This window comes from Phallusia mammillata, chromosome 5 (genome assembly GCF_965637545.1).
Source record: "Phallusia mammillata chromosome 5, kaPhaMamm4.hap1.1, whole genome shotgun sequence".
Lineage (NCBI taxonomy): Eukaryota > Metazoa > Chordata > Ascidiacea > Phlebobranchia > Ascidiidae > Phallusia > Phallusia mammillata.
In genome coordinates, this window is record NC_137256.1 from 13,805,729 (window position 1) to 13,860,582 (window position 54,854).

At 37.2% G+C, this 54,854-nt stretch overlaps 6 protein-coding genes and 1 pseudogene across 9 annotated transcripts; 2 read left to right on the plus strand and 5 right to left on the minus strand.

The window, feature by feature from the left end:
• The first annotated feature begins 892 nt into the window (after positions 1-892).
• On the plus strand, positions 893-10,969 carry LOC145229198 (membrane progestin receptor alpha-like). 4 transcript variants are annotated; one of them, XM_080094498.1, is made up of 10 exons: positions 896-1,368; positions 1,428-1,611; positions 2,266-2,521; positions 2,590-2,695; positions 2,834-2,931; positions 3,117-3,233; positions 6,119-6,283; positions 6,345-6,472; positions 6,589-6,704; positions 6,791-10,969. In XM_080094498.1, the coding sequence occupies exons 2-10, from the start codon at positions 1,485-1,487 to the stop codon at positions 7,007-7,009; spliced, it is 1,332 nt and encodes a 443-aa protein (XP_079950624.1). In that variant the 5' UTR covers positions 896-1,368; positions 1,428-1,484; the 3' UTR covers positions 7,010-10,969. The 4 variants fall into 4 exon arrangements, with proteins under 4 accessions (XP_079950625.1, XP_079950626.1, XP_079950624.1 ...); XM_080094499.1 differs by having other exon boundaries at positions 893-1,557; XM_080094497.1 differs by having other exon boundaries at positions 896-1,611.
• Positions 4,624-5,774, minus strand: LOC145229199 (uncharacterized). The gene has a single exon (XM_080094501.1). It carries the CDS (start codon positions 5,420-5,422, stop codon positions 4,928-4,930), a length of 495 nt encoding a protein of 164 aa, XP_079950627.1. The 5' UTR covers positions 5,423-5,774; the 3' UTR covers positions 4,624-4,927.
• Positions 10,970-14,392: 3,423 nt separating the features above from the next.
• On the minus strand, positions 14,393-15,127 carry LOC145230430 (translation machinery-associated protein 7-like). The gene is made up of 3 exons (XM_080095856.1): positions 15,064-15,127; positions 14,584-14,727; positions 14,393-14,518 (listed from the first exon to the last, which is right to left on the minus strand). The coding sequence occupies exons 1-3, from the start codon at positions 15,077-15,079 to the stop codon at positions 14,484-14,486; spliced, it is 195 nt and encodes a 64-aa protein (XP_079951982.1). The 5' UTR covers positions 15,080-15,127; the 3' UTR covers positions 14,393-14,483.
• Positions 15,060-16,119, minus strand: LOC145230429 (peptidyl-prolyl cis-trans isomerase Fkbp12-like). Its single transcript, XM_080095854.1, has one exon. The coding sequence runs from the start codon at positions 15,735-15,737 to the stop codon at positions 15,411-15,413; it is 327 nt and encodes a 108-aa protein (XP_079951980.1). The 5' UTR covers positions 15,738-16,119; the 3' UTR covers positions 15,060-15,410.
• Positions 16,120-17,077: 958 nt separating this feature from the next.
• On the minus strand, positions 17,078-24,484 carry LOC145229453 (uncharacterized; annotated as a pseudogene).
• A 2,643-nt stretch (positions 24,485-27,127) lies between these two features.
• On the plus strand, positions 27,128-28,254 carry LOC145229454 (protein FAM200A-like). The gene has a single exon (XM_080094796.1). It carries the CDS (start codon positions 27,187-27,189, stop codon positions 28,210-28,212), a length of 1,026 nt encoding a protein of 341 aa, XP_079950922.1. The 5' UTR covers positions 27,128-27,186; the 3' UTR covers positions 28,213-28,254.
• A 544-nt stretch (positions 28,255-28,798) lies between these two features.
• On the minus strand, positions 28,799-45,850 carry LOC145229457 (monoglyceride lipase-like). Its single transcript, XM_080094798.1, has 8 exons — positions 45,722-45,850; positions 45,107-45,212; positions 44,924-45,030; positions 39,439-39,575; positions 38,143-38,250; positions 37,973-38,062; positions 29,719-29,934; positions 28,799-29,658 (listed from the first exon to the last, which is right to left on the minus strand). Exons 1-8 carry the CDS (start codon positions 45,756-45,758, stop codon positions 29,551-29,553), a joined length of 909 nt encoding a protein of 302 aa, XP_079950924.1. The 5' UTR covers positions 45,759-45,850; the 3' UTR covers positions 28,799-29,550.
• Between the last annotated feature and the right edge of the window lie 9,004 nt (positions 45,851-54,854).

The window sequence follows — 54,854 nt, forward strand, 5'->3', positions numbered from 1 at the left end:
ATAATTTCCGCCTTGATCGGCATTTTTTTCATTTTTTTAAAAAAAATATGCCATTAATATGTTATCTATGGTGGAACTGCAGCTCCGGTTTCATGACGAATCGTGACGTTTTGCACTTGTGCGCATGCGCACTTGGAAAAGCTACATGCTGGGCAAAATAGGCGACAGGGTGCTGCGGCTCGCGCAGCTCCACCAATCACGTAGCGTGTGAACCGGCCTGTAGTTCAGTGTTGTCTGTTCCGGGTTTACTGTGTGCCAAAGCCAAACCCGTGTACTGTATTTTTAAGTTCGACAGTGAGTGCAGTTACATAATTATTTTTGACGGTTAGTCGTGACTTTTTAAGATGACTGTAAGTGGGCTTCCGTTTTTGCAATTATCATTGACTTAAAAAGTGTATCTCACACCTTGAAAAAGAAAAAAGGTCACGATTAACCGTTATAATAAAAACCTGAATAAAAAGCTTAAGAAAAAATGGGATAAAACATCTGCTATTCCAAATATGTCAAAAACAGGCGACCCAACAGAATTTTCAGGCAACCCAACATAGGTTGGGAACCACTGGGCTAGCGTACGTCATTTTAATTCTACTTTTAAAATGCCACAGTATGTTATCCGAAATTATCGGAATTATAATTCAAACCAAAAAAAGATTTTCACAGTCATGGCGAAAATGTCAGGCTTTCGACGTTCGGTGTATAGCGCCCGTTCAGCTCGCCTACATTTTAAGCACTATAACTAAAGTTGCTAAAGTTGTTGTAGAGCGGCAAAGGGTTAACAAATGATTTAGCTTTTAGACTCCTGTCTACGCTAAACAATTACATACTACATACAAAGGGAAGCGCAGGACAGTGAAAGTTTAAGGTTATGTATACAAAGTCTTGGTTCTAAAGGGCGAGTTTCGAATTCACCAAAGCGTGTCAACACATTGTTTACTGGGGGTGTGTTCGCATAGCGCAGTTTACAATGGGCGTGCCTTATGCGCTTAGTAACGCGGTTTAGATCGTTGTTGCTCTGTTCCTTGTCCTTCGTCTGTACGTGAAAGACATGCCCTTGTCATTGCGAGGACGCTTTTTCGTTCAGAAATTTACTTTGGTTGGACTTTAATATGCCGGGTTTAAAATATATGCTGCAGCTTTGTTGTTTAATTTTGTTAACAAAACACTACAGGCTGAGGCATGACAAAACGTAACGTTTGGTAATATCTGAATAGTGAGTATGTTGTGAGGTTTTGGTAATAAATCATAAATGTTTTTTCAGAATAAAGTAAAAAATATGGCATTCAGTTGCTTTAGATTTATTTTTGTTTGCAAATACTGATGGTACCATCTTTGGGGCCAAGTCTGAGCAAAGCATGTCAAACAGCTTAGGTGCAATTGAGTCTGAGATTCTATCTGTAATGTAAGACTTAATGAATAATTAATTCCAGGTGAAATTGATAGACAAATGTCTATAGTGCATGCAATGTAATTGTTTCAATTAAGTAATGGATGAACAAAGCAACAACTTAACAAGTTACCGCAACACATCCAGAAGACAACTTTTTCAAACTGTTTTTGGTATATCTATGCTTTCTCAACTTGTTGCAAATTTATGGGCAAATCACAGTCAAGGTCAGTGGTTCTTAACCTTTTTGGTGTGGTTTCCCACTAAAGTCAATCACCAAGTTCAAATTTCCCCCCTGTTATTTTTATGCTGATATTTTGTGTCCTACATTAACAAAACAGTATTCTTCGATTGAAATAATTTTGAAGCAATTTGGTCTGGACGTTACAGATACACTGCAATCTAATTAAGTTTGAATTGCGCTTTCGTGAGGAAGTAAAGTTGTGTGAAATATTGGAGAGTCTCATGTGCTTGCATTAGTCATTTACTCCATCACAATCAACAGAGGAAAGGCATTTATTCGTGAACAATAACACAGTCATTGATACTTTCAGTATGTGACGTAACAAACAAATTTCTGATTTTTCTGCGCCTTGTAGAACTAGGTGATATTAATCTTACATGTTGTTGTGGAAAAAAATTGGATTAAATTAACTTTTAATGGTTAATTCAAGGCCGGATTCGACCCGCTGGCCCGAGTTTGGTGACCCCCGACTCACATAATTTCCCTCTGAAAACGTTAAATTTCCCACTAGTGGGAAATTTCCCACCGGTTAAGAACCACTGGTCAAGGTAAAAAAATGGACAAAACTTAGTAGGTCTAAAAATTAACCCCGGGTTTTGATTCTGAAAAATAATTGCCGATCTATTTTTTCTTGCAGACCATGTGGAGTCAAAAACAGATAAACCTGCAGAATGTGAATCAACCATAAAACTGCTGAAAATTTTGAATTATTTCAAAGAGTGTGTATTCAACCTATTTCTGCATGAGAATTCATGCAATACCTCACAAAACGCAAATAATGTTGACTCAAAAAACTTCTATCACGCTTTGGAAAACTCCTGGCATAATGTTCCACAATGCTGCACTGAACCTTATATTTTAAAAGGTTATCCACTCACCAATATGCCATGGAGGTATTTTTAAGGGAATTTTAACAGTATTAATTGGTAGTCATTTTATTTTATGCTATATTTTTGTGTAGGTACTATATCAAGCTTTTGTGGATACCTAACAATGAAATGTTAAATATTTGGACACATTTAATACCTTTTTTCTACTTTATTTGGATGTTGTTAAACTTCAATCAAGTAAGATACTGTGTTAAAGTTTGGTCTTTATCATTGATGTCATCAACAGCCAAACACCGATTATTATAGCTTTTGTCTAAGTGGAAACAATGTAGTAGTAATACAGTAACAATTTTAAATTTTTCACTTTTTTCATAGGAACTTGACTTGGTAAAGACTTGGCCTCTTTTTCTTGTCACCATTTGTGCAATCATTTTGATGGGATGTAGCTCATTTGCTCATATGTTTCATTCCAGGTTTGACCTTGATTATAAAAATATGTGTTGCCCATAGATTTTGTACACACACTTCTGTGTGAAAGCTTTTACTATGATAGGGTCAAAAAACTGTTGAATTGGGTGTAACACTATTGTTGACTTTTATAACATGAAATAGATATCGGGAATAAATATTGCATGTTAATTGTATTTAATGTGTGTAGATCTTGTTTTTACCATCGCTCGTGGTTTTTGATTGATTACATCGGTATTACTGCATTTGCATTTGGTTCAACAGTGACACACTTTTTTGCATGTGCTGAAGTATCATATTACAATAGGTATGTTTCTTTTAATTCTATGAGTTGAAATATGTATGTTTAAAATATACCTATTTATCCAGTTGGATGTGTTAATCCACTAAATTTGTCACCGCAAAAGGGGCTATGCTTACTATTTGTGTTTTGTAAACAATGTGTTGGGCTAATCCATCTTTTTGGACCTTTTCTAAGAAGAACTTGTTCTGAAATGTAAACATCCAGAAATGATTATCGTTTTTGTGTGAGAAATGTAAACATTAAAACACTGGTAAAACAACTGTTTGTATAAACGTGCATGAGCAGCTGTTGATGATAAACTTAGATTTTTATGTCATGACTGGCCTTTCTATAGATCTTGCTTACTTGTAATATTTGACATTATATGCTAATTTGACATTACCTTTACTAGTTGTTTACCATGTGGCTAATAACATAATTATGGGTCCCCTTCCCTGAAGGGGACACATATTGATTTTACTCAAATTGTTTTTGTTTTTTTTCTTGTTTTTTCTTCTTTTTTCTTCTCCCCAAAGTTTGTCCGACTCGTTTTTCCATTAAATCCTTGATGGATTTGCATGAAATTTACACAGATGGTAGATGTAGTTATGTAGATGTGCATCCCACTTTGTTTTTGTTGATAACCCCAGTATTTACCCCGCTAGCCCCCTAAAATGGGTATTTTTCCCCCAAAGTTTGTCCGACTCGTTTTTCCATCAAATGTTTAATGGATTTGGCTGAAATTTACACAGATGGTAGATGTAGTTATGTAGATGTGCATGCCACTTTGTTTTTGTTGATAACCCCAGTATTTACCCCGCTAGCCCCCTAAAATGGGTATTTTCCCCCGAAGTTTGTCAGACTCGTTTTTCTATCAAATCCTTGATGGATTTGGATGAAATTTACACAGATGGTAGATGTAGTTATGTAGATGTGCTTCCCACTTCGTTTTTGTTGATAACCCCAGTATTTACCCCGCTAGCCCCCTAAAATGGGTGAGTTTTTAAACAGTGTCAGAATTGGCTGAAATTTGGATAGCTTGTAGAGTATGCCATTTATAGATGTCGATTGGTGTGTTCAACCATGTAGCCCCATCATTTTTACCCCACAAGCCCCTAAAGTGTAAAACGTATTTGTATGTTACTGGGCACCACAAACGAAAGATTTCTGTTGCTCAATAGTGTTACAAGGGCAAGCAGTTGTATGTTACTCTTTTATGACTTTGTGGATTGCTTGGTGAACGTTAGTTAGGGGTTTGTTAACAGCCCTATGACATCTGAAACATTAACGGTTGTTGCTCAAAACACCTCTAGTGGTCGAAATTTTAAACATTGGCGGATTGGGCTGAAATTTTGCAGTACTATTGATTGAGTCATTGAGTATAAAAAATATACTCAAAGAGAGCGGCAGACGATCAGCGTCAGTGTAAAGTTTTATTTGAAACAGAAATATTAATTTCGCTTATTAAGGCATCATCAGTTTCTGTAAGAAGAAAAGAAACGATAAAAAACACATAAAAGTTAAAACGTTAAAATACTAAAACAACTAACAGCTACGATACCAGACAATGGCAAAACTATGGAGAACAGCTGTAACAAAGGCCGACGCTAACTGAAAATAAAGTGGCAATAGAAACGCCGGTAGCAAACAAAAAACTAGCAGGTGTAAAAATGGCGTGCGTGTTGATAAGGGGTGGCGCGTGCGGGGCGGAAAACAGGTCATTTTGTTCGCGGCAAAATCATAGGTTGTAGGTTAATAGACGCCCTTAGATCGTTTAACCATTTGTCCTCACAAATGTCCAGACGGCTCATAGGCGGCTCTTCGACGAACGTTACCATGAAGCAACTTGAAATGTCCGGCTTGTTTTTTTCGGGATAGGGATGGTTAATTATATAGTGTTTTGCCAGCGCCATCTTGTCGCCCTTAGCGTCGGTCAAATCACCTGTCCGCCACGTTGATCGGTGTGAATTCCATCTAGTACTGAAATGATTTTTTGTTTGTCCCACGTACTGCTCTTTGCATGTTGTACAAGTGGCCACGTATATGCCATAATTTTTGCAAGTCAGCTGTTGCCTTAGGGGGATGGAGTGGTTGGAAGGCGTGGTGATGCAGGAAGCGGAAGCAACCATTGCCTTAAACCCCTTTCTACCACCACACAATGCGCATTTGCCGCATGGTCTAGAATATCCACCAGCCTGTTTATAGCTCAACATCCTCGATGCGCGGTTCTTGGACAATATCGCGCCGAGTGTTTTGGGGCGTTGAAACGTAATGCCAGCTTCGGGTTTTAGCGCTTTTTTGAGTCATTGAGATTTCATATTTTTTTAGTTTGAGTGTCTGACCCCATTAGTTACCCCACTAGTCCCCTACAATGGGTCAGTTTTTTAAACAGTGTCGGGATTGGATAAAATTTGGGGTAGTATGTGGACTATGCTATTTGTAGGTTTCAGTTGATGTGGATTACCTTTAGCCCCAACATTTACTCAACTAGTCCCCTAAAATAAATGAACTTTTAAAAAACATTCTAATTATATGAAATTTTGCAAAGTTTATTAAACATACTCAAATGTTATATTTTTACATAGTATTATTATTTAAGCCCAGTGCCGATCACTGCGTTTACCTTACAATACCAAACTTTCACATGGTTATCTCTTGAAATGCATTATCTACAACTTTGCATGTGTGGGGACCCATGAGCTTCTGCTTGCAGAAACAACTAAGGTTATAAAAGATAGTGGATGGCATGGGACCCAATATAAAATAAGCATAGGAAATATATCAATGTTTTAAAATAGGTTATAGTGTATATGCAAGGGCAATATGTGCTAAGCCACCCTTCTAGTTTGTGACTGTTTTGGACCGAAATGTTTATGTGCAATAAAATGACAAAGATTTTGTAATTTTAGTTTTGGCTGGTACAACCTGGTTATTTTGACACTTATCTGTTGTGCTGGATACCTGTGCTTTACAATATCAAAAGTTGGTAAAGTGACAGTTGATAAAGCTCGGAGTCTAAAATTGTGGTCAAATGGTTTGGGATATTTTCATGGTTTGTTGCCACTGTTCAACAGGTGGGATGATTTTATTTAGCAAATAAACAGGCATTTTAAAGTTAAATTGATTGCCATGTAGATTTTACATTTCTGAGGATCCAGTCATTTATTACCACAAAGTACACATACTTTGCATGTTATTTGCTCCAATTTGGTATGCTGCAGACATACCCCAAAAATATTGGCCTGGTCGGTTTGATATAGTTGGTGAGTACTGAGTAGTTGGTTAGCCATAAAGTTTTAATTGTACGAAAAAAGCTTAGTGTTATGCCATTGCAACAATTACTTTTGCAAAAATCTGAAAGTTTTGTATTGTTTGGTAGGGCACTCACATCAAATTTTTCATGTGTTTGGTGCTTTAGCCTGCTACTTTGACATTCAAGCAGTCTATAGTGATGTGACGCGTCCAAATGGACATTGGGCTGCACTTGAAACTCAGGTAAGATTTATTTTAATGTAAAACAGGTCCACTTGCATTTTTTTAATTGATAAAAAAGACAGTAACTATTTTTTAATATTTGGTAGGGTGATTATCCATCTCTACAGTTGATTGGTACATTTTCATTTTTACTCCTCACCTTTTGCTTTTGTTTATTCCGCTACTGTCTGAAGTTTATCCCACCGTTGGGAGAATGTCAAAGGTCCAACCAATGTATTTGTGCCTCATTCTGTTCTTTTAATATCACTGAACTGTTGCAAGACAGTAAATCGAAAATTGATCAGGAAAATACTAAACTTTTGTAGCAAAACCAGTTGTAGAGATGTGTGAGTTTTTTTTGTCATGTTTTTGTTTAAGATCCCACAAAATTTGTATTTTTATCTCGCTTGTTTTTTTTCTTCAACACAGATATACATTTGTTTTTACTAATGTTATTATGCAATTATATTGTGCCTATTTTGGTACTATTAGTAAAATGTAAACGCAGCCGTTAATTTTGTACCAATCAATGTTGTACACAATCTTTTTTATGCAATTTGTTCAATACTTTTTAGGGTTACTATTCCCGTACTTTTATGATTTTACTGATTGACAAATTTCTGTGTCTAAATATTTAACCACTCAGGTTTTCTAATGCAAATTTTAATAATGTATGTACAATGAATATGCATGCTTGTTTAAACAATTGTACGTGTTTAGTTTTACAAAGTCTATCCTTATCCTTTTTTTTAATCAAAGTACAGTAATTATGGGTCCCCTTCCCTGAAGGGGACACATATTGTTTTTGTCCGTATTTTTTTTTCTTTTTTCTGTCTAACGCTGGTTTGTTATACGCGTTTGGTCAAGAAAGAGTGTTGCAAATTTATTCAAATTTGGATAGATGTTAGTTATTTATCCAAATTTGATCCTCCTGAAGTTTGACCCCCAATGACCCAACAGTTCACCCAAAGGCCCCCAAAACGTATTTTTTTAAAAACGGTTGTTATGACTGAAGTGCATGAGCTAGGAGTTTTATGCTTTGTTGTATGGTGCAATGTAAGGTATTTTAAAGAATTTTGTACCTAAAAAAATGATTTACCCATTTTCACCCCTAAACCCCACAATATTCGTTTCTGTCTTACCCTGGTTTGTTAAACGCGTTTGGTCAAGAAAGAGTGCTTCAAATTTATTCAAATTTAGACAGATAACAGTCATTGATCCAAATTTGATCCTTCTGAAGTTTGACCCCATACGACCTTGCGGTTCACCCACAGGCCCCAAAAACATTTTTTTCTGAAAACGGCTGTACTGACTAAAGTACATAATCAGGGAGTTTCATGCTTTGTTGGTTGGTTTATTGTAAGGTATGCCAAATAATTTTGAAACGAAATTTTTGAAACTTATTGGATTTGCCCATTTTTCACTCTTTAAACCCCTAAATAATCGGTTTTAGTTTTAGGCCAGAAATACAAGCCGAAATTTTTGAAAATTGTACCAATTGTTTGTGCAGGGTATTCGTTTAGTATTTAAAATTTTGCCAGTTACCTTTACAGCCCATAATATGTGTACACTATTAGTCAGATATAAGTCCCAAGGGAGGAATTCACCAGTTTACAATTAAGGCGGCAGAGCGGGAGTGCTCAGCTTGACGTCTGGACAGACGTTTTACGAGACAGTCATTTGGGTGATTAGAACTTCGCTGTTTTTTTGTGCAGCTATGCTGTGTCGTTTTATAAAGTTATCATGCACATTTTCAGTTTTGGCGAAAGTTTCACACCTAAGGCGCAATTTCAACTTGATAATTAAGAATTTTTCTGCATAACGTAGCTTTTTTTATTTTAGACAAATCAATTCAAGAATCAGTAGGTCATGTATAAATTAGGCAAAACGGTGTTGTTGGACTGCATGCTGTTAAAAACGATGCCAAAAGGTCATTAAACGGTCATTTTTGTGAAACGAAGTTAAGTGAAAAACAAGTTGTTATGTATACCTTTGTAGCAAACGACTTTTCAATTTATAGTGTCTAATACAACAGTTAAGGCTTTCTAGGAAAATTTGTGTTTAAAAACTGACCTTAAACAACAATATCAAGGTCACAGCAAGAGATTAAATTGAAAGTATTTTTCCCATTCTTTTTTACTGTTTTTTTTTGTAATTATATGACAATAATGATGCAAAAAGAATACGGACAAAAACTTTTAAGTTGAGTTAATGCTTAGTGAAAAATTTGTCATCGAGAATCTAAAAATAACCGCAACATTTGTTTACCGTAAACACGCGTGTGGGGACCCATTCGTTTTTGCTTGCAAAAACAATCATATATGTTGATCAAATGATGTGTATAGTAAATTGGTAAATATGATATAGAATATATAAAATGGAAGTATATCAGAAAGCCACTTTTCTAGTTAAAAAATATATTGGCTTTCTTGTTTTGTTTGTATGTTAGTTGATTTTGTTTCTGATATTATGGTTACTTTTTAAACCACAAGTTGACAACAATTATATGCTGTGTTTCACATACTTGCTTGTGTCATTAAAAAATTTGTGTGTGGACACTCTAAATCAGGGGTGGGGAACCTGCGGCCTGCTTGCCTTTTTAATGTGGCCCCCGTCACAATATATTAAAGTCTACAACATAGCATCACAAAAAGAAACAAAAAAAAATGTTTATGTACAAATATTTCCTTGAAATGACTCGTACATTATTGGTAATTTATTTCCAATATCTTCCCATTCCACATTATGATGTCAAACTTCCATAAAAAATGCTACACATTCAACCACTTGCTATATTTGTGATGTAACAGTCACTCGATTACATTTTCTTAACAAATTATTTGCCATGTGGTGTTAGTTTTAAATTGATTTTAGTGCTAGTAGCGTGCGATCCTTCGAAAACATATTTTTAGAAAAAAAGACAGATCGATAATAGAGCTAGAGGTTTTCCAGAAAGAATGGACAAACTATTTTTTAGTAAAAATAAGTGATAAACTGGTATGCCTTGTTTGTTGCAAACATGTAGCAGCAAAGAAAAAATCAAATCTGGAGCGATAAAATATAAAACCACTTGCGTGCTTTGGGTATTTTTACACGGAATTTGAAAGTAAGAAAATATTTGGCCCGCCCGAAAATGTTGTGCAATTCATGCGGCCTGCAGTAGTAAGTAGGTTCCCCACTCCTGCTCTAAATGGATAATTTCTGGGTTTGCGTGAAAATTGCCAAATCATTGGCACTCTATGCAGATGTTAAACAATGACGGTGGGTGTTCCTCATTTGTTATTGTTTGCATAAACGATCATTTATGTGCAGAATGGCACCTAAATGTTTTATGCTTATAACAACCCCTTTGTTGAGCTACCCACCCCAATGCAGTTCCATCGGTTGTTGTTTAACTTGATTATTTTTTTAAATTTGAACCTGATATCTTTGATGTGGTTCGAGTTTCCCTGTGTTGAAGCAATGTAACCTAAGTGAAACCACAATCATAGGAGTAAGGTACTTCCCTTTTTAATTTGGTTCTTTTAACCATAAACCCAAATTCTTACAATTATTGTGTATATTTATTAACATAGTTGACCACATATGCATTTAAGAAATAACTATCACATTCTGTTTGTTTAAAGTTTAGGTTAAACAGCAACTTGTTTTTTTATGAACGCTTGTAACACAAATGATAACTGCTCTGCCATTGGTGTTTAATTTTAAAACAACATTTTTAAAACCTTGCACATTTTTTTAACTGTTGCATTAATATATCACTATAATGCAAGGAGCTAAAAATGTTGTTTTGACTTTGTAAAGTGTTGTGTTTACTTTGCTAATATCATTTTGTTAATATTAATGCATTAGTCGCTGTGAAAAATTTTAATTTTTGATCAATTTTCGAAATTTTTGTTTTGTTTCAATTTCAGATGTTTGTTATAAACTCAGTCAAACTTTTGTCATTTTAACGAAGTGTGTTAACTTGGTTATTAATCTTCAAATCTGTTTAACACATTTTCAGCTTCTCAGAAAGATCTTTACAAAATTATTTTTTCTGGAAAAAAGTGCTCTTGTTTGATACAGATATAAAAAAATAACATGCTAAAGTAGAAAAGGGGTTTGTTTGTATATTTGCAATTTATATGTGGTTTGCACATCATATACATTTTTTATCGTATCTACCATAGATTGCATTTGCAGTGGAAGCACATTTTTTTATCTAAATGTCACTGGAGCTGTACAGTTTGCTGGTATTTTACAACATAATTGTTTCAGCAAATAGATACGGATCCTTACCCATATATGTTTATTTCTAAATTGCTAAATTGATGGTATTAATAGGTGCAATAATTTTTATCTTTGAAAAAGAGAAATTGCTCAAAACTATAAATTGCGGTTGTTAAATCGACTCAACATTGAAAACTTCTGTCAACATAATTTCTGCAGTAACATTGTTTCTTGACCAAAACGTCGCGCAAAACGAGATTGATAAATCGCGATACAAAAAAACGCTTCAGCGTTTTAAAATAGCATAAAACTTGTTTAAAAACGTTTTTCATCGGCGACAAACCAAAGTACATTGTGACACTTAACCTCATTCTGATGCAACCGACGTAAATTGTCAGCGGCAAAGAACGTCACATCACAATGTAATGTTTGTTTTTGTTGTTGATTCCCGACGTCTCAACCCAAACAAAGTGATTAAAATTTGGGTACTGGACCGAACGTTGTTGGTATTTTATGAACCCTATTTTGGTTGCTTATTATTAAATAAAGTACGAAAAATACCTAAATCTTCAAGGGGTAAGCAGTTAGCTTACAGCAGTAGTTCTCAAACTGTGCGTCGTTTTAATTTTCCAAGGGCGTCGCAGAATAATTCTGTTTCGTGACTTTTTGTTGTTGTATGAATATAATACACAACTTTAATAATAATTATCCTCATTAACTTTTATTTGCTGGTGCGTCGCAAGTCCAGAAAACTTTTCCCGAGGCGTCCCAACAAAAAAGTTTGAGAACCACTGGCTTACAGCAGGGGTGGGCAACCTTTCTTACTGTAGGGCCAATTATAAATGTCAAAAATGGATCGCGGGCCGCACATGTGCATAACACAAAGTGATTTTGCTTTGTTTCTTACCAAATATGCTCAACTACAAATATAATTCGTATTTGATTCTAGCCACATTTTGCCAGATCGCAGAAAACTAGCATCAGGCGCATTATTCATCTCAAAAATATGTAACAATTGGACTCGTTTGCCAGTACTTTTGAAATCCAACCGTCTCTGCGGGCCGCACAACCTTTAATGAAGGGCCGCAAAACCCAAGATAATGATCTATGCACAGTTAATGCGCGAAGAATGCATTTAATTGAAAGATTTTCTATTGTTTTAAAAATTAAGTCACAATTTCAATTTAAACACTATATCAGGGGTGCACAACATTCTTGCTACGACGGCCGCATCGCACACACTTATTTGACCAACGACCGCCATTTACCTGCTTTAAAAAATTACTGATGTAAAGAAATTGGTTTATATATTTATATACCATCTAATGTCGCCCATAAAGCCCAGATTAATTTCTACGGATTGCACAGATTGAGCTACACAGTAAGAAGATCAGTCTTAATTGTTTATGATGTCATATTCTATATTGTGAAACTTGTGGTACCTGTTTTGTTCGCGTTATTTGCACACAATAGACGTAAAAAAGGCTGATGCTTATGGCTACTAGGTTGGAAATACTCGTTTTAGTACCACAAAAACTGTTTGGAGCAGTTTAAAAGTCAAATATTTAGCAAAAGAGTTTTATTTTGGTCACGGCTGCCAGTACATATACTTTAAAAAAACATGTTCACGGCCGCACAAATTCGCCTCTTCGGCCGCAGGTTGTGCACCCCTGCACTATATGATGTTTACTGTTGCATTGTGGGTAAAATACAGATCGAGTATGAATTAATAGCGCTGTAGTTCGCGTTTAAAAGAGAGAGTGTGTAGCTACTCCCTGGTTCAGTGTTCTCATTGGTTTAGAGTTTACTGGATTACGTAAAAGCGATATATGCTGCCTGATTTAATCAAGAATACAACTGAAAGTTCAAGTTCGGCTTCGTGTCTCAGACAGCGTTCAACCAGTTAAAGCAGACAGGACGATGACATATCAATAACCGAGGTATTACCATTGGTATTTCTTGTGGCATTTGGAGTAAATATTGACGCCGTCGAGGTAAACGCTACAATAGTAGGTATAAAACATTCCAAATAACGAATAGTTCACACTTCACACAGTCTTCTCGGACTTGTTTTGGTTGTAGAGTTAAGCTGTATTCCCGTCCGAGTATTTTTTTTTAGACATTTTGTCTTGTACTTTGCGGTTACACGTATTTATGTCATCGCCGTCAATGTTCATGCTTTTCGAAAATAATCTTAGGTGCATAAGGTAAATAGCGACATTTTTGCTTTTAATTCAGTTGTTACTGGATTATGGGAATCGGTATATGTTGTCGGATTTATTCAAGAACACAACTGAAAGTTCAAGTTCGGCTTTATGTCTCAGACAGCGTTCAACAAGCTTCAGCAGAGAGGACGAGCAACCATTAATATTCGAGGCATTTAACACTGATAATTCCTGTGGCGTTTGGAGTAAATATCTATAGACGCCAATATGAAACTACGCAAAAAAATGTAGTACAGCCAGTAACAAATTAATAAGCTAGCCCAGTGGTTATGAAAGTTTTTTCCTGTTTCTCCCTTACAAATTAAAATATCGCGAATTCCTCCCCAGCCGAAATCACAAAAAGGCACCAGTCACTGCAGTTACAGCAGCGTAGGCTACCCTTGTGTATTTTAGATATTTCTTGTGGTACCGTTTTTAATGTGTGAAATCAGTTATAATTGTCAATCTTCTCAATTATATTTTCACAACGGTCCCTTTGCCATAAAAGACATATACAGGCCCTGCATGATTTTTTCAACACGGGGACCACCAACTTTTAACAATAAGTGAAGACGGGAGGTTTTGGACTATTGGCTGCAGCGCGTGCAAAAGTTCAGGTTGTGATTTGTGTGAAATATTCGTTTTTTCGGCTATTTCATATTTATTCTTAATATTGGCTGTAAACGCTGCTCCAATGCAGCGTGCAAAAGTATAACGTGCAATTCGTGTGAAATATTGCATTTTATCAATATGGTCTGCTGCATTGTTTATATTGGCTGCAAGTGCTGCTCTTATGCAACAGTGCAAAAAGTGTAACGTGCAACTCATGTGAAATACGTTTTATCTATATGGTCTGCTACAAGTTCAACAAATACGTTCACAAACTTTTCCTTCAGAACGGTAGATACTCGCTTTAGTTGTAGCGCGTCCAGGGACGTTGCGCTGCTATTTCTAGCTTGGTGATTATTTTTAGACAATTTTTGTTGCTACGTTTTCTTCACCATGCTATAAACTCAACTCAGAATTAAAACATGAACGTGCCCTGCACCGATACTAATTGCTATGTAGATTACGGGGTGGAGGCCAATTTGTTGTAAAATGCTACACACGTTTGGGACCCTCTTGAAATTAGGTTACAAAAATCTGTTGCCAGTATGGCAGATGGTGTATGTGGATATAGCCGTGACATGCATTGGCAACACATGGGACAGTCACCTTTCTAGTTTTATACTGTATATTACATAAATTAAGTGACTTCATTTAATGGGTCCTTATGCCAGCAGCAGACCCTACTTAAGCAAAACGGCAGCTTTATTGACAGAAATGAAAACATCTGCAAAACGCAATCATAAAAACTGACAAACATAGCCTCAATTGGTTGCAATCACTTCTTTCCAGATTTCTTTATTCCTCCTTGTGCTTAAAACAGAATAGTTTATGCATTATTTGGTTTCAACCCTCAGTATTTTTTTTAAGAAACATACTTAATGGCCCCTTTTTCGCAGCTTTTGATTTGAGTTCTGCAAGTTTTTTGGCTTCCTCTTTTTGTTTGTCTTTAAAGGCTTTATCATCGTCATCCATTTCAGTCTGATTCTTCTTTGGTTGTTTTAAAGGTTTCTTTTTTCCACCTTTATCATAAAAGATATATCTTAAAATACATTATCTGGAGCAGTGGTTCTCAACCAGGGCCTGTGACCCCCACTGTGTTCTGGGGGCACAGGTTAATATCTGTTAAAGTATTTAAAGCTGAAATTTATACTGAATTCCAATACGGGCTGCCATTTTAATTTTTTCAGGGGGACACAGTCCTTACAGGGTTACTTGAAGTGGGACGTGAGGCCAAAAAGTTACTTTTAGGGGGCTACGGTCCACAAAAGGTTGAGAGCCACTGATCTAAAGTATAAGTACTATTTCAAGAGAAATCAACATGAAACTTCAGCAACACTTTTAAGCCAATATACCACCTTGTCTTCCAGACATTTTGCTTGCAATCAAATTGTATCACACGTTTAAAACTGGTGAGCAAGAGAAATGTTAAGATTTTTTCTTCTGCAAGTTGGAAACCCTAGCTATCGTAAGTCAACCTAATTGAAACTGTAGACAATAACACTAAAAAACAATTAACAAAAACAAATGTGCAGATATGGCATACAAAAAACTTACATAAAACTATTGTATGAAAGATCTATAGGAATAGCTTTAATAATTTTGCAATATGTTTTAAACCATATTACCATGTTGAACATTTACAATAGTTATTTCACGATTCAAAACACTGACATGTAATCTTTTATATAAAAACAATGAAAAGCTAATTAATTGCAAGAAGTTCAACATCAAAAATAAGAGTTGCATTTGCAGGAATTAAACCAGGAAATCCTTTTGGTCCATAGGCATAGTCTGGTGAACAAGTTAATTTGGCTCTCTGATTCTTAGACATTTTCATCACTCCTTCATCCCATCCTTTTATAACTTGACCCTTTCCAATCGTAAACACGAATGGTTGGTCGCGATCTCTTGATGAGTCAAACTTTGTTCCATCAATTAGTGTCCCAGTGTAATGAACAGTAACACTTTGCCCAATTTTGGGAAATGTTGCATTATCACCAGGTTTTAAAACTTCAGTTTGAACTCCCATTTTAAAATTCGTCTTTCTGTAGGCTAAATTAGATGTATCATTTTTTTCAGTTTAAGACTTGTATAGTAGAACTTAAGTAACAAATATAAAAATTGACATGTACACAGTTATATTATCATTTTACACTGCTTTGTTGCGCATGAAACAGAGATAATGTGAAATAAAGCCAATTTCTTGAATATCTTGTCCAGCTGAAAACAGTTTACGAGTAATGACTATGTGACAATGCCATTTAAATTCCATTTACAACAAGCACAACTAACGCAACAGAATTTTTTTTGTCATATCTTATATTCGCCATGTTGACCAGCACTTACGCGGTCTTAGAACAAAAACAAAGTTTAGGTAGGAAAAGGTCTGGTAGTCCAAAAAAGTCAACAATCACCACACGAGCACCCGTTGCTCAGTCATCCGGAACGCGTGTACCCTTAACTGTTTGACCATAGATAACTTAATTCACTAGATGCGGTAAGCACTTTTATGCAGTCTTTCCAGTCTGACTACGGCAGTGGTTCCCATACTTTTTCATATTTTTTTAAAACGGTCCCCTTTGCCACTATTTCGAGGGCTCGCGGTCCAAGCCTAAATGTGTATTTCACACAAACGAAAGTTGATTGCAGGATTTTAGCTAGTAATGCAAAATTGCGCATGACAATTATCCAGATACAGCATGTGACATCACAAACAGGACAAAAACATTACGATTGTGCGCGAACAATTGCATTTTTTGATAGTTGTCATTCAATAAAGGCAATTGTTTAGCAATGGAGACAGTCGATTCTCAATTCTACTTTGATTTAAACTGATTTAGTGGCACAAACTGACGCTAAATTAGGGTTGCCATACGTCAGGATTTTCCCTGACATGTCAGGGAATTCATGGTTTAAATTTGCGTCAGGGAGAAATGTTAAAATGTACTTAAAAGTCAGGAATTTAAGAAAAAAATATAGATATACTATGAAATAAATGCACCAACGGAGAAAATTTCTGGTAGTTAGCTACAACCGCGTTCAAACCATGAACGTAAAGAGGTAAACTGGGGGCGTCTAACAATACGCGTTAAATGCACAAATAAAAATCCGCGTCTCAAGAAAACACAGCGTTCGATGCTAACGTGGGGACGTGGGAAATTTCATTTGCTGTATCTGTGCACCTATAATATGCAAGGAACCAACTAACAACAAAAAGTCGAATTTCGTTAGATATAAAAACGTTTTTACAGTGGCAAGTGTAATGTCATAACAGACTACAGGAATCAGCCTCTGTAACAGGGTGGTGACCGACAGATCTGTCTTTACTTGTCAAATATAAAAAATATACTCAAAGAGAGCGGCAGACGATCAGCGTCAGTGTAAAGTTTTATTTGAAACAGAAATATTAATTTCGCTTATTAAGGCATCATCAGTTTCTTATTCAAATAGAATTTTTACAGTGGCATTACATTTCAAATTTAAAAAGGCCTTCTCGGCTCCCAGGGATTTTTTTGTGTGAAAATTTGATATTGGTCTGAATGGTTTTTAGAGTGGTAAAGGTTGGCGACCTGATATGTGCTTATTGTTTCAAGGATAGTGAGAGTAGTGAGTTTATTCCGGAATACAAGTATTTGGATCGCAAAAAGGTTAACGCTGCGGTTCTCAAACTGGGGTCCGCGGTCATTTAGGACTCCGTGAGGCAATTTTGCGGGGAAGTAATTCTATATTCTTATTTGGCGTCAGTTTGTGCAAATGAATAAGTTTAAATCAAAGTGAATATGAGAATCAACCGTCTCCATTGCTAAACAATAGGCTTTATTGCATGACAATTAACAAAAATGCAATTGTTCGCGCACAAATTGTAATGTTTAACGTTAAATGTTTTAATGTCAGATTTGGATCATTGTTTTGCAGAATTTCGCGTAACTAGCTAAAATCCTGCAATTAACTTTCGTTTTTCTGAAATACACACCAGGCTTAAGGACCGCAAGCCCTCGAAATAATGGCAAAGGGACCGTTTAGAGAAAATAACGAAAAAGTTTGAGAACCACTGGGTTAACGCAACTGAGATAAATTTTGTCAGGGATTGTGTATCACAAAATATGGCAACCCTACGCTAAATAAGATTATAGAATTACTTCAACCACTTCGCGGTCCCCCCAAAATTGCCTCACGGACCCCTAAAGGACCGCGGACCCCAGTTTGGGAACCGCTGGACTACGGTAACCATTGCCAGTTGATTGTTTCCGTCATGGATGGATGATTTCAGTTTGGCGCGTGGTGAAAGCGGCCTCAGATAAAGCGAAAGCATGTGACCATTACTGAGTAATTTTTTAAAATTCAATGACACGATTTGTAACTAGAAGGGTGGCTTAGCACATATTGCCCTTGCATATACACTATAACCTATTTTAAAACATAAATATATTTCCTATGCTTATTTTGTATTGGGTCCCATATTAGCCATCGTCTTTTATAACTTTAGTCGTTTCTGCAGGCAAAAACTCATGGGTCCCCACACATGCAAAGTTGAAAATAATGCAATTCAAGAGATAACCATGAGAAAGTCGGGTGTTGTAAGGTAAAACACAGTGATCGGCATTGGGCTTAAATAATAATACTATGTAGAATACAAACTATATAATTAGATTCACCCCAGATATTGTTTGAAGTATGTCCTATTTAACGTTTTAAAAAAATGACCCATTTTAGGGGGCTAGTAGGGTAACTAATTGGGTTCGACACACAAACTAAAAAATATATAAAAACCACAGTGACTCAATCAATAGTACTGCAAAATTTCAGCGCAAACCGCCAATGTTTAAAATTTCGACCACTAGATGTGTTTTAAACAACAACCGTTAATGTTTCTGACGTCATAAGGCTGTTAACAAGCCCCTACCTGCCACGGCGCAAAAACGACTTTTTTTTCATTCTTTTTGACTCAGATTGGCTCGGCCACAACATCGATAGTGGTAGGGACCTTCCCCAAAAATCATCATCGTCTTAAAAACGAAACATAAAAGTCACAACGGAGCAAAATAACATTGACAAATACTCGGTTGCGGAAATAAAATTACGTTAAGTAAATGGAGAAAAGAGCGAACGGCTTTATTTGGATTGAGGCATTACCGTTAGAAGTTATTTATTTGTTTATCTTTAATGAAACGATATATAACATATAAGTATGTAATATATCGTATTGTTTGGTAAATTACGCGTTAAAATGTAATGTGTTAGGGTCTAAATTAAATTGAGTTTCAATGATTGGTTCCCCATAGATTTGCGCAAATCTCTTTAGTTGATTTACGAGTGTTTAATAAATTTTTGCAGCCTGTCGTTTTATAAAGGTGTCGGAAAAAGGTAAATATTCGTTTCTACAGTCTAGTTTAAGTTTCTGCGCTATAATAGTGGAGCGCCAGATTGCTATTGTTTTAACAAGTATGAGGGGAGTTTCGTGGCCGAATATGTTATATAGTTGTAAGGATGGTGTCGGATTAAGATCTACGTTGTGTTTCTCGAGAATAATTTCCTTTAATGTATTCATAATTTGTTTCGATATGTCGCATTTTGTTAGTAGGTGTTCAATATTATCTTGATCTGTTCTGCAGAATTTACAAAAGGTAAGTCGAATTCTACCAGTGTTGAGTATGAGCATTTGATTTTTCCTGTGAAAGTCGCCCCATTTATATGCCTGATGAATTGCCATATATGCATACTGTCGCTCTAGGTTATTAAAGTATTTTTTAATACCTTTTTGATAGTATAACGCATTTTTCCATTTGAATTCGGTGGATGAAGTTGGTACTGTAATTATTTCTTTTTGTTTAATAAGTTCGAAGTAAAAATGTCTAAGCTTGGCTTTTTTCCAATTAAATTCAGCGTCAATTTCAATTAGGGTGTTGTAAAGTTTGTATGTATTCTGCCAGTCTTTTGTCATTTTCCATGCGTTTGGTTTATTATAGTTAAAAAGTGAGGGTTTTATCTTTTTTAATTTAAAGCCTAAATTATAAATGGCCCATTGCTGCCAAAATTCGTTGATTTTGTCAGCATTTATGAGGTCCCTTATTATTTCTAGTTGTGTAGCGTTAATTTTTGTTTCGACGTCGGGCATTCTTAAACCGCCTTTTTTAAAATCAGCGATCAGTTTATTGCGACTCAGTTGTTCGATTTTATTTGGTGACCAAAGGAATTGGTACAGGATGTGGTTTAATTGTTTGATGTGATCTTTTTGTGGAAGAAAAACGCGAGCTAGAAAAAGGATTTTGGGCATAACTACAATATATTGTGTTTATAATAACTATTTTCCCTTGCAGAGTTAAGTTTCTGCAAGCGAATTTGGAAATAGTTGATTTTACGTAGCTTATGTATGTGTTCCAGTTTTTATGCATAAACCAGTTTTGAGTCGTGCATATTATTCCTAGAACTTTGACGTCATGCTTTAGGTAGTTTCCATAGTTGTAATTAATTTCGGATCGTAAACTGTTTGAAAAAGCGATTATCTCTGTTTTATCTTTATTAATTTTTTGGCCGCTTGCTAGTTCGTAAAGGTTCATTTGTTTAAATATTTCATTTAGTGAAGGTTGATCAGTTATTATAAACGTCGTGTCATCGGCGTATCGTTGTAGTTTAACTTCTATTTGTCCAAATTTTACCCCGTTAATTTTAGGGTTACTGTTTGTGATAGTTATTAGTGATTCCGTGACGGCAACGTAGAGAAGCATCGATAGACCGCATCCCTGGCGTACCCCACGGTTGATTTGTATTTTATTAGTTAATTTTCCGTTCACATTGACCTGACTAGAGATATTTTTGTACAGTATTTTTGTCCAATTTATAATATATTCATTTATTTGTAATTTCGCAAGAATTTTAAGCATGAAGTCGTGATTTACCGAGTCGAAGGCTTTAGCCATGTCTACAAGTACAAGTGCTAAAGAAGATGTTTTCTGTTTGGAAAATTCAATGATCGCTTTTATGTTATAATGTATGTGGTATATAGGTATCGTTTGGAGAGGCCACATTTTTGCTCGTTGGAGATTTTCCTATTTAATTCGTTTTTTAGCCGATTTGCGATTGTGGTACTTATAATTTTATAGTCTACATTTAACAATGATATGGGTCGCCAATTTTTATTAATGTCTTGTCCTTTTTCTTTGGAATGAGTTTTACTATTGCGTTTTTAAATGTGTCGGGTAATTCTTCGCGAAGGTATATGTTATGGACTATTTCTATGAAATCGTGTTTGAGTAATTGCCAAAATTTTAGATAGAATTCAATGGATAAACCGTCTTCCCCCGGGGAGGAATTTTTATTCATTGAATTTATTGTAATATCTAGTTCTTCAGGAGTGATTGGGAGTATGTCTGGTTCGTTATATGCTGGGTTCACTGCGATTTTTGATAAAAAGTGGTTTTGCGCGTTAGTGGATATTGGACTTTTGGTTTGCCAGAGTGTAGTATAGAATTTATATACTTCGTTCATAATTTTTGTTTGGTCTGTTTCCGATTTATCGTCAATGTTTAATGTTCGAATGCTTGTTGTTTCTTGTCTAACATTTTCGATTCTAAAGAACATTTTATCTGGTTTTTCTTCGGCTGTGATATCTTTTATTCTTGCTCTAATTTGAGCTCCTTTCATCGCGTTTTGTTCTTGTGTTTTAATTTTGTTTTTGAGTTCTACGAACTTAAGGTTTGCTTCTAGATTATCCGGATTCATTTGTAGCATTAACCTTTGTAATTCTATTTGGGCGTTTTGTGTCTCCTGTATGTCGGATTTCTTTTTTTGGATCGAAAAAGAGATGGAATGTTTTTTAATTTTGCGTTTAAGAGCTTCCCACCAGCAAATGGGATTGTCAAAATGGTCTTTGTTATCTTGGTAATCTATTATTATTCTTTTGATACCAGAAACGTACTCAGGGTTGTCTAAATGTGTAAGGTTAAGTTTCCATAGGTTTTTCCCCCATCTTTTATTTAATTTAAAGTTAAAGGTTACAGTGGGAGCGTAGTTGTGGTCCGAGAAGTGTATAAATTTGTGTTTAAATTTAGCGAGTTTACTGAGTAAGTTAGTGCTACAGTAGATTCTATCTATTCTTGTCGCAGCATTATGTGTTACACGCGTGTAGAATTTTTTGATAGGATGAAAAAAACGAAACGCGTCTGCTAGTTTATGGGTTTTTATTGTGTTACGCCAGTACAGTTCATCACTTGTTTTTCGTAAGTTTCCAATCGTGTCAATTTGGTCTTGTATTAAGTTAAAGTCACCGGCTAGGATTATATAGCGGTGTAGATTTCGTAGTAAAAGGTTTTCCATTTCACGAAAGAGTTCTAAACGTATTGACCGTACCAGATTTTTGTCCGGATGGCATGTAAAGGTTTAGAATTGTGATGGGTATTTCGTTAAAGTCAAAATCGATTTTTTGTATTCGATATTCGGTTATAATTTCGTGATTAATTTGAAGGTCTTGTCCGAAGCGTTTTTTTATTAGTATGAGGGTGCCGTCGTGTTTCGCTTTACGATCGGACGGGTTTCTCCAGTGTGCGTTAAAAAAGAATAGTAGGTTTTGTTTGTTTGTCCAATTTATAAAGTTTGTTTGATTTACTTTGTGTACCTCCTGTATCAAAAAGATATTTGAATCAGCTTGAGCAATAAAGTGTGAAATATTTGATAAATTGTGGTCTAAACCGTTAATGTTGAAAGAAGATAAACTTAAAATATTTGCTGCCATTTAAAACAAAAATTTATGAGGATTTAGATCTGTTTTTATTTTGTTTTTTCTTAGGTTTTTTTTGTTTCCCACTGGAACTACGGTTTCTTTTGGTTCTTGATGTTTGGTCTTCTTGTTTGCCTTTGTCTTTGTCTTCTTCTTTGCCTTTGTCTTTGTCTTCTTCTTTGCCTTTGTCTTCGTTGTTGACCTTGTTTTCCTCTGATTGTTCAGGTTGGAAAAGGGTGTCAAGTTGGGGGCTTTTTTCCGGTTGTTGAGAAATGATAGGAGCAGATTTCGTTTTGTCATTATGGGAAGTAAGTGGTGGGTGAAGCGGAGTGTCCTGTTGCGTTTGAGGGGTGCCATAAAGAGAAGACCCACTTTCCACGGGAAATTCTATACGTTTCTTCGCATTGGTGAAAAGAAATTTAACATTACTTGTTTGAGATGAAAGTTTGGGGGATAAGGATTCATCAACGGGATGAGGAGAGCTGGAAGGTATAATCAAAAGGTCTTTCGTTCCTGAAGATTGAGGATCAGAAGATTTATCATTTTGGTTTGTGGAAGAGTGTTCTGTTGTTTGTTCTTCTGCAATAGCCTGAAGAGCTTCTTTCTGCAACGGATTGTCAGGATTGATTTGATCGTTTAACTTCTTTTTCGTGTTTTGTTTTTCTGTTTTGTGCAAGGAGGGCAGTGAAATCATCTGGTTTGACGTTAGAGAAAGTTTTCCACTTAGGAGTAGATTTGTCGGGTTGTTGTTGTTTCTTGGCTTTTTTGATTTCAGGTTCAGGTGTCCTTTCTACAGGAGACCCGAACGGACAATCCGAAACGTGATGATTTTCTTGATGTCTGATTTGGGCAACGGTTAGCCCAGTGCCCAAGACCAAGACAGTGTGCACATTTGGGACCGAATGACTCTCCTGGTTTTATTACTTGCATTTGATGGCCAAAAATTTGATGAGTGTGCACATGTTTTCAACCAAGGCATCTTCAAGAAAAAGATGCATATAACCGTTTTGGAGATTGGGGAAGTCTTTATAAGTAAGATATTCATGTTTGTAGTATTTGCCCCATTCTAGTTGTTTACAAGCTTCTGTCCAGTGTTCTTCAGTTAGTTCGAGTGGGACAGGATGGAGGGTTAATTTGGTCAGAGGTCTAGGTGTTTTTTCTGCTGTAATGGTGATTGTTCCGTTCATATAGCTGCAGGACTGAGCTGTTTTGTAGCGATTGTAAAGAGACTCGACTTCATTTTTATGATTTTCCGCGAACGTAATTTTAAAGATCTGTTTTTTTTTCGATTGATGATTCTGACTCCCTGTAAAGCTGGTTTGTAATCTTGCAAAATTGATCCCTTTGAAAAAAGTTGAACAAAATCCCCGATTTGAAAGTTTCTTTCTGCCGAAATCAAAATATGTAGCGATCTGCATTGGTCATAGAATTTGTTCACGTCAATACTTTTACGGATATCCATAGTTTACAACAATAAGGGTTCAAGCTGATTCAAAATTTTTGAAATTTTGGTACACGGTTTGGCAAAATTTTTTCAGTTTGTTGGTTTTGTGCGCAGGGTTGTGGCGAGTTACAGGTTTGGGAAGGTACTAATTGGTTACTTTACGCCCACGGCGTAGGTTGGCCAATTAGTGACGTAAGAAGGGAAGACTAATTGGTTACTTTACGCCCAAGGCGTAGGTTGACCAATTAGTGACGTAAGAAGGGAAAAACCCGAGGATCTCTCGCAGGCACTGCGCCAAGAGCTTTTCCGAGAAGGTGAAGAGCGCTCTTTCGTTTTTTCCTCCGAACCGTTTCAACAGGAAACGGGTGGGAGGTGACGAAAGAGGGCGTTAAAGATCAAGAGCGTACAAAGGAAACACAAAACACTAGGGGGTGCCTGTGCACCAAAAAGCTTTGCTGCTTCTCGCTAGACTGTACAACAACAAGTAAACTGAACAGGCTAAAAGTCTCCTAGTGGTTAATGGTCAAGCCAACAAAATAAACAAGCAAAGGTAACACGCAACAAGCAAAACACACACAAAAAAACGTCCACCAAGCAACCCACCAACGAGCAACATACAACTGGTTGCCCTTCTAACACTATTGAGCAACGGAAATCTTTCGTTTGTGGTGCCCAGTAACATACAAATACGTTTTACACTTTAGGGGCTTGTGGGGTAAATGTTAGGACTACAGGGTTGAACACAACAATCAACACCTATAAATGGCATACTTACAAGAAATCCAAATTTCAGCCAATTCTGACACTGTTTAAAACCTCACCCATTTTAGGGGGTTAGCGGGGTAAATACTGGGGTTATCAACAAAATCAAAGTGGGATGCACATCTACATAACTATATCTACCATCTGTGTAAATTTCAGCCAAATCCATCAAACATTTGATGGAAAAACGAGTCGGACAAACTTCGGGGGAAAAATACCCATTTTAGGGGGCTAGCGGGGTAAATACTGGGGTTATCAACAAAAACAAAGTGGGATGCACATCTACATAACTATATCTACCATCTGTGTAAATTTCATCCAAATCCATCAAACATTTGATGGAAAAACGAGTCGGACAAACTTTGGGAAGAAAAAAAAAAGAAAAAAAAGAAAGAAAAACAATTCGAGTAAAATCAATATGTGTCCCCTTCAGGGAAGGGGACCCATAATTACTGCTGCGCGAACGTCGTCTGCAACCTAGTTTGAAACTTTAGCGAGCACACTACTATTAAAAGTGTTGTGAAGTTCGTGTTGCCAGCAATGCCTTGGTTTTAATTTTGTTGAAAGAAGTGTAAAAAAAGTTACATATCATTCTTTGGATTTTCCACCACGCCCTGGAGGCAATCCGTAGTGGTCGTTAGGTTTTTTTGTCCAGGACCTTCGCCAATAGCCATATTGTACCGGGAGTGAGGGACAGGCTCCAAAGCTTTAACTAATTTTGAAGTGAAATCTGTTTAAACAAGTTGTGAATCCAATATAGGGCAGAAAATCCAACAATAAGTGTGTGAAGTAGGAATTGATAAAAAAAACAGACACTTTTTGTTGTGTCACATCACACTTAGAACAGGTATAAATAACAAGAAACTTTACAAAAAATAAACACAAAATAAAATAAACAGTAAAACAAACTTTTTTTTAAATATTCAGTAAAAAAAAATAAACAAAATACTTACCGAAAATAATAAATACTGTGTCTTTTTGGAAACCTATAATATTTAAAAGTTTTTCAACAGTGTTGATTCTGACTGTCCTTTCTGAGCTAATCTTTCTTTATGAACAAACAAAATATGCCTCTTGCGATTGGATGGTGTTTACACAACAAACATGGAACTGTTGATGACAGCGACTACAAGAAATGTGGTTGGTTTTTACTATGGTCCTGCAGACAGTGCATGTTGTTTTGTTGTTATAATTTAAATTGCAGTTTCCAGAAATAGTTTTTAAAATTTCTTTTCTATATTCTAATGCAGATTTGGGTGGCTGCAGTAAACTTTCTGCCTGGGCAATCCACTTTGCATACATGCACACAAACACTCCACAGCTGGTGTAATCAGACTGAAGGTTGTGTGCAGGTACCTTTGTAGTGTGTATGTTCATCTTAAATTTTTCGGCCAAAAGTATGTTGACAATGTTTGTTGCTCGTACAAAGTGTAAATCTGTGACCAGGGTAATGTGAAAAAAAAGTTGTTGGTGAATCGTGAACATAAAGATTATTGGTGTAGCGACGTATCACTTGCCAGATCAAATTCCGTGGTTATACTCTTATAATTCGTTGGTTGGTTGGTTAGAAATCATATTTAGTGTGTTGGATATCGTAAAAAAATATGGCATACATATTTAATGGATTAAATGCACGTTCATCTTAACTGATACTGGTCAATCTGGCGATCCCCTACTACGAAGCTGACATGTGCAGCATACCAGGCAGGCGGTGCTTGTGATGCGACTTTCGGCTGACCCATTTTAGGGGGCTAGTAGGGTAACTAATTGGGTTCAACACACAAACTAAAAAATATATAAAAACCACAATGACTCAATCAATAGTACTGCAAAATTTTAGCCCAATCCACCAATGTTAAAAATTTCGACCACTAGAGGTGTTTTAAGCAACAACCGTTAATGTTTCTGACGTCATAGGGCAACAAGCCCCTAACTGCCCTGGCGCAAAAACGTCCACGAAGCAACCCACCGAAGAGCAACATACAACTGGTTGCCCTTGTAACACTATTGAGCAACAGAAATCTTTCGTTTGTGGTGCCCAGTAACATACAAATACGTTTTACACTTTAGGGCAGTGTTTCCCAACCGGTGGTACGCGACGGCACTCCAGGTGGTACGCGAACACCTTTTGGTATTTTGCGATTTCCGTATTTTTGCACACAAATCACAAGTGATAACAAATGTCTGTTACTGAATCCACCGGGTTACGTGTCACTTCTATGTTTGCTCCAACCAACCCATTTAGGGTGCCACCAGTAAGGTAGGCATTGTTTGAAAATAATATGTCTTTGTTCTAATTTTTTCGTGATAACAATAACAAGCGTAGAGATAATGCGCCTGTAGTTGAATTAGTGTGCTTGAGAGTTGCAGTCTACTGTAGAAAGTGCGTTACAAACGTTTTACCAATTTGATTTCCTAAATACCGAATTACTGTTAAGTCAGAACTTGTCAGGCACAACCAAAGGAGTGGATATTTTTAATGTTTTGAACGACTTTTTCAAGCGGAATAAACTAGAGTGGGGGAAGTTGGTTGGCTGCACGACTGATGGGGCTCCGGCTATGCTTGGCCGTAAATCCGGATTTCAAGCTCATGTAAAAGCTGTGTCGCCAAACGCCATCTTTGTCCATTGTTTTATACACAGATTCGCCCTTTGTGCTAAAGTGCTGCCGCCAAATTTGTTAGCCTGTTTAAACCGGGTTGTAAAAATGGTTAATGCAGTGAAAACGTCTGCCTTGAATACTCGATTGTTCAAACTGCTCTGCGAAGATCTGGACTCTCAACACACTTGTCTCCTTTACTATACGGAGGTGCGTTGGCTTTCCCGAGGCAACGCGACGAGACGCCTTTTCGAATTGAAAGAAGAATTATACGTTTTTTTCAAACAAAAGGGCCATGAATTTCAAAAAGACTTTGAGGATGAAATGTCTATCGTAAGGTTGGCTTACCTCTCTGATATTTTTGGGGTCATCAACCACCTGAACCTATCAATGCAAGGAACTGACTGCACTGTCACTCAGTTTATCTCAAGGCTACGGGCATTTGTGCGCAAGCTGGAACTTTGGTCAAATAACGGAAAAAACAAGCGCCATGGAATGTTCGAACTACTTAGTAATCTTCCGGGAGGATACAATGGCCAAAGTGATGATGAGATATTATGCCACCCCACGGTACTAAAAGCTGAGCTTACTCATTACTTCCCGGATGTGGATTGCTGTCCCTACATCACTAATCCATTTTCTGTGGACCCAGCCGACCTACCTGTTGGAACTGGGGAGCAAGAGCAGTTCATCGATATTCAGGCTGACGACACTACGCAGGCAATGCACAAGGAATATTGTCCTACAGTTTTTTGGCTGAATATGGCCTCCTCGTATCCCACATTAGCCGGTCGCGCTATACCCCAGTTACTAATATTCCCCTCTACGTGGGAGTGCGAGCAGGGATTCTCTTCAATGATGAATATCAAGACGAAGAGTCGTAACCGCCTTACTTCCCCCGGCCATGATTTCCGATGTGCAGTAAGCAAAGTTGTGCCCCGCATCGATCGACTTGTAGAAGGCAAACAAATACAGATTGCTCATTAAATTTATCTTTTCTTCATTTTTACTTCTTCGTTACATTTGCATTAGTCGATTCGGGAAATAAAAAAGTTATCTTCTCGAAAATACTTTTCTAAAAACAAGTGGTACGCGGCAACAATGCGTTGCCTTCAAGTGGTACGCGACTACAAAAAGGTTGGGAACCACTGCTTTAGGGGCTTGTGGGGTAAATGTTAGGACTACAGGATTGAACACAACAATCGACACCTATAAATGGCATACTATACAAGAAATCCAAATTTCAGCCAATTCTGACACTGTTTAAAAACTCACCCATTTTAGGGGGTTAGCGGGGTAAATACTGGGGTTATCAACAAAAACAAAGTGGGATGCACATCTACATAACTATATCTACCATCTGTGTAAATTTCAGCCAAATCCATCAAACATTTGATGGAAAAACGAGTCGGACAAACTTTGGGAAGAAAAAAAACAAAACAATTTGAGTAAAATCAATATGTGACCCATAATTATCCGTGGATAGGGAGTATTAGTTACTTTTGTCCTCTAAAACTGATGCCCGGGTTTTTAATCTGCTAACTTGTGTCAATGTCAACGTTTTTATGAAGGCTCCGAAAAATATCATTTTATGGCACTTTTCATTTGCACTCGCATACACCAAAAAGCACAAAACGAACATTGTAACATGCGACGATTGCATTATTGTGTATACACGTCCAACAAAGCAAAAAGTATTGTAAATGTTAAATATGAAATCAAAAGTAAGTACACAAAACACAAATAAAGTTATAAAGTATATATTATTAGTGTGTAAAGAAACCAAGGCAGTGAATAAACTGTAGATGCGTATTTGTAAGTGAGTGCAAAAGAGGTTTTGATGGCAAAACATTATGATAATTCTATCTATTACATTTTAGAAAATATTTTCATCCTGTCATGAACTGCAACACACTGACCCAAGCACACCTTCAAGATGTATAGGAATGCTTTGTTTAAAAATTTCATGGCACTTTTCTACAGGAACAACAGGCACATGTTACATTGGGTGACACCTGGCGGATAGATGGGATTAACATAAACATCACACATCCAAGCCCTGAAACCATTCTATCAACATGATTTACTACTTCATGAAAAAGTAATTTTTGACACTGAGGAATAAAAATAGTAAGTACAAAACAGAATGCTTAACAATATGAAACAAAACCTTTAAAAACTACATCACTCTATTATAACAGGTAAAACATGATGTAATAATCAAAAACATTAATTGCAAAGTTATTTTTAAGTGGCACATAAAACTGGTTGCAACTATAGTGACATGCAAAGTCTTGAATAGGATCATGCTATGCAATAAACATTTTAACATTTGGGTAAGCGTTCTTTCAGCCAATCAACAATGCATGAGGCATATTCTGAAGATGTAGGTTCAATGTCATGAACCAATTCATGGTAGCCACCAGGGAATATCTAAAAATAGCATAAATTATAAATATAACACAAGTGTTTGTTTAAAAAAGTTCAAGAAACCTTTATCGTCTTGTCAGTGCTCTTTGCATGTTCGTGCAACATTTTTGAACCAGAAACATCACACATGCCATCACGATCGCCATGAAGGACAAAAAATGAAAAGGTAATTTCTGGCAATATTTTTTCTGTATCATCAAATAGTTCAGAGATACTTATAGCTGTTCGCAACAGTACTTTATTATGATACACGAGTGGATCTGTGTCGTACTTTTTCACCTGTCACAACAGAAGTAAACATTTAGTAAATGTAGAATGTAGTGCTGCTTAACTTCGTATGGCAAATCAGTTTTAACACAGAAACAATATTAACACAAAGCAGGCCTAAAACTAGAATGGTGGCTTTCTAATATAAATTTTATATATTATGTATCCTATCATTTGATCTACACCAGTGGTTCCCAACTTTTTTGTAGTCACGGACCTCTTTAATAAATTTTATAGATCCGCGGAACCCCTAAGTCAGTGGTTCCCAACCAGGGAGGAATTCCTCCCTAGGGAGGAATTTTATGAATTCAGGGGAGGAATTTCATAAAAACTGTAAAAAAAACTAAAAGGGTGGCTTAGCACATTTTACAACAGCATATACACTACAACCTATTTTGCAACTGTAATATATTCCCTATGCTTATTATGAACTGGGTCCTATATCAGCCAACATCTTTTATAACCTTGATTTGTTTCTGCAGGCAGAAACTCATGGGTCCCCAATACCGCAAAGTTGTAAACAGATAACCATAAGAAAGGGTGTTGTAAAGTCAAACACAGTGATTGGTAGTGTTCCCTAAATAAACATGTTATGTAAAGTACCAACTGTCCTAATCTCACGCAATTCAGACATTTTTATAAGTTTGTTGGCCTAAATAGCGTGAAGCACTGACATCTCAAATGGCATATTATACAAACTGTCAAAATGTCATTTCACTCAAATATTGTTGAAAAATTCACCCATTTTGGGGGGTTAGCAGGGTAAATATTAGGGCAGCAGGGTAAAACACAATAATCGACAGCTATAAATGCCAAATTCTACAAACTGTCAAAAAATCATCCAATTCGGACATGGTTTAAAAATTTCACCCATTTTAGGGGGCTAATGGAGTAAATATTCGGACTACAGGGTGAAACACAACAATCGACGCCCTAAAATGGAACAATGAACAAACTGTCCAAATTTCATCCAAATCGGACATTGTTTAAAATTTTACCCATTTTAGGGGTTTAGTGGGGTAAATATTGGGGCTACAGGGTGAAACACAACAATTAACACCTTAAAAAGGCAAAATAAACACACACTCTAAATTTCATCAAAATCGGAGATTGTTTGAAAAAAAAATCACCCAGTTTAGTGGGGTAAATATTGGGGCTACAGGGTGAAACACAACAATCGACGCCTTAAAATTGCAAACACTACCAACTATCTAAATTTCATCCAAATAAGACATTGTATAAAGTTTTACCCTTTTTCGGGGGCTAGTGGGGTAAATATTGGGACTACAGTGTGAAACACAACAATCGACGCCCTAGAGTAGAACAATGAACAAACTCTCCAAATTTTATCCAAATCGGACTTTGTTTGAATTTTTACCCATTTTAGGGGGCTGGTGGGGTAAATACTGGGGCTATTGAGTCAAACAAAACAAATGGCACATCTACATAACTATATCTTCCATCTGTGAAAATTTCATCCAAATCCATCAAACATTTCAAGGCAAAACGAGGTGGACAAACTTTGGGAAGAAAAAAAACTAGAAAAGTGGCTTTCTGATATACTTCCATTTTATATATTCTATACGACATTTACCAACTTACTACACTATACACAATTTATCTATATGTATGATTGTTTTTGCAAGCAAAAACGAATGGGTCCTCACACGCGCGTTTATGCAGATTTACAGTAAACCTATGTTGCGGTTATTTTTAGATTTTGTAGATAAAAGCATTAACTTAACTTTAAAAGTTTTTGTCCATATTCTTTTTGCATCATTATTGTCATATAATTACAAAAAAACGGTGAAAAAAGAATGGGAAAAATACTTTCAATTTAATCTCTTGCTTTGACCTTGATATTGTCGTTCATGTTCAGTATTCAAACATAAATTTTCCTAGAAAGCCTTAACTGTTATGTTAGACACTATATAAAAAAGTCGTTTGCTACAAAGGTATACATAACAACTTGTTTTTCACTTAAGATTGTTTCGCAAAAACGACCGTTTAATGACCTTTTTACACTGTTTTTAACAGCATGCAGTCCTCAGTGTTCAACAATACCGTTTAGCCTAATTTATACATGACTTAAGTACTGATTCTTGAATTGATTTGTCAAAAATAAAGAAGATACGTTATGACGAAAAATTCGTAACGGTGTTGTAATGCCTACAAGTTGACCTTTAGTGACCCGTGGTTATGCGACGGCCAAGCTGACAACGAGAATTTAAAGAACATTTATCGCAGCGTTCTAAAAAGTTAAGTTTATTTTTTCATATTTATGTTGATCAACGACGTTTTGCCCGACATAAACGAAACCGAAGTACGTTTATTGAGATTAAATTACGTCTTAGGTGTAAAACCTTCGCCAAAACTGAAAATGCGCGTAGCAACTCAATAAAACGACACAGCATTGCTGCACACAAAAACAGCTGATTTCTAATCACCCAAACGACTGTCTCGTAAAACACGTCTGTCCGGACGTCAAGCTGAGCACTCCCGCTCTGCGGCCTTAATCGTAAACCAGTGAATTCCTCCCTTGGGACTTATATCTGACTGATAGCGTACACATATTATGGGTTGTAAAGGTAACTGGCAAAATTTTAAATACTAAATGAATAGCCTGCTTAAACAATTGTTAAAATGTTCAAATATTTCTGCACCATAGGGATTCTGCTTTAGCAAGTATAGCCGCTTTAAAAATTTCACGTTTTGGGGGGCTGTGGGTGAACCGAGGGATCAAACGGGAAATTTTTTTTCAAAATTCACATGGACCATCTTTAGACGAATATCTGTAATGTGTGTAAATTTGAAAAAGTTTGAACCATTCTTTCTTGACCAAAACGTGGGAACAATAGCCGCGCTAAAAATTTCACGTTTTGGGGGGCTGTGGGTGAACCGAGGGATCAAACGGGGTCAAAATTCACATGGACCATCTTTAGACCAATATCTGTAATGTGTGTAAATTTGAAAAAGTTTAAACCATTCTTTCTTGACCAAAACGTGGGAACAAATCCACGTTAGACGGAAAAAAAGAAAAACAATATGTGTCCCCTTCAGGGAAGGGGACCCATAACAAACAAACAAATCGAGTAATATCAATATGTGTCCCCTTCAGGGAAGGGGACCCATAATTCTGTTGGAAATGTAACAGAATATTTTTGCATATACATTAGAGATATGCATTATAAATCGGATCCGGTTCAGACATCTAATTATAAAGTCTTCTTGTATATGCGGCCGCATGCTACGTTTCAGGCGCTTAAATTAATCGATTATTGTCATAACAAAGTCCATTGTTTTAACATTTTTTTTGGCACTCTGGCTGTTGCTTAGTTGCTTAAAAACTAAACAGTCGACAGTTAGTAAACAGTATGTGTGATGAAACTAGATTCTTAGTTGCATATCATTGTTTGTGTAGATTTTAGTTGTAGGGGCCCTTAAAGTATTTGTTTATGTTCTTTTCAACAATGTGTCCTCCTTTTGGGGGATGGAAATATGGTAGGCCTAATCATTATTCTCATATAATAGTTCTTCAGTAGCCTATTGTGGTGTAGTCGCCGAACGACCGTTTAAAAATCTTTTGACACGGTTTTGACACCCTATCTATATTTAACTTACAATTGTTTCTGGAGTATATATGTTATAACTAGAAGGGTGGCTTAGCACATATTGCCCTTGCACATACACTATACCAGGGGTGTCCAACTCGAAAGCACCGCCGTGCCAATCTAGGTTTTAAAATATACTCACGTGCCAACGTTTGGTAGGCCTACTTTTTCCAAACCATGTCTTAAACGTCTTAACGGTAGAAAAAATATGTTGTCAAACGCGAGTAAATTTGTTTATGATACTCCAGAAACCTTTTATAACATACCATGTCGCTTATAGCGCAGAATCCATAACATGGAATATAATACGACAGCATAAAGGCCCGGAATTATCCAGAATTCGACATGTTCAAGCGCCTATAAGTAGACGGATCGAGTCTAAAAACGACCAATTTAATTAGTGGATTTGTGTAACCTTGATACTGATCATCTTTACTGAAGTTAGAATAAAGGCCAAAAAGAATCAATAGAAAAATATTAATTGCGTAACAAATCCTAATGTTTACCATCTGAATGTCCGAAAATTGCGTGCCATTTTCAAATGCTCTGCGTGCCACTTTTGGCACGCGTTGGACACCCCTGCACTATACCCTATTTTAAAAGATTAATATACTTCCTTATATTTTACACTGGGTCCCATATCTTTCACTGTCTTTTATAACCTTGGTTGTTTCTGCGAGCAAAAACTCATGGGTCCCCACACATGCAAAGTTGTAGATAATGCATTTCAATAGATAACAATGAGTAAGTTTGGTATTGTTAAGACAAACACAGTAATTGGTACTGTTCATATTTAAATATGCTATATGGAGTACAAACCATTTAAATTAGGGGGCTAGTAGGATAACTAAGTTTCAACACACACAAACTTAAAAGTAGGAAACCACCATGACTCAATCAATAGCACCGCAAAATATCAGTCCAATCAGCCAACGTTTAAATTTTCAACCACTAGAGGTGTTTTGAGCAATAACCGTTAATGTTTCTGACATCAAAGGGCCCTTAACAACCCCCGAACTGCCATGGCATAAAAACTTCCACCAAGCAACCCACAAAGTCACAAACATGTAACAGACAACTGATTTGCCCTTTGTGGTGCCCAGTAACATACAAATACGTTTTACACTTTGGGAGCTTGTGGGGTAAATGTTAGGGCTACGGGGTTGAACAGAACAATCGACACCTATAAATGGCATACAAGCTATCCAAATTTTAGCCAATTCTGACATTGTTTACAAACTCACCCCTTTTAGGGTGGTAACGGGGTAAATGCTAGGGTTATCCGGACAAACAAAGTAGGATGCACATCTACATTACTATATCTACCATCTGTATAAGTTTCAGCCACATCCATCAAACATTTGATGGCAAAACGAGTCAGACAAACTTTGGGGAAAAAATACCCATTTAGGGGGTTAGCGGGGTAAATACTGGGGTTATCAACAAAAACAAAGTGGGATGCTCATCTACATATCTACATCTACTAGGGATGTGCCAAAACTGCAAATGTTCTGTTTGGTCGAGCACCGAGCATCTCACTTTAATGCTCGGTGCTCGGCCGAGCACGCTCGGTGCATTATGACGTCACGAAAAATCCCCTTTCTACCTTTTAGCTCTACAAGGTCTCTTACGTCACCGCCGGTGTTTTATAAAGCTGTACATGCCCTTTAAGTACGCGTTTTTCCACTATCTCATACATTTGAAAAATCATTCGTTTTTGTTCATAAACACCCTTTAGAACGCTAGTTTTGTATGTTAGCAGGGCATGAATATGCAAATTTACCGCTCGGGTCAGTTTTTGCAACTGCTCGGCCGAGCACCGAGCATTAAAAACAGCGATGCTCGGTACTGAGTACTCGGGTTCTGGCTCGGCTCGGCCCATCCCTAACATCTACCATCTGTGTAAAATTCAGCCAAATCCATCAAACATTTAAAGGAAAAACGAGTCAGACAAACTTCGGGAAAAAAACATTTTAGGGGGCTAGCAGGGTAAATACTGGGGTAATCAACAAAAACAAAGTGGGATGCACATCTACATAACTACATCTACCATCTGTGTAAATTTCAGCTAAATCCATCAAACATTTGATGGAAAAACGAGTCGGACAAACTTTGGGGGAAAAAACATTTTAGGGGGCTAGCGGGGTAAATACTGGGGTTATCAACAAAAACAAAGTGGGATGCACATCTACATAACTACATCTACCATCTGTGTAAATTTCATCCAAATCCATCAAACATTTGATGGAAAAACATGTCGGACAAACTTTGGGGGGGGAAATACCCATTTAGGGGGTTAGCAGGGTAAATACTGGGGTTATCAACAAAAACAAAGTGGGATGCACATTTACATAACTACATCTACCATCTGTGTAAATTTCATCCAAATCCATCAAACATTTGATGGAAAAACGAGTCGGACAAACTTTGGGGAGAAAGAAAAAAAAACAATTTGAGTAAAATCAATATGTGTCCCCTTCAGGGAAGGGGACCTATAATTAAAGAAGTTATGTTGTGACAAATCATTCTCAACTATGTTCTGTGTATCCTACAAGTTGACCTTCAGTCGTCATAAGCGGCCAACTTGTCAATGACCGTTTAATGACTTTTTATTGCATCTTTGGAAAACATATAGTTTTTTAACTTCATGTTAATCAACAATGTTTGCCTAAAATGTATAAAATCGAAATATCGTTTTAATCACTTATTAGGTACAAAACTTTTGCCGAAGCTGAAAATACGTGTGCTAATTACTCTCTTGGGCTTCCCAGTACACACATATTATGGGCTGTAATAGTAAAGATTTGAATATTGAGTCAAAATTTTAAACACTCCATGAGTAACCCACTACAAACAACTTTTTTAAATTTAGCACATTAACAGGCTTGTATTTCTGACTGAAAGGACTGGAAAAACTAAAACCGATTATTTCGGGGTTTGAGGGGTGAAAATGGTTGAATCCAATTAAAAGTTAGAAAATTATTTAGACTTCCTTACATTACACCAACCAACAAAGCATATAACTCCTAGATGGTGTACTTTAGTATGTACAACCGTTTTAAAAATTTTACGTTTTGAGGGCCTTTGGGTGAACCGCTAAGTCATTCTGGGTCAAACTTTAGGAGGATTAAATATGGATAAATAAATAACACCTGCGTAAATTTGAAAAAGTTAAAGCACTCTTTCTTAACCAAACAAGCGTTACAAACTAGCGATAAACAGAAAAAATATGGACAAAAACAATATGTGCCCCCTTCAGGGTAGGGGACCCATAACTAACTAGAACGGTGGCTCAGCACATTTTGGGTGTTGTAAGGAAAAACACAGTAATTGGCACTGGGCTTGAATAATAATACTATGTAGAGTACAAACTATACAAATCAGATTTACCCCAGATATTGTTTGAAGTATGTCCTATTTAATGTTTTTTTGGAAGAAAAGAAGGAGTAAATAGTTGTAAAATGGGTAAGACACCCATGAATAGCAAATTCTACAAGTTGTCCAATTTTCATTCAATTTGAACATTGTTAAAAGAGTCACCCATTTTGGGGGGCAGTTGGTTAAATTGTGGTTCTACAGGGCAAAACACAACATGAGGATTTAAAATAGAATGTTCAATAAACTTTGCACAACAATCAACATTTATAAACGGCAAATCCTACAAGCTATACAAATTCCATTCAATTTAAATGTTGTTTAGAAACATAACTCATTTTAGGGGGCTAGTTGAGTAATGGTTGGGGTCCGACACACCATTCGAAACTGACCCATTTTAGGGGGTTAGTAGGGTAACTAATGGGGTTTGACACACAAACTAAAAAAATATGAAATCACAATGACTCAATCAATAGTAGTGCAAAATTTGAGCCCAATCCACCAATGTTTACAATTTTGACCACTAGAGGTGTTTTGAGCCACAACCGTTAATGCTTTTGACGTCAAAGGGCTAACTGCCATGGCGATAAAAAACATCCACCAAACAACCTACAAACATGCATAACAAACGACTGGTTGTCCCTGTAACACTATTGCGCCACAGAAATCTTCCGTTTGTGGGCTCCAGTAACATACAAATACGTTTTACACTTTGTGGGCTAGTGGGGTAAATGTTAGGGCTACAGGTATGAACATAACAATCGACACCTATAAATGGCATACTCTTCTACAAGCTATCCAAATTTCAGCCAATTCCGACACTGTTTAAAAACCCACCCATTTTAGGGAGCTAGCGGGGTAAATACTATAGTTATCAAAGTGGTATGCATATCTACACTACTATATCTACCATCTGTGTAAGTTTCGACTAAATCCATTAAACATATCATGGCAAAACAAGTCGGACAAACTTTGGGAAGAAAAAGACAAAGAAAAAAACAAACAATTCGAGTAAAATCAATATGAAGAGGATTTCCCTGAAGCAGACCCATAATTAGTCTTACTTGTTGCATGTCCCGAGATATTAGTTTGGTGTCTAAACTGCCTACGGGCATGTGTGGAAATGTAGAACTGAATAACCTCATCAGAAACAGCTGTTAAATAGAAAGATCATCTAAATGCCAATTAGTTTTTGTGATATCTCATTGACATGCAAATGCAATCGACTTTATACCTTTGTCCTTGTCAACTCTTTATTTTTTGCAATCATCGGTGAAGAGAGTACAACATGTTTGGCAAGGTCTGGATTCTGATGGACAAACAAGCAAGCCAAAGCTCCACCCTATAAAGCAAAGATGGGCAACCTTTTTGCATGCGCGGGCCAGAAAAGGAATCATATTGCGGGTGCGGGCCGCAGCGATGCCAATGCAATAACAAGCGTGTAGGCAACTCAACGTATTTGCTCTGTGTGAATGTGTACAATTGTAAAATAAACTACAGTACCTGCTTGCTAAAACTTTAACCTTGTACAGGTTTGGTTAGGTTACTAACAATCAGGCCCCACCACATTTACAACACAGTCCAAAGACAGTTACACAATAATTTTGTCTTTGTACGTAACAATACCTATTTTTAGTTAGTAACAACTTTTAGCGTTTAGTGTAACTCTTTAGTATATAAAAGGAACTTAACGCATAAATTCCATTCGGCCGATGAAGAATCAAATACTAATGTTTGATGCCGGCCCGGGCCGGATACATGAAGCAGGCCGCTCAAAAGCTTTATGCAGGTCGTAGGTTGCCCACCCTTGCTATAAAGAATGGCAACGCATACTTCATCACAAAGCTTTAAATTGTTGTCATGCAGCAAATTTCAGTTAATCCAGATCTTCAATGAATAAAAAAAAAACATTTGCCAGGGTTCCCGCACAATTTTCGTTTATAAATTCCATGACTTTTCCAAAACTTATCAAGAAAAAAACCTAAATTTCAAAGAGGCTTTGGGAAATGCATCCAATCTACCATACTTGCAACGAATATACAAAGTACAAACGTTACAGAATTTGTAATTCATATCTCCATCTGGCATTTTCAGGGTAAAACAGGCACCAAATTCCATACTTTTTTAAGGACTTTTGCAAAACTTTTCCAGGCCTTAAAAATACAAATTCCACAACTTTTCCAGGTTTTCCATACCCACGGGAACCTTGATTTGCCTAACTGTTGCATCTCCTGATCTGGATGTTATTCTGTGATGGCAAATGTGCACACCAAACAATGTTGTAAGTATGTGTTGGTTTACAAAAAAACTGCCCAATGTTGGTTCTTAGTTTTAAATATATGTCATGTTTATCGTCCAATGCATACTTAAGTGGAAACTTACTGTTATAAACTTATAATGTATTAGTTTTAATTGCATAATTATTCAGTATTTAATGATTTTAATTAGGTTAAATTATACTAATTAACCACTATCTAAATGACAGAAGGTTGGAAACAGATGACTAGATCTAAGTCTTCCATCATCTTACCATTGAATGTCCGAAAACAAAAAGTGGCAAATTAGGATATTTTTCCTTCATTATTGAACAATGTTGTTTCAAATCTCTCAGAAAAACTTGGTAATCAGCAATATCAAGGCGATAACCATCACTTTCTCCATGACAATCTAAAACCCAATTTTTTTACACAGATTAAACTAATGTGATTAAACTGGTCTTCTATTGTGATCTATCAAGAAACATTTTATTTTCTATTACATAGGTTGTTTTGTGCGTTTAGTACAAAACAGTTTGGCTTAGTTGCCTCTTTTAAAGCATGTCATGTGGTTAAGTTAACAATTAGATGTTGTGAATAAAATCTCAAAGATTTGCAAAAAGATGAACATAAACCATTATTATTAAGTGATACACCATTATTATTAGGTTGAAAAAATCATTTGGTTAGCTCAGGGATCAGCCATTTCATCCGGCCCGCGACCACATTTCTACTCCTTACAAAAGTTAATCTACTCCTTACAAAAGTTTTTCTGTGGGGATATTCAGAATTAATATTACCGCGTTTGACATTGAATTTTTTCCGGGTATGCCGTATTTATGACGTCACAAAATGACGTCATATAATGCCAAATATTTTTTCTGCGGATGCATATGGTAAGAATGCATTAAAGTTGCAGTATATAAGCTTTACACAACGTAATTCCACCGCCAGGCCCTTTTGCTACTGTTGCGATTTAACGACCTATTTGCCGAAATTACGGGTAGGCAAAACAATGTAGATAGAAAAGATTTAGTTCGACCGTCACCTAACATACTTTGCCGTGCGTCGCAAATTACTTTAATGTTTAACATTTATCTTCTCTGTAATAACTATAACAAAAATGCTTAGTTTTCACGCAACAAAGCGCACACACTTCTGGCCTAGCAATCACAATAATCCTTTTTGTTCGTTTTAACGTCGCCTGTTTCGTTTACAACAGTGTTTCTCAACCTGGGGGTCGCGACCCCCAAGGGGGTCGCCAAGCACTTTTGAGGGGGTCGCGAAGACGCAACCCAACTCGGAATGATTTTGTCATAAAAACTTTCCCTATGACTTCTGTTTAGCATAGTAACTCACACGACCGCTTAATTTAGAACGGGCGCAACAATATTTGCGATCTACAAATGCGGTTTTTGGCTTTTCTTAACATAAAAAAACACGAAATAGTGAAATGGTTAGTGAAAATGCCCCACAAACACAATTTTAATGGTATTCTGGAGTACAGCAAAGCGCCAAACTATTGCAGCCACGTTAGATTGCAAATGTGTGATGAACACAATCAACACATTCTGGTTAAACTTCTTGTGTGCATGTGTAAAGGGGTCGCGTGGTGTTAGAAAATCTCTAAAGGGGGTCGCGTGGTAAAAAAGGTTGAGAACCACTGGTTTACAACGTGTCGCATATTTAACGCAGTGAGTTGTATGTGACGCATAATTAATTTTAAAGTTCAGTGTACTTTGTTTCAACGATGTTCTGATCTGCCTGAAACTTCGACAACGGTAATTTTTGTAGGCAAAGTACCAACCATACGTTTATGACGTAACATTGGGTGTTTATTGTTTTTTTTTTCGGTTGAAACTAGCCAGTCGTTGTTCTTGTGGTGTAGGCAGTTACAACAAAGATTGGGTTGTATTTTTATTATTTAGTTCACAAACGGTAAACTTTTTTATCACGTGGTTGTTGACAAAATACCCGGGGCAGCGGCGTTTCTACCATAGGACAGCGCCAATACCTTTGTTGTGCTATTTACCACTTTTTAATGTTTAAATTCCAATGCTTCTCGAATACGTTTCACAACTGTAATGAATGCGAACAATTTAATGGTTGTGAGACAATAATCTAGATTGAAATCATTTGCGTATGTTACGTATTAGTCGAAATAATTTTACAAAGCAACAACGCATGACTAACGTTGGTCCGATTCTCGGGTATGCGGCATAGCCGAGTTTTTCGTCCGGGTATGCCACGCATACCCGGCATACCCGTGTTCGGCGCCTATGCGCGTTTCATAGGATTTTAACGCCCAGGGTTGACCCAAAGCCAGTTTGTTACGTCACAGAAGTGTTAATTGTGCGCAAACAATTGCCTTCTTTTGTCACTTGTGGCGTAATATACAAGCATTGCTCGTAAGATGAGACTAATTACACAGTTTAACAGTCGCAAGACCAGATTTTGAATAGGATTGGAGAATGACCATAACTTGGCGCCCCTATAAAAATTGCCTTGTTGGGTAGGGCATAAGATATGCGGCCCGCGCGAATCATTGATATCACTCATCCGGCCCGCAGTGAAAAAAGTTTGGTGACCCCTGGGTTAGCTGAATACATTTGTCTTGACTGGACATTGAAATAGTTGGCTTTTTTATGGTAGTGTAGCCTTGAGGCTGGGATATAACTGTTTGCACGGGTAAACTACACAACACATTTTAGCATAAAAAGGATCTTTGAACACTACATTTTTAGGCAACCAAAATTTTAGGCTAAAACAGTTATATTTACATTTCGAATTAAAATTTATCCTAAATCAAAAAAAAGTACAGACGAATCCGGTTAATCGCATCATCGATTTGCCACGGGTATTTGATGCGATTGCGATTTTTGCTACGTAAACAACACACGCCGTTAACGAAAGTGCTCATTTTCACTTCCCCAGCAAAACAAAGTTGCAGTGACGCTCAACTATGGCAACGGGGCAGTATTTTCTCTCTTTTGTTGCCGAGAATCGAAAAAAGTACTCTAAAGTCAAAACTAGATTTATTGCTCTCAGAACAATGCATCATGTTTCCTAACTGTCGTGGCTATGGTGCAATCGCCCAAGTGTGTTAAAGAAACAGTAGAAACGCACACACACACTCTTAGTTGGCGCGCACGCCACAGTTCGCTTGATTTGTGCTTTCTCTTGCAGTAAGGTTTATTTGAAAAGATATGTTACATCGCATCGTAGCCAAGGGGCCCAACATTTAAATTTGGAAACTTCCCTATGAAGACGGTTTATGACGTTTTAGTCTTGTTTTGGGTAGTTTCCCTTATAAATGTGCCAGGCGTCTCGCTTCATATACACGTAAAATGGCCTGTTGTTTCTAACCTATTTCGTTTTCTAGTTCAAACCAACGCGTTAAACGGCAAAGTGCTAGGTGCATATTTGTAAGCAGGCCCAAACCCGAAAGTACACGACCGAAACCGGGTCAAACTTACAACTTTGGCACATTCTACAGCGCCAAGGCGCTAAGGCGAGCTGCAGCAGTTTCTATTATAACCCGTTATACAATTGACAAAAAGAATAATTGATTTTAGCAAAACTTTAAAGACTCAGATTGTGGCGCTACTTTCTAGCTTACACAGCAAAACTGCAGCTGCAGGACTACCGTGACTGTCACGTTATCAACGTGTGATCGTTGCTTCAAAAATTTAAAGCAGCAACAAGTACTAGACTAGAGGATTAAATGCCTTTTTTAATCGGTGTTCTTCCTGATAAGTTGCGCAAGGTCACGAATAGAAAACATAAAATATGTCAGTCGTTGGCACGTTACCAATTACGTGAATCTAAACAACATCGTGTGATTACTTGCGATCTAACATTTTTTCCAACCATTGCGTGTTTGGCGGGTCGTGAACAATATAACAGAAAACATTTGTTTTACATTTAACATTGTTTAAATTTCAATACAGTTTAACACTTCGAATTTGGTGCAGTTCGCACTTAGCAAGAAATTACAATCAGCGTCCTTGCCGGAACACCAGTTTCGTAATTTTGACACGTTGAACTCTTCATTTAAATTTTAAACGCCTGTTATATCACTATTGGCGATTAGATAAGCCAATAAAAAAGGATGTGCACTGTGCACGGCTTTGAGATAACGACTCCTTGTTATCGCACAGCGGTAAACTGAACGCCGTTTTAATCTCCTAATGACTTTTCCAAAATATTTTATAGTCGAGACGTGTCATTTTCAACGTTGAAATTAGATGCGTTATTTCAGGGGTGGGCAAACTACGGCCCGCGGGCCGCATGCGGCCCGGCAAAGGAGTTCATGCGGCCCGCCAAATGTTGTGAAATTTTAAAGAGAAAGTTTCCGAGCAACGCTGAATAGTATTATAACCACAGGCGTAGTTTTGAAAAATACCGGGGGTGTTTACGTGAATTGGTCTGCTGTTTCTGCCACGTTATCATGCAAATATTCACTTGAAACAATTTCTTCGTTCGATAAAAGTAAAAGCCATTCACGTTTTCAAATACAGCCCACTTTGTACTGTTGACGCCAAAACTTTGGTCACTTTGGATCAAGTTTAGGTCGTTGCAGTAAATTGCAAACGGACATTAAACACGGGTTTAGAATCATTAACACAGACCACGACACTTAAGATGGATACTAAAAGCGGCTCGCTTTGTTTAATGTTGGCGCAAGGAATTTATTAACAAAAAAACGTGGTGCAGCCTATGTTGCAACAAATGCTATGTTTACAACAAATGCTTTATTTTTTTATTTAATTGTAGCGTTTCAACCAATGTTTGTGCAAACAAAGTGACAACAAACGTATTTGCACATAGCTGAAAATATACTATGTTAATATTTTGAGCTAAATCAGGGGTACACAACCTGCGGCCGTACAGCCACATGCGGCCGCGTAGACGAGTTTGTGCGGCCGTGACCATATGTATGTTAAAATACATGTACTGGCTGCCGTGACGTAACTAAAACTATTTTGCCAAATATTTTGATTTTCAAACTGCTAAAAACAGATTTCGCGAGACTGAAAAAAAGATTACCATCCTAAGAACCACATGCGCCAGGCTTTTTATCCGCTTATTGTCTGCAAACAATGCGAATAAACAGGCACCGCAATCGTCACAATACCGATTATGACGTCATAAACAGTTAGCTCCGTTCAGTTGAACTTATGCACCAAGTCAGAAATTATTAATATGAGCATTTTAAGCAACTTTGAATGGTATATACATGATATAAACCTAATTCTTTACACCAGTTATTAAAAACAAACAAGCAAGCAATTGGGGGGTCGTTGGTGAAATACAATGCGGCCCCATAAGATTAAGAACTTTTGAATGCGGCCCTTGCGCTGAAAAGTTTGCCCACCCCTGCGTTATTTGGTGTAGAATGCAAACATGCATCCACGTCTTTTAGTGTACATTACCTCCGGAGGATTTTACTATCATATCGTCGTTTTTTATTCGAAAAACTCGGTCTGTTCGACTTTCACATAGAGATCATCATTCCGGTTAATCGCATATTTCGTTGAAAATCGATGCGAATATCCGGTTTATGGGATAAACCGGTATGCGATTAACCGGACGATTTTCTTAACAAACGATGGGCGACGGTTTGGGATTTTTAATTGTGATGCAATTAAACGGATTATGCGATTAACCGGTATGCGATTAACCGGATTCGTCTGTATTATGAAACTATAAAGTTGTGCCATTTTTGCATAAAAATATCTGTAAAACAAATATACCCACAATGATCATTGCTAAACACAAGAAAACCAAGCTCTGTGAATTTTGGTGCCATAATGGAATATCTGCCACTGTGCTCTCCGAAGCCATGAATAATCAAGATAAGGGCTCTAAACAAATAAAATAATGTAACCGTTGTAAGGAGTATGTAATTTGTAAACCTCACTGTTATTCATAGCTACATACCTAGGTTCTCCAGCGGGTTTCCAGTATTTGCAAAAGATGTAGTCATTGGATGCATTTATAAAATGGTCCACCTCCGCAAATGTTTTCCCACTAAATGTTTTTCTTGCTGTCAATAATTTTAGTTAGAACTTGTAACTACTAGGTTTGCTAATTAAAATTTTTTACCCTAAAGCTTTATAGTTCACACATAGTGACATGAAATAACAAAGTTAGGTTTGTTGATGTTATTATTCATAAACTTCGTAAGACGGTTCTATAGAACCGGTGCCAATCGGCTAAATCCCACCACTGCCCATAGCTCATTACTTCAAAACTTTACTATGCTCATTATTAATTGGGAAACTCACTGTCTAAATATCTGTCAAAAAATTCTTTGCCAAAAAGATAAAATCAACTCAACTTAAGTTGCAGTATTAATCTTAGACAACAACATGTTGTCTTTTGGCACATGAAAATATGGTGGGGCCATTTTGTTATCATTAAAAGTTTTGCTTTCCACAAAGTTCTATTTTCCCTTCAACAAAACTGTTTTTGTTGATGGTCCGTGTCCGTGATATAACTCATTGTTGCTAATCAAATTTTAATTCATAAAATGGTTAATATAATGTTACTTACCAGATGCATTGTCATTGACTGATATTTCGCTACTCATTTCCTATAGCAATCTCCACAGGCACAGATGCAAATATTAAGCACGACTGCTCTATGAACTTTGCACGCAACAGTGATTACAATTTTACGAAACTTCAAGGTGATCCTAAACATAGATATCAAAATGTGCACACTTTTAATCAAGGAAAATCTGCTCACACCCTACCTCACGGTAGACCCACATTTATCTATCTTTCGGAAGGTGGCGCAAAGAGCACTTTGTAACGTATTATTATTAAGTTTTATTTATTTGTGCTGATTTTATGGAATTTCCACCAATAAAATGTTTGGCCGTTGTTTACTAGCAACGAACCCTGGAATTTGAATGGCCCTTATGGCATCTTGTCCAACGGCCCAAATATTGTTTGTTCACTAACGGATTTTGTATTGACTGCAGCAACCGCCTTTTGATCCCCTGGTAACTACTTATTGTGTACTCATTTGTTCCCCTGGCACTACCCATTCCCTTGGTAACTAGCATAGGCTACTCACTGTGTTTAAAGCGTTTGCATTATTCAGATCGTGTTGGTTTCGTAAGCGCAGTTGTTGGAATGTTGATATGCTGGACGCTTAACTGGACAATAGCTTTTGAGCGTTGCTACCTACGCGTTGAGCGTGGGTAAGCATATATTTTAAATAACTGACGCTATATGTTCATATATGGTCAAATCTATTTGTACGTAGTAAGTTAGGCCGAGCATTCATTCTACTTTTTATTCGACATTTCTGTTCTACTGATTTAACTGATGTTCGTGGATCGCTCTGCGTAGAATCGAAATAAACAAAAACAACCAAACTTCTGGAGCGTTTAATATCCAATCCTGGACACGCAAGGTTGTGTAAGGCCTCAATCTTACAACTTTTCCTATTTTAAAACTTTTTTTCATCCTTGCCACCTCTTCCTCCACAGCACGCTGGGCCTTTGCAATCTCTTCCTCAGCAGCACGCCGGGCAGCTTCCTTGCCTTCTGCATCACGGCGCAGTCTTTCAGCTTCTTTAAAAGCTCGCCGCTGGTTTGCTACTTCCTGATCATGAGCAAGTCGTGCAATTTTACCTTCACGCGACTGCGGCGAATCTCACTTCGAATCGAACTCGTAGTTGAATTTCAAGTGGAGTGAACAGACAATCTGTCATTGGGAACATGGTGCCCGGTTCTGGCGTTGAAGATTTTTCCCTTTCCAGAGTTGCAAATCATTGCTGCACCCTTTCGTCAAAGTGCCCCCTCTTGCCCCTACGCAGTCCCTTCAGAAAAGTGGCCAGCTTCTTCGGAAAGCGTAACAGGTCACCTCTGCAATCTCTGTAATGACTGCAATGTACGTAACCAGAACACCGACAGACACCCTCAAATGAAATGCTTTAATCGGCGAATACGAGCAAACTCAGTCACGTAGCAATGCAGTGTTTTAACTGTGAGAAATGGCCTACAGAGGCAACTTAGTGAGTGGCAAAGCTGCAATAACATATCACACATGAATTATTACGTCACAGCACATACGATTCACTCACCATCAATATGTACTTGCTGTTAACACGACTGTGCAGTTTACAGGCGATCGGATGTCACAACTGTAATATTTGCATTCAAAGTTGGATTAAAAAACATATGCAAGAAAGCTGTAATGCACATGTGATTCTGCAGAATCACACGACCGCCAATCGAATTTCAGTTAATACAATCGGATATTAATTTACAGTTTGCCACTATATTTCACAGCTGCAACAATATATAGACTAGGTTAGCTTACAAAACTACGACCGCAGCATTAAGGCCCGTTTACACTGTGCTTAGCGGCGCCTAACCTAACCTTACCTTGCGACCCCTTCCGTTTACACTACGATTTTCGGTGCGTACCTAAGTGTACTAAATAACATATGAGAACAGCGAAAGTGTCCGAAGCATGTTTTAACTGGTACCACTGTAAATGTGTATACTTGTCAGACAAAGACTTCTCTATTCTAAAGGATGAGTCAGTAATTCCCTACATTTGTGTGTCGTGCCGCAAGGATGTTCATTATAATTACTGTGCCGCTATGATGAGATTGAACCAGGTATGTAATGATTACGGTGTTTCGTTAATGAAACAATGTAAGTCATAGGTCAACTAAAACTTCAAAGAATAATGTACATACAACTATGATTGTTTACATTGTTACGTCATAATCGACATTTGTTTCGCAAACCCCTCAATTTTTAAAAAAACTATAGCCTTGAACGTGCTTATCTGTCTACTAATAACTTGTTTGCATTTTTCAGGCATCCAGTCAAGACACAGAATTTCTACGAAAAGCAGCACATGTCGAAAATAAATTTCTGCCAACCAGCTATCAAATGCTAACTAGCTTCAACTTTGACTCCCTACAGGAAGATATCCGTGCCTCGGAGGTTCTCAACAACCACAATTTGCAGGAAAATTGGCTTCCATTTCAAACCACTGCTGATGGTAATTGTCTTTTTAATGCTGTTTCGATTTGTCTGTCCGGTTCAGAAAGTGTATCACAGGAGTTGCACGCGCGAACGTGTATTAATCTCATACTAAACAAAAGGTCGTATCAAAAACACGCGTCCTCGTATTCGTTTGATTTGGTGTCACCATCGTACGACGAAGCATGCATTGACTGTGCAAAAGTTGGGGGATTTTCACGTGTTTGGACCATTTTGGCATTTACCAGCGTTATCAAAAGGCCAATTAACTGTATTTATCCGCCATGCAATGGTCAACAAGACCAAGTAGTAGAAATCCTTAATCGCATCATTGCAGCTGATGATTTTGATGATTGCGACCCCATTAACATAATGTGGTCAAGAGTGGGGCCTTCAAAAACTCCTGTTTGGACTCCAAATCATTTTGTTGCTGTGATTCCAAGAAAGGTGTCTCACTCGTCTCCACAAATATCTTCCGCCGAGTTAAGTGATACTTTACAGGAGTCGATGGTTTGCGAAGATATTCAATCTTCAGATTCATACAGTTGTGAAGAAACGCCCGAAGAAAATGACAAATCTGGGTCCCAAAGGGGGGTATTGGAATACGAGACATTTTTACCAACGCGTCAGTTTGTAGCAAAACTTGCAACCTTTTCCGATACCCCGTTGGAAGAAATCCCAGCGAGAGCGAAAGAAAGCGTGTTTTTTATAGTCAACAACAATGCAAATGTCAACCGAATAAAGGCAGGGATTAACAAACAGTTTCACGATGATTGTGGAACATGGTGTAGCTTACGATACAGTAGAATTATTTATTGGAAGAACGGCGAGAATCTGGTGGAAATAAGAATATTTCAAAAACAATACAGTGTTAGAAATCCCTGAAAGGGCACCTACAATATTTTGGAACCACAGCCCAATGAAAACGAAATTATAATACTTGGTAGCTATTATGCCAAATTAGCAAATGACACGTCCTACAGAAGAAAAATATGCTGGTTGGAAAAGTACTTGGATCAAGAATTCGAAACAGTTTTTATAGCAGAATACATAGGAAAGCATCCAGGGCATACACATCACGGCAATTCAAATTAAATAAAAAAATGTTTACGTAAGAACTCGCCCTGATGTTTTAAACAAAATTGGAGATTGTTTGTCAAAGGGTCAGGGTGCCAAGGACCTTTATGACGAATTGCAACAGTCTGATAATTTGATTGATGGCGTGAGAAATTTGGAGCAGCTCCACAGAAAAAAATACAACGACCAGAAAACAAAAACATCTCCGGCATCACACGCAAAAAATTACGCTGACGATATTCTAAAGGTCATCAGCATGACAGCCACCCATGAGTTCGTCCGTAAAGTGTCACACGGCAAAGACACGCCCACCAGCATTCATTTATATTTGGATGAACAAATACTTGATTTGCGACGATTTTGCCTTACTGGCAAGACGGTTTTGGGAGCAGACAAAACGTTTAACTTGGGTCCCATTTTCGTCACTGTTACGATATTTAAGCATTTGGGTGTTGTGCGGACTAAAACTGGAGAACATCCAATTTTCTTTGGGCCCTTGTTTTTATACAACAAGTCAGACTATCAAGCGTTCTTTGACTTTTTTGGAAATTTAAGTGTGGTTTTAGATGATGATTTTGACAACCTAATTTTTGGTTCGGACGACGAGAAAGCTATGCATAAAGCAGCAACTCGTGCCTTTTCGGGCTGTAATCATGTTTTATGCAATGAACGTCTAAAGGATGACGTGACGCGATTCTTTCGCGATAAAGTGGGCGCTGAAGAAAAACGTCGCAACAGTTTGTTACAAATGTACGGCGACCTGATCAAATCCACCACTGAGGATGAATTTGACGTTAAATGTGCAGAAATTCTCGAAACATGCAATGATCAACCTTTGGCCAGGCCATATTTAGTAAGATTTTTAGAAACAGCAAAAGAAAAGCAATGGAGAAAAATACCACTAATTGGAAACATTTGGACAAACAACAACAGCGAATCCCTTAATCATGTCCTCAAATGCAAATCAGGCTGGAAACAACAAAAGATCCCCAAAATCATCGATCAGATCTATGGCGTGGTGAAAGTTCAGTATAAAGAAATAACAAAAGCGATGGTTAACCTTGGACCCTTTCATCTGGCGCCAGGTTATGGGCATTTTGCTATTCCGATCAATGAATGGTCTAAGAAGTCCGATTCGGAGAAGCTTCAATATTTGCTTAATTTTTCAAAATTTAGACTGAATAAAACAAAACAAACACCCCGAAAACACCAATCGTCCACTGATAATTCCCTTCTTACACGTCTGCCCTCGGTGGGTGCAGGGAAAAAGCGAGGTCAAAAAGATAGGAAAAGAAAACATCGCACCAAAAAAAATGAAGCACTAAAGAAAAATGCTTGCATATAACCAGATGTGTTTGTGTGATTTTCGTTTTTTAATTCGTAACTTAATATTTGTTTGCATCAGCTTATCTTAAATGCATGGGGGGTTATTTTACAAAACAAAAATCGTTCATATAAATGGTGCCGTAAAATGCAAATCGCACTAGACGAAAAAGGCAGTCAGCGGTCCATGTGAATGTGAGTATTTATTTCGATATAAATGTGTACCAAGTAATACGAAGTTCCAAGTGGTATAAACGTGCACCAAGCGATATACAGGTGCACCTAGTTGTGTAAACGTGCACCAAGCGATATAAAGGTGCACCAAGCGATATAAAGGTACACCAAGCGATATAATGGTGCACCAAGCGATATAAAAGTGCACCAAGCTATGTGAAGGCGCACCAAGCAATATAAAGGTGCACCTAGTTGTATAAACGTGCACCAAGCGATATAAAGGTGCACCAAGTGATATAAAGCTGCACCAAGCGATGTGAAGGCGCACCAAGCGATATAAAGGTGCACCAAGTGATATAAAGCTGCACCAAGCGATGTAAACATGCACCAAACGATATAAAGGTGCACCTAGTTGTATAAACGTGCACCAAGCGATATAAAGGTGCACCAAGTGATATAAAGCTGCACCAAGCGATATAAAGGGGCACCAAGCGATGTGAAGGCGCCCCAAGCGATATAAAGGTGCACCTAGTTGTATAAACGTGCACCAAGCGATATAAAGGTGCATCAAGTGATATAAAGCTGCACCAAGCGATATAATGGTGCACCAAGCGATGTGAAGGCGCACCAAGCGATATAAAGGTGCATCAAGCAAAATAAAGGTGCACCTAGTTGTATAAACGTGCACCAAGCGATATAAAGCTGCACCAAGCGATATGAAGGCGCAGCAAGCGATATAAAGCTGCACCAAGCGGGATAAAGGTGCACCAAGCTATATAAAGGTGCACCAAGTGATATATAGGTGCACCAAGCGATCAAAGCGATCCTGTATATTTTAGATCAGTGTTTCTCAAAGTATGGGTCGCGCAGGGTCACAAAATGGGTCGCGCTGTGGTGATTCAATTCTGCCCGAACTTTTTTCATTTCAATTTTCAAGTATTTTCAATTCTCAATCATGACTGAATTATTGTATCATAGGCATTTTATGTGGCTTTATCTTAGTAATCTTGGAGTATTGCAGCATAAGTAAGTGATTTTCTGAGAGTTTTGATAGCACCGTAGCCAAATACAGCCTCACTCGACAACGCTATACACCAAAATGAACCAATCATTATAACATACAGACAACAGCCCAACTTTCTATTACGCACACGGCGATTGTAACACGTTAGCACGGGGAATGATAGGAGGTTAATCATGCGAAACTGAACTTGGAAAGTAACAGTTAGCGTTTAAGGATGATAACTATTGATACAAAAATAAAAAATACATTTTTGTTGTTTGAGGCTTGGGTCGCAAGATGTTCATAAAGCTCAGATTTGGGTCGCGGTCAAAAAAGTTTGAGAACCACTGTTTTAGATACACCCTTCAGTTAAGTTTATTAGGCTAAGCTCACTACTCTTAGTATCCTTGAAATATTATGCACATATATCAGGGATCTCCAACCTTTACCACTCTAAAAAACATTCGGACCAATTTTACACAGAAAAAAAGTAACAACGGGAGCCACAATAACCTTTTTAAATTTGAAATAAAATGCCACTGAAAAAAACGTTTTTATGTCTCACGACATTTCGACTTTTCGTTAGTTAGTTCCTTGCATATTAGGTACACAGTTAAAGGAAATGAAATTCCCCACGTTCCCACGTAGAATCGAATGCTGTGTTTTCTTGAAACGCGGATTTTTATTTGTGTATATTTAACGCGTACCATTAGACAATTAGTAACAAACAGGTACTGTTACGCGCGCACACACAATGCAAAACGAAATAGTAATTTTGTGCGTTAACTTGCGCGCCGCCAGTTTACCTCTTTACGTTATGGGGCGCCGTTGTCGAATAAATTAAGTTGCAGCAAGATAGCTAACCTGCAACGAAACCAGTGGCGTAGGCAGCCACAAATTTTGGGAGGGGCCAAATAATTTGTTGTCTAATACAACTTTTTGCTAACGCTCGGCGTGCTTTTACCAAACACGCGACTTGCCTTATAACTGTGGTTCGACGGGACAGCCAAACGCTTTATTGATTTATTCCATGTCTGCATCAACCCAAAAAGCATGGATTTCGGCTTACAACTTGGTGACAAAAGTCATTTTTGGTAATTTATATATTACTTTGATAGTTGAGAGACGAAACCACAATGATGAGGGACGAAACTACACTAAATTAAAGTTTGTCAATATACAACTTTGAAAATTTGGAAGGGGCCATGGTCCCTCCCTGGCTACGCCACTGAACGAAACATAGCTAAGTTGCAGCAAGTTAGCTAAGTTGCCGCAAATTAAGTTATCTTGCGGCAACTTAGTTAACTTGCAACGATAAGTTGCCGCAAGATAGCTAACTTGCCGCAAGATAGCTAACTTGCCGCAAGATAGCTAACTTGCAACGCTAAGTTGCGGCAAGTTAGCTAACTTGCAACGCTAAGTTGCGGCAACTTAGCTATCTTGCAAGTTTTTTGTTTGTTTTTAAAACGGCCTCAAGGCGCCGTTGTCGAAAAAATTAAGTTGCGGCAACATAATTTATTCGACAACGGCGCCCCATATTACGTTTTATGGCATAGACGCGGTTGTAACTACTAGAAACTTTCTCTGTTGGTACATTAATTTCATAATATATATTTTTTTTCTTAAATTCCTGACTTTTAAGTACATTTTAACATTTCGCCCTGACGCAGATTTAAACACGAAATTCCCTGACATGTCAGGGAAAATCCTGACGTATGGCAACCCTAGCAGTGGCGGCTCGTGCCTAAAATTTGTGGGGGTGCTGCTTCAAATTTTAGCCTTTATTGAACAAATATTAGTTGACAATACAAATCTTAATCGGCAACTCCATTGTGACGTAATGTTTGTTACGCAATATTGTACACAAGTGTAAACCGCAGACGGTATCATTGGGGAATTTTGTTTACTTGCACAGCGACGGACCAAACTTAATAACATGCAGGAAAAAAGTGGCACAAAACACACGTGACACAGACTCGAAACGAAGCGGTTGTAAATACGGTAAAACACAACAACAGTACATAGAAAAAAATATTAATAAATGAGTCGAAAAAGATCGAAGTATATTAGTTGGACAACATTAAAGTAAAACTGGTTATAACAATGACTACTAGCTAACACACTTGCTATTCAGTCATTAATATGGTCATGTATCATTTAGGTAACTTATAGCCACAGTCAGCATTTTCAACATATTCTATGACACTTCACAGATTATAATTGCCACAAAAAAACTAGTCATAAAGCTTTTAATTTGTATCATAACTGATAAATTTAACGACCACATTACATTTGTGTCAGAACTTGTTTATTTTGCTCAACATCTTTACTTAATTTTTGTGTACAACTATTAATTGTTTTTAAGGCTCTTAACTGCTATACTTGTTGCTTTATTTGGTGGCAAGTAGCTTATAATTCCTGTTTTTGAAGTGCAAAAGTCTCCAAGCTTTGAAAATTACAACACTCTCACTTAAATTTAAAACATATTATTGAACCTTGTGCTTCTATTTTACAACTTAAATGAATCATAAAGTTCTAGTTTGAGCAAAATAATGGATAGCTTCTTCCTTGATTTCCAAAAGACAACTAAGAAACTGTTTTTTTTTCTTCTATTTAGTGCTATCACTGCAAGTGCAAGTCTTTTTGGAAATAATGGTGTTCCTTACAAAAGTTTGCATCCTTTTTAGTGTTGACAAGAATCGTTTTGCCTTTGAGAGACTCATGGAAATTGCTGGCTAACTGGCTTTTCTTTTTATAAGTTTCAGTAACTTTTCTAACAACAGGATATGCTTGGTGGTAACTACTATCTCCCCTGTAGAATGTTCATTCTTGAGAAACATTTCCTGTGAAGCAATTTAGCAGCTACTGTTTAGAGAAACAGTACATGTCCAGTATATCAATACACAAGATTGCAAATACTGTCCACATGGTGTGTTAAGAAACCAAAACTTGAAATTGTCATGACTAAGATATTTTAAAATTCCTGTTGCTTGTGCAATTGTTTGTTCTGCATTTAATATTGCCTAAATTTCAGTAAGGCATTTAACTTCACAGTCACAAAGCTATTTTTTCTTTGTTGGCATTCAAAACTAAAACTG

Excerpts from the sequence above, each read along its gene's own strand:
- LOC145229198 (XM_080094497.1), top strand. The coding sequence starts at position 1,485 with ATGGATGAACAAAGCAACAACTTAACAAGTTACCGCAACACATCCAGA. Across the intron at positions 1,612-2,265 it reads ATGGGCAAATCACAGTCAAG|ACCATGTGGAGTCAAAAACA; the intron begins GTCAGTGGTTCT and ends TTTTTCTTGCAG. Across the intron at positions 2,932-3,116 it reads GCTCATATGTTTCATTCCAG|ATCTTGTTTTTACCATCGCT; the intron begins GTTTGACCTTGA and ends TAATGTGTGTAG.
- LOC145229199 (XM_080094501.1), bottom strand. The coding sequence starts at position 5,422 with ATGTTGAGCTATAAACAGGCTGGTGGATATTCTAGACCATGCGGCAAA.
- LOC145230430 (XM_080095856.1), bottom strand. Across the intron at positions 14,519-14,583 it reads TGCGAAAAAGGGGCCATTAA|CACAAGGAGGAATAAAGAAA; the intron begins GTATGTTTCTTA and ends TTCTGTTTTAAG.
- LOC145230429 (XM_080095854.1), bottom strand. The coding sequence starts at position 15,737 with ATGGGAGTTCAAACTGAAGTTTTAAAACCTGGTGATAATGCAACATTT.
- LOC145229454 (XM_080094796.1), top strand. The coding sequence starts at position 27,187 with ATGCTTGGCCGTAAATCCGGATTTCAAGCTCATGTAAAAGCTGTGTCG.
- LOC145229457 (XM_080094798.1), bottom strand. The coding sequence starts at position 45,758 with ATGAGTAGCGAAATATCAGTCAATGACAATGCATCTG. Across the intron at positions 45,031-45,106 it reads AAACCCGCTGGAGAACCTAG|AGCCCTTATCTTGATTATTC; the intron begins GTATGTAGCTAT and ends TTATTTGTTTAG. Across the intron at positions 38,251-39,438 it reads TTGTTTTCGGACATTCAATG|GGTGGAGCTTTGGCTTGCTT; the intron begins GTAAGATGATGG and ends TTTGCTTTATAG.